General features: G+C 32.0%; 2 protein-coding genes across 3 annotated transcripts; one reads left to right on the forward strand and one right to left on the reverse strand.

Annotated features, from left to right (window-relative positions):
* Positions 1-5237: 5237 nt before the first annotated feature.
* Positions 5238-14154, reverse strand: LOC127726927 (probable 28S ribosomal protein S25, mitochondrial). The gene is made up of 4 exons (XM_052234315.1): positions 13895-14154; positions 11198-11304; positions 7069-7156; positions 5238-5453 (listed from the first exon to the last, which is right to left on the reverse strand). The coding sequence occupies exons 1-4, from the start codon at positions 14035-14037 to the stop codon at positions 5282-5284; spliced, it is 510 nt and encodes a 169-aa protein (XP_052090275.1). The 5' UTR covers positions 14038-14154; the 3' UTR covers positions 5238-5281.
* A 153-nt stretch (positions 14155-14307) lies between these two features.
* LOC127726921 (armadillo repeat-containing X-linked protein 4-like) lies at positions 14308-54500 on the forward strand. 2 transcript variants are annotated; one of them, XM_052234308.1, is made up of 6 exons: positions 14308-14438; positions 33094-33869; positions 45152-45304; positions 46721-46774; positions 47405-47653; positions 49785-54500. In XM_052234308.1, the coding sequence occupies exons 1-6, from the start codon at positions 14336-14338 to the stop codon at positions 50067-50069; spliced, it is 1620 nt and encodes a 539-aa protein (XP_052090268.1). In that variant the 5' UTR covers positions 14308-14335; the 3' UTR covers positions 50070-54500. The 2 variants fall into 2 exon arrangements, with proteins under 2 accessions (XP_052090268.1, XP_052090267.1); XM_052234307.1 differs by lacking the exon at positions 46721-46774.
* The last annotated feature ends 14805 nt before the right edge of the window (positions 54501-69305 follow it).

Below are 69305 nucleotides of genomic sequence, written 5' to 3' on the forward strand. Positions count from 1 at the left end.
GAACGGAAACGAAAAATTCAGCAGTTTTTCCGTTTGTAAAGGGGCATAACTCTAGAACGGTTAAAGTGAGACTACCAAAATTCAAACTTGATCTGTATTTTGTGGTAATAAGCATTGTGTATAAGTTTCATTACATTTGGTTGAGGCAAACTTAAGTTAGAGAACGGAAAGGAAAAATTCAGCCATTTGTAAAGGGCATAAACTCTAAAACGGTTAAAGTGACACCACCAAAATTCAAACTTGATCTGTATTTTGTGATAATAAGCATTGTGTATAAGTTTCATAACATTTGGTTGAGGCAAACTTAAGTTAGAGAACGGAAAGGAAAAATTCAGCAATTTTTCCATTTGTAAAGGAGCATAACTCTAGAATGGTTGAAGTGATGCCAACAAAATTCAAACTTGTTCTGTGTTTTGTGGTAATAAGCATTGTGTATAAATTCAGTATGAAGTAATAAAACCAATCGCCAATAGAATTATAATACAGTCTGTACACTATACAAGTATGTCAATATATTCCTTCACCAGTATTACACATCAAGTCTTAATTATGAAATTTAAGATATATTTTCTTTTAAATAATAGTAATAACTTATAGTCCACACACAACTACTACTTAGCTAAATTTGACTTTCTTAAGTTTTTCTGTCCAGTGTTTATGAGCTTATACCTTTGCATATGCAGGTTATATATAAGTGTTCTACAAGCAGGTTCAACATGCAAGCTAATAAAGCTACATAAATCACTAGTTTGAGTGCAAGCACAGAATTTCTCAAGGTAGTATGGGTTAATTATCACATGGATTAAGTTTATATCCAAACTATATAAACCAGTGTTTCCAGTGTCACATAAGAGGTTTAGTAGAGGGTTTACATACAATTTGTACGTCAGCACTTATGGTACCACCTTGGCGTACACCCTGTTCTATTTCAAAGACTTCTGAAGTTTTATTTCTCCATTTTATACAAGATGTTGCATTTTTATAAAAGGCTATCTATCAATATTATGGATTGGTCAGAGATTCCTGTTTGATATAATCTCCTTATAAGATTTGAATGTACAACCACATCAAATGCTGATTTACCATCAAGTAAAGCTATGTATAAAATTGAGAATGGAAATGGGGAATGTGTCAAAGAGACAACAACCCGACCATAGAACAGACAACAGCAGAAGGTCACCAACAGTTCTTCAATGCAGCGAGAAATTCCCGCACCCGGAGGCGTCCTTCAGCTGGCCCCTAAACAAATATATATACTAGTTCAGTGATAATGAACGCCATACTAAACTCCAAATTGTACACAAGAAACTAAAATTAAAAATAATACAAGACTAACAAAGGCTAGAGGCTCCTGACTTGGGACAGGCGAAAAAATGCGGCGGGATTAAACATGTTTATGAGATCTCAACCCTCCCCCTATATGTTGGTATTTTCAGAATATCAGATAAACAGCCTAGTTCGAAAGATTTGTTGATAAGTAGTTGTAAATATTGTTGTAATTGTTTACCACCATGTATGATATTTTCAGCATTTACACCAAAGTAGTCAGCAGCTTTATTCCTATTTAAACTTGATATTGCCTTTGAAATCTCTTCCTCAGTTATAGGGTTATGCTTGAAACGATCCTTACATTTGTTAATTATAATTTTAGCTTCTTTTTCAATTAGTTCTAGATATTGAGTGTCGTAATTTTGATTTGATTATGAAAGTGTGAACGCCAGCCTTCTATGTTGTTTTCATTGTGATAGGTGTTGTCATCTACATTTAATTGATCTATAAATCTAGATAATTTTCCTCTTTGATTTTTAATGATTTTATAGAACATGTTTCTGTCTGATGTTCTGGCATTAATTAGTTTTTGACGTTCATTTATTCTTCGTTTGGCTACCTCTAATCTGCATTCTTTACGTAGAATATGCGTTGTTAGTTTTTTCTTTTTCAGGTATATACTGTCTGATTTTGGACGTCTATTTATCTTCCAGTCATGAAAAGCAAGTTTCTTCTTTTTGATAGCCTCTTTTATGGCGTCATTCATTACTTGTAGCCCCATTTTGATTGTTTGAGCTGCAGCTTTAGTAGATTTTACAATAATTTCATTGAGATTTTTGAATGCTTTTGTTACATCTTCTTTTGTTGGTTTGCTGTCTGAAATTTCTGAAGTAATAAGACTTTCGTTTAGCTGTGTATCAACTTTATCCCATTTGATCTGAGGTTTGACTGAACTATTACTTGATTTGATTTGTTTCACTGAATGATGATATTGAAGGATCAGTTTAATCGGGTAATGATCTGATACGTTAGATACTATGTCCAGTTTCGAGATTTCAAGGACTGTATGTTTATATAAATCTTGAAATATAAAATAGTCCATGGCAGTGGTTTCACAACCTTTTGAATGGATAAAAGTGCTACCAGTATATTTTGTTTCAAAATCATGTTCTTTCATGAAGTCCTTGACACAGGTCTTTCTTTGTGATGTTGGACCATTTACAATATCCTCATTGAAGTCTCCTCCAATAATTATTTGGTGTGTTTGTTTATACGTACTGATTATTTCATGTAACTGAGCAATACAGTCTTGAAAATCATTAAGGTGTTGATATGATCCTTTACAAGACATGTATACAGAGAGAATAGTTAAATTAGGCTCACTAGTGACTTCTATTCCTTGAATTCTTTCGTTACCTATTGTTAATGGTGATATTATAGAGTCTAAATCTTTTTTCCATAATATAGCTGTGCCCCCGTAACCTCTAGGCATCTGTATTGCAGGGATGGGATCTAATGAGTCAACTGCCTTGCCAACACCAGTAAGCTTATTAAAGCCAATGTTCTTGTAGTAGAAGAAAGATATCAATACTGTTCTCTAGTTCCTTAAAAATTGGACCACATATTAAAACATTTTTACAATTAAAATCTAAAATTTTAAGTGTCTCTTCCATACGTGTATTTACATCACTCTCGCTATTTACAGATTCATCTTATGATCATAAACAAGCTTCTGTCCAAGTTTGGTAGAAATCCAGGATAGTTTAAGAAAGTTATTAAAATTTCAAAAACTTTAACCACAGAGTTAATGTAATGTTAACTGGCAGAAAAGCAGTCCATTTATGAGTAAAATACGGATAAACAGGATTTTAGTTTTACAAAATTTACTTCTGGATACTTTCTTATGATCATAAACTAGCTTCTGTCCAAGTTTGGTAGAAATCAAGGATAGTTTATTAAAATTTCAAAAACTTTAACCAGAGTGAATATTTGTGGACGCCGCCGCCGAGGATGGAATGTAGGATCGCTATGTCTCGCTTTTGCGACAAAAGTCGCAGGCTCGACAAAAATGACTGCCCAAAGGTGTTTCATGAAGATTGATGAAAAGCAACATATAGCTATTTTTTTTTATCTTTAATCATGAAATGAACATCTATTTCCAGTTTTCCATACATTGTTGTCAATATAATGGAATTCTATGCGACTGTCATACAAGCGAGAGGTTCAGCTAGCTATAACACCAGGCTTAATCCACCATTTTCTACATAAGGAAATGCCTGTACCAAGTCAGGAATATGACAGTTGTTTTCCATTCATTTGATGTGTTCGAGCTTTTGATTTTGCCATTTGATGGGTGACTTTCCATTTTGAATTTTCCTTGGAGTTCGGTATTTTTGTTATTTAACTTTTTTTTTGTATATGCACATAAGCAGACATATATTGTTATTAGGCTGTTATACTCAGTAATTCTATACTTATGCCTTGATATTTTATCATTATTTTTCCAAAGTGACTGACCTTAATCGTTCACAGCCAAAATATGTAAACCAACAAACTAAAAAATGGGTCCAATAAAGTGATGCATGTACAAATAACACAAAATGTCTAATGCTCCTAACATTCCTTGTTGACCTATTGAGATTCCATGTTGACCTATTGAGATTCCATGTTGACTTACTGAGATTCCATGTTGACCTATTGAGATTCCATGTTGACCTATTGAGATTCCTTGTTAACCTACTGAGATTCCATATTGACCTATTGAGATTCCATGTTGACCTACATCTTCGCTAGCCAAGAGTTACGATCCAATCCCCTCCTCTCCACCCTAAGCAGATTAAGCCAACATTTGTGATTACAATGCTGCGCCATCTATCGGTAGATAAAAGTCATGCCCATTCCGACTACATCATTCTTGACCAATGGTAGCTCTTGAACTCTCTTCAGTGTGGAGGTGTAAAAAAGGGTGTGTCTAGTGTTTACAAATTTCGTGAAGCAGAAACCAAAAATATACGTTGACATTCCAACATTTTCGCAAGAAATATACACAGGAACTCCAATTAGTTCATTAAAATTTTCACTACCGGTAAATATCGTCCTATGATTTGGGGGTTAAAACTTGTTGCATAATCAGCACATGGCAATTGTTTATTTACATTTTCTTAAAGGCACTTATTGATTGGATGCAGCATGATCGGCATACCTCTTTTATATTTCCCGCTAAAAAACATTGCGAATACAAGTTATCTTTCTTTGTTTAATGCCCGGATGAAAGTGTAAACATGGCGCTTCCGTTTGTTGAAAACTGTGTCAAAATCAACTGAAATTTACGGATTTTACTGGAATTTGAAATACGGGAACATTTTTTTTGAAAGAATTTGTAAGAATTGAAGCCAGACTACTATACCATTTCGACATATGCCGTTTTATGTACAAAAACACTTGGAATAGACATCGTTCAGAGTAAGGAATTTGTACAACCTCGTTAAAATTTTCAAACTTTTGCCATTTAGGGTTAAAAAATTACGTTTTTGGGTCCTACAGTCAAATTTCGTGAATTTCATCTTCAATTTCATGCCGAAAATTAGCAAATTTGATTTTTTTCTGACAAAAAATTTATTAAAATATAAACAAAACCGTGTCCATGGTGTAAGTGAATAAAATAAAGACATAAATAACTACAGACAAGTTTTTATTGATATTTAATATGAAGTTCTCCCACTTGTGTCACAATAGCCATGGAAGCCATCGTCTCAGAGTAGTTTCTGTCAGGGTGGCTATCGGTGAAAGGGTTAATCTGCCAAGGGTGGAGAGGAGGGGACTGTATCATAACCCTTGGCTAGCCAAGATGGCTGACCTATTGATATTCCATGTTGACCTATAAGAGTATTTATTGGATAGACATAATGGAACCTTTTCTAATCTTTTCAACATTAAACCCACCTGTATATATATTAACACAACAGAAGTAGAGTAAAAAAGACATTTAATAAAAAAAGAGAAAATGTGGTGTTTATGATTCTTTGGTATATCTATGTCTGCCTCTAATTTGAGGAGGTAAAATCACAGCACCAGAACAGGGAACCTGTCCTGGTATCTGACATATACACTTTTTACTATCAGAACCAAGTCCAAATAATGCTGGATTCTTCTCATCTTTTGTTTCTTCTTCTTCTACTTCCTTTCTGTAAAAGAAAATAACTGTTACATAACATATCCAATGTAGATACTTTCACTATCTTTACTTTGTTTAGAGTAAAGTGAAACTAGATGAAGTATAAAAGTTGCATGGAATTCTTTTGGCAGTACATGCTTTTTATAACCAAACGTTCAACAATGTGTAAATGCATCAATTAGATTGTAGTTGAATTGTTGTGTGAATATTATAATAACAAAGAAAGAATATTACTTGAACTTTACATTCCATAACCCTGCTTATACAAAACACTTGTAATGAGCAAGGTGTATTGTGTGGAATCTGGCAATCATTTAGACTATGCAAGTTCATTAAACATTTATAGTTAATATAAGATAGCACAATGCAAATTCCTGTTTATGTACATCAAAGCACACTCGATTCACATGGTTAACATAGTTTATCCTACCAATGAATTTTCCTCTTTGCAAGAAATTCTAACTTGGGCTGTTTTCTGCTCTTTGGTTAGGTTGTTGTATCTTTGACACATTCCCCATTTCCATTCTCAATTTTATTAAAATTGGAAACAAAGTGGATAGTTGTAGAATTCACTATTGATTCATACATTTCTGTAAAATTATGCTCCATTAATTCAATGTTAGCTGTTAGAAATTTTGTGTTTCAAATGTTTGTGTTGCAGGTTGGATTCTATTCCAATGTAAAATATTTGATATTTGCATAGACTTTCCCATATGAAGAAATTGCATAGTTCACATTTTGCTATAAATATCCCCAGAAATCAGTCTGATATCAAACAAAATAAAAAAATTCACAACTACTCATGGAATGAAGTACTATTTTCAATATAAAAATAAGAGGATGTGGTATGCTTGCCAATGAGACAACTCTCCACCAGAGACCAAATGACTTAGAACTATACATTTGTAGGTCACCATACGGCCTTCAACAATGAGCAAAACCCATACAGCATAGTTAGCTATAAAAGGCCCAGAAATGACAAAGGTAAAACAATTCAAGCGAGAAAATTAATGGCCTGATTTATGTACAAAACAATTAACGAAAAAACAAATTTGATATACAATGTATACAGCAACAAAAGACAACCACTTAATTACAGGCTCCTGTCTTGGGACAGGCACATACAGAATGTGGCATGGTTAAACATGTTTGCTAGGGCAAAAGTTTTTATAATGAGAAAGTCTGTGTCTTGCTATATATATTACCCCCACAACCAATTTGGATAATAAATAGATGTAAGGGAGTAACTACACCTTATTTGAGATAATTCTTTCATGTTTTGCTCCATTTCTATGTACGTTTTAGGACATTGTTCACTTTTGTAATGAACTGAATCAGCAACAAACTAATATGTCTTAACACATAGATGTATACATTTGGAAGAGACACAAGTACAATAGTTGGTATTACCTGGATCACTTACCAGACACAGCCAAAATTCATCAACATTTTGTAAAAAGTTTAACTTCAATCCCAGAAATCAAAATTATTATAGCACTTACAAAACAGATGCCAAAAATCTATATGGCCTCAATTAATGATGTAGTTCAAAGGGAAAATCTCCCTGTATATTTGACTAAAATAGGGGTGATGACCTCTCACCAATGACCTTAATCTATACTTACTCTGTTTTACACAATGTACTTCTAATAAATGAATGAATTTCATCTTTTGAATGAGAATCAACATCAATAACTAATTTCTTTCCATTACCTGTAAAACAAAAATTATCAAAACCAATGATTGACAGACAGTTTGTTATTTTCATGATTTATATGTTTTTTATCCCATGAACATTTTATTATTTATGCGTTTTTATGAATCAAAGGTACCTGTATTGTTCACCTATAATCTCATCTTTGCTAGCCTAGGGTAACGATCTCAATTATAACCTTGACTGGCAAATATTAAGCAATATTCCTATTGTATAATATATATTCTTAGATTTTAACAAGGGAAGATAACTTTTCAGAATTTAACTTGAAATGACTAAATGTGTATACTGCCTATAAAATACTGGTATGTATTTATAATTAATATTCTGAAAATTGGCTCTTAATCCTTTGTATACTGTTATAAGGTGGAATAAATTCTCATTTAAGGAATATCCCTTCCAGATTTTATTTTTACACTATGTAATTAGCAACACAATGGGTGTCACAAGTGGAGCAGGTACAACTTTCTCTTCAGGAACACATAGGTTTATCCCTTGTTTCCTTTTAAAATGTTTTAGTTGTTTTTAAATTACCTGTCAAGTTTGAGTGAAGGATAATTCACTTCATAATTTATGAATTTAGTGTTGTTTTAGTGTTACGTGTAGAAAGAGATAGAATGATCAGCAAAAAATAGAATTTTAGTCATGAATTATATTCAAGTCTATAATGTTGGAGAATGGCCATTATTGAAGATGCACATAGACTCTGGTGAGCAACACAGGCTCTGTAAAGCCTCAAGTTCAAAGATGAGAGATCTAATCACCTATTGTATCATGCCTAATCACTTGATATGACCCATCGATGTATTTCTACAAGAGTAATATGGCACTAGGGGAGTAGAAATTGCTGACCCTACAAAGCACCTTACTCAATCTTTAGTTTCAGTGTAGTGTTTTCAATGTTTTCTTATGCTGTGGGGTTGTCTGTTTTTCTTCAACTTATGACTTTGTCATGGCTTTCTCTGCCTCTGTTAATAGAGGCAAATGATGTGTGAATAAATTACCATCACAAATGGTTTCAGTTGATGGAGCCTTTCTAAAGTCACTATTAAGTTGTTCTGATTTCCTAAAGCTGTAGAAGTTACAGAATCAATCATTAGCATACCCTGGTGTTAAAAGGAAACTTGAAATACTGTAAACCGGGTGATTTTCGCGCCGTCTTTATTTCGCGATTTATTAACACAATCTAAATTCGCGCCATTTTAAATTCGCGATTTTCTTGTGGCCTATATAAATATTTTCTTAAATGATTTCGAAAGTGAACAGTTTTACATGTATCGTAAATCAAGTGATAAAATCAATCAGAAAGCTTTCGTTTTTCGGTTCATTAATGTTAAAGGAGATTAAAAGTTGTGTAATGTTTGCTTGTAAAAACATATACACAATAACAGAAAAGAAGACCTAATTAAGAGTGAAATAAAATAAAATGCTGTCAGGATTAATGCTAATTAATCAATCTTTTGATCTGATCTATCTGCGTCGCAGATTCAACAAGGTAATACTTTTAAAACTGATTGACAGATGTCATTTACATATTTGTAAAGAGTGTTGTTTACATAACAATATCTGTAATGTCTGCTTATTTGAGATGTCTTCCATGTTGATACGATTAACTTGAGTTAAAGACATGATTTCTTACATTGCTTTTCATTTAAAAATACAGTTATGATATGAGGTACAGATCTTTTGTCTGTAAATTCGGTGTTATACAGTGGTCATCTACATCATTTCCTATTCATATACGTACATGTATGGTCTTCATCTTATGAATTGAGTTCCCTTGAAATTTTCGCGTTTCAATTATTACTGCGAAAATAGGGAAAATAAAACTGCCAGAAAATTTCCCTGTTTACAGTAATCAAAACCATAGAGTCTTTAAGCTACAATGAATCTTCTAAAAGACTGTTTCTACATTGGTCATAGTTGATCTAAATTTTGATAAATTTGTACTTAATATTTTTGGTGGATTTCTGACAAGTTTGATACCTCTCATGTATTACGATTTGTTAGAAAATTTACCTAGCATGTTTTAAACCATATCATAAATACAGATTTACTAAGACTAAAAAATTCAAACTCCATGGTTGACTCATTGGTATTCTCATTGGGCATTGTACCTACATGTATTTTATAAAATGATGTTGTGAATTCTAATTAAATTGTTTACCTTTATTAATTTGTATCAAATCATTTAAGAGTGTAAGGTACTCTGGATAATTTATAATCTAATTATTACATCCAAAGTCTGGTCAATTTTGTAACTAATCAACTGTAACATTTACAAGACGTTTGTTCACCTGTAATAAATATTCTATTGATTGACTGTATCAGAATATAATAAAAACAAGAGGCTGTCAGAGTGACAGCAAACCGGATTTTCCTGCAGAGGTCACACCCTGAACAGTTAAGCAAGTATGGACACAACATTTAAGCTTAAATCAGCTCTGAATTTGGATTGTGATTGAATATTTGACACAGCATAGGTTTGTGACAAAAAATGAATGTGTCAAAGAACTGAAAAATTTGAAATTGGACATTTACCTATTATGGTCCAATATCCAAAATCTTAATACATTGTTAGAATCAGCATCTCAAAGAACCCAAAGAATTCAATTTTTGATGAAATCAAACAAAAGTTTAATTTAGGACCCTTTGGACCTCAATGTGGACCAATTTGATAAAAGAACCTAAAATCCAAAATCTCTAAATACATGGTTAGATTCGGCATTTCAAAGAACCCCATAAATTCAATTTTTGTTGAAATCAAACAAAGTTTAATTTTTGACCCTGATTTGGAACAACTTGAAAACTGGGCCCAAAAAATCCAAAATTTAAATACAGGTTTAGATGTACAAATGTGTGTATTTAGATAATTGTAAAAATCTATTATACAAATTGTGTGTAGTATGTTCTGTATTTTCCTCCTTTAAAAAGAGCACTACAATGGGTCATTGTGTTAAGGTCTCTAAAGGAGGACATTTAACACACTGTATCGGTTCAGATTTAGTATGAGCTTTTGCCTACCCAGTTTCACAGCCTGGGACGGGTTAAAACAATAAGTACAATGCAATAAATTATAAAAACCAATTATATACACAATGAGGGACAAGGTCCCCCGGGTGCCACACAAATGCCATTGCAACGAACAGAAAACCGGTAAAGACATACTTAAATTCCTGAAACAAATTTGACAAAGCAATTTCAAAGATGTTGAAGAATTATCTCTGCAAATATGTCAACATCCGCTCTCAATGGCATGAACCAGCATTCCCGGTTGTAGTAAAAAAACCAGGATGGGTCTAAACAGAAAGATTTTGAAAACAGAAAATACTGTGTACCTTATATTACAATCAGCATGACTCTATCAGATGGCAATACGAATACTAAAAATTCAGACAAAAAAGGGGCTACAATTCAATCATTGACCCGCGATGTCACGGGTGTGTTCTAGTAGAAATTAATCTATCCATATACTTATTAATTACACCATTTCTGTTCAAAGGGAAATAACTCAAAATAAAAAAATCATATAATAAAAATCACTTTTGCCATTGAAAGGTCTACAACTCAACAAGGAGACCAGCTAAAATCATGAAAATTGAACTTGACCTTAATTTAGTCACAGGAAACAAGATATCTAAATTTGAAAAGATTTTGTCAAAGCGTTTTCATGTTAATGAACGGACACTGTTTAGCAGCTGCCCACCCGCCCCCGTACATCCCCAAATCAATAAAAATTAGACATCATTCAGGTAAAAAAATCATTTAACCATAACAATAGATTAGACACTTGTTTAAATGCATTTTGTTTTAACTGCAACCATTTCAGTATCCACAAAAATATTATTCATATATTTTGTTGCCCCTAAATCACAAAATTTCTCACCCAGGAAAAATACCCACTATATGGTAATATACATATTTAGATGTGGGGAATACTTTAAGCAAGTTGAAGCCATGTCTGTCTATCTAAGACAAAGCTTTATCTTGGTATCTTCTAACAAGTTAAAGCATTATTTTCTATCAAGAAATGTACTTACTGAAGAAAAACTGGAAAACAGGAGTTGGTGTCAAGTTCTTAAAGGTAACAAATTGAGTATGTGGATTTTTGTACAACAGTTGAGGTAGATGCCAAAACACAAAATCTCTGAAAAATAAAGAAACTTCATATTATCTGAGAAAAGCTATAAAATTTTGAGCAATGTTCTCCCCAGGATTTTTTTATAGCGCTGTGGTAAGCGCGCGATATTAGATTGATTCACCTTTCGCGTTTGCGACGTAATGTTACATTTACTTACAACTGCCATGTTGGTTATATTGTATAAAATAAAAAAAGACCTGCATTTTAGTATACATATATATATGAATTATTACAAATGAAAATAAGTTACATTTTTATTATATTAAGCTTTTAATTAAAATGCCTAGATAATTTTAAAAACTTGATTTCATTACTATCCCTCTCAATCTTTTCTTATAAGAGAGATTATGTACAATATAGCACAGTAGGTATACTTTTTCTCTTACTTTTAGTTGTTTAACTAAAAGTTAGTTTATATATTTTTCATTTACAGCTTCATAATTAACTGACACTAGTGTAATTTCCAATGGCCAAATTTGACTGTTTTCATTTCTGATGCCAAAACATAAAATCTCTGAAAAATAAAGAAACTTCATATTATCTGTCAGAGAAAAGCCATAAAATTTTGAGGAATATATTTTATGATAAATAAATCAATGGCCATCGCATATTGAAATTTATAAATAGATATTGATTGTTGGGTTACTGTTCTCAATTAGTTTGATACTAGACATGCTTGAATAAGATAAGACATACAATTATTTCAATTCTTTCAAAACGTCTTGATTTGTAAATAAAAAGTAAAATCACAAAAATACAAAACGTCGAGGAAAATTCAAAACAGAAAGTCCCTAATCAAATGGCAAAATCAAAAGCTCAAACACATCAAACGATGTATAAATTATACACTACAAAAACGATCGTTTACATGTCCCAGTTTAAAGTAACTGAAACAACTACAGATTTATATTTTTTACATTTTCTTAATTTATAAACATTTTTTCATGTCATGATTTCGATCTGAATGGCAAAGGGACCATTCATTTTTTTTATTCATGTTTGACTTTATAATTTCCAGAAAGAAGCATTGAAAATGCAATTTTTAAACAACAACAAAAATTATTAAATAACTTTTTTTTCAACATGTTTAAATTGGTGGTGTAATGTAATGTAATTTGAATCTTTGCAACCATTATAAAGAAGTACAGCTCATATATATATTCCCCTTCTTTTTCCTGTTTTGTGTGTTTAGCAGCCACAAATCAACATGATCAAATGTCTGATTTAGTCAACTTTGAGTTACAAAATGTACTCACAAAGTCAACTTAATGATTAAGCAATAGAAGGCAGGTGCTACCTGGTGAGTTCCAGGCATGCATATTTGTTTATGTTATCTGAATATTATCATATTTTTTTGTTATCAGCTATACGTGTACAATGTATACATACAAATTTCAAAATGATAATAAAATTTGTGGGAAATTGTAAGTTCTTCCGGTATAAAATTTGGGAAATCATATACTCTTTTATATAAAAATTTCTTGCCTTCTCACATAAGATTGCATAACAGGAATGCTTTAACGCTTTTCTTAGGGGATAGTGGTATGATATGACCTAAATGGACACTTCTTTTTTGGAGTTCACTTTTAAGCTTAGCCTTGATGAATTTAAGGGTAATCTTGGAAAAAGGTAAGGCTTTACATTTCCTGAGGGATACATTTTTCATTACCATGAAAAAAAAATCCTGAAACATTTATAATGAAAAAAATACTGTTTACGCTGAAATAATCACCAATGTCATAGCTACAATGTAGCTGAATATAGAGGGGCATATAAAGTTATAAACATGATTTTTTTTTTTTCAAGATATTTATTTTTTATTTGATCTCAAATTTATTATCATCTGTTAATTAATGTTCAAATAAATAATACAATAGGCCTGACTTATACATTGATGCAAAAACCACCTTCCAAGATAAAGGTCACGAACTTACAAGCATATCTTCATGTATTTATATTACCAAATCTGGTAACAATAAGGAATTCAACAGATTGATCACGTTTCTAAGGCTTTTCATCATTTCAGTGTATCCGACTGTTTGCAAATAAGTAAAGAATATTTACTGTCACAGTGCATATTTGCTTCAAGCTTGTGAGTTTTTTCTTTCATTTCAAATTAGGGCAACACACTTCCAATCAGCGAGGATATCCCTTAAAGAGCTAATCATATAAAAAAGAAGATGTGGTATGATTGCCAATGAGACAACTCTCCACAAGAGACCAAATGACACAGAAATTAACAACTATAGGTCACCGTACGGCCTTCAACAATGAGCAAAGCCCATACCGCACAGTCAGCTATAAAAGGACCTGAAATGACAATGTAAAACAATTCAAACGAAAAAACTAACGGCCTAATTTATGTACAAAAAATGAACGAAAAACAAATATGTAACACATAAACAAACGACAACCACTGAATTACAGGTTCCTGACTTGGGACAAATCAGGATGGGGTAGCACTATTCAGCTACTAGTATTAACCAAGTACCTGCCCCATAAAATGAAAACAAATGTTTTACAGAAGGAAAAAAAAAAAAAAAAACACAATCAATTTTCTAGACATTCATTCAACTGAGACAAAAATAAAAATTACAATGCTCCTCTGTGAACCTGCTGACCGGATCCGATATTGTAATTTAATGTCATAACTTGAATTTCACTTTTCAAATGCAGTGCACCATCTTGGAGATATTTCATTGTACGCCTAACAGGCGCTCTTCCTTTCATAAAAGGCATAACTGGCCTTTTTTAATTCTGTTACGAGTGTTTATAACATTTTTTTCTATTATTCTAAAAATTTTGTATTCTCCTTGAAACAGGAAGTTATTGGATTACGGTAATTGCCACAAAATATACATATTACAACATATAAAATTACATCTTAAGATAGAAAAGCGAATTATTATCAATGTTAAGAAGTAAGAAATTTTATATTTTCGCATTTTGAAAAAATATTTTGTCCTTTCAAAGCAGAAAATTAATTCTTCCCGTGCAATGCAAATGGTGAACTTTACGACATACAGACGACAAGAAAATGGTTTCAACAAGCGCACGTGTGTTATTGGCAGGGACAGTTTTTGCTATCAGCGCAATTTTGACTTTGCGCTATCTCATGAAAAAGACAAGAAAAAAGACAGGTCTTGGAATTCTTGTTTAATTTTTATTTTAACTGAAAATTATTCCTTGATTCTAATTCAAAGTTCCTTTTTGTCCTTGAAAATTTTGTGATGCCATTTCAAATTTCAAAAGGGAAAAGACATATATGCCTTGACATCTTTAATAGAGGATGGGAATGATGTACTCCTCATGGCGACATTCTTTATTTGTTTGGGTCACAACAAAGTTATAGTATAAGAAACAGTTAACTATACAAAAATTAAAAAGACGCGAAGACAAATTATTAAATTTTAGGCTCTTGTCTCCGTCTTGATGCTTAAAGTAAAGGTAGTGAAAGTGGTGTGTTTGACACTTGACAATAATACCCATACACGATGTTCCAATTTCTATTTAATGACATCAGGCTTCGGTTGACCTATGGCTGTGATCATAATTATGATCATTGGGGGAAATTAAGCGTGTCATGAGACATTTTAACATGGAAGATATTTACTTTTTTATGTCAATATTTTCCGGGTTGAAGCACGATTTGGAAGATCATGTACATGTATTACTGGCCTTGTCTAAGACCAGGTCCTCAAATATTGTATTGATTTTAAAATAAATAAGAAATCAAAAGTAGAATTCTTAAAATGCATATAATTTGAGATAAATAAATAAAAAAAAAAATCAGTTGGATCATGTGGATAGTGGGTTTTACAGTTAAAAAATTGACTACTTGTACTTGTTTGTTGTTATAGTTCTTATACACTCATATAACATGTGTAACATTCATCATTGTTCATATATACATACATTTGTACAAACTTTCAATTTAAACTGTAGGCATTACAGAATTCATAAACTTTGAAGTGATTCTCAAAATGCACATCTTTGAACATACATGTACGAGACATGTACCTAAATATATTTTAATATACACAAAACATTCACAGTATATATCAACAGATGAAGTATTTAACTCCAAAAAGTAAAATCTACATACTGTCGCCATGCAGCCCCTATAAATTCAACTATTAAAACTGAGCAATTAAAATATGTTGCAGGCATCCATTTAGAAAATGAATAGAAAGCATGGACTATGGTCAAATTGTTTTAAGTGATATTTTCAAACCCGTTTTTTTTTTATTCACTATGGATTGATTGGCAGATATAAGGATGCACCCCCCTTGTGTTGGCAAAAATGGTGTACCATATAGAGTATAATTAAACATGTTAAAATTTTGATTACTTTACCAGCTAGTCCGTCACTAATTATAAGACCACAAAAAAATTTGAGGTCGTATATTGGTATCACGTCCTTGTTGTCCAAAGGAGAAGGAAGGCTGGGATTGATTTTGGGGGTTATGGTCCCAACAGTTTAGGAATTAGGGGCCAAAAAAGGGGCCCAAATAAGCATTTTTCTAGTTTCCAGACAATAACTTGTGTTTTAGTGTATGAATCTCTCTGAAATTATACCACAAGTTCCCATACCACAAAGGAATGGTTAGGATTTACTTTGGGGGGTTATGGCTCAAACCATTTAGGAATTAGGGTAAAAAAGGGGGAAAACAAGGGTTTCCTGGTTAATGGACAATTAATACAATTTTAAAGCAGTGTAAGGGAGGTAATTCAAATACATTTAAAGAACAATGTTGTGTTTGTTTTAGATTACCTCCCTTACACTGCTTGTAAATCATATATAAAGAAATAATGTGTTGTCTCTAGTTGATTAGCTGGCAATTTATCTTTAGAAGTTACTTTTAATTAATATCAATTTTAGCTTTGGTTATGTATGTCATTTTCTATTTTAAGACTTTTATGATGTAGTTAAATGGGTAATTATGGTTGCAAACTCCATTAGAAATTTGAATAGAGATTATGACCATATCTTGAGGGAAAGACTTTTTTTTGGAAAAAAGGGAAAGGGGGGGAGGTGAAACAAAATTAAAATGGGGGGGTGGGGTATATAAGAAATTGTGGGAGGGGACAATTTTTTCTCGTTTCAGATTTAAGAAATTAAAAAGAAAATTTGTTCAAATATTTTTTTTTTTGCTAAAAAAAAAGGCCGGGAGTGGGGGTTCAATAAGCAACAGCATAGTGTATTGCACAAAAGCAAAAAAGTGGGTAAATTGTTTTTTTTGGGGGGCGGGTCAATTCGCAACAGCCAAGTGTATTGCACAAAAGCAAAAAAATTGAATATAAATTCAAAATTATATAACCAATTATAAGTTCTTTGACTACAGTAATTCTGTGTTAGAAACCTATTATGTGTCAAATATTTAATTACAATCCAAATTCAGACATGTATCAAGCGCGAATATTGTGTCCATTTTTGCCCCAACTGTTCAGGGTTGGACCTCTGCGGTTGTATCCAGCTGCGCTCAGCGAAGCAATTTATTTTTAACTTGTCATTCTATTTCCAATACATTCAAATTACCTTAACATGCTTAAGTCAAAAAACATGTTTATTCAATTAATATATTATCAATGATAATTAATTGTCTATTCAGTTCTTTTGATGTGGTGGTTTGAAAATGTTCATATAATTGTTTTTCATTTTTTTTGTCCCCGCCACAGTGGAGGGAACATTAAGTGTTACCCTTGTCTGTCCATACGTCTGTATGTCCATCCCAAAATTGGACTCAGTTCTCTAACTTTAGTTTGCCTCAACCAAATGTTATGAAACTTATACACAATGCTTATTACCACAAAACACAAGATTATGTTTGAATTTGGGTGGCACCACTTTTACAATTCTAGAGTAATGCCCCTTTACAAATGGAAAAATTGCTGAAATTTACGTTTCCGTTCTCTAACTTCAGTTTGCCTCAACCGAATGTTATGAAACATATACACAATGCTTATAACCTCAAAAATCACGTTAAGTTCAAATTCGTGTGGCTTCTCTTTTACTGTTCTTGAGAAATGTTCCTTTTATTACGTTTATGCAAGCGTGGGCATCATCTGTGTCCCATGGACACATTCTCCATTTATTCAATTTCATATTCATGATATTTTTATATGACCGCAAACATTTTTTGCGGTCGTTTATTGGTATGACGTTGGCGTCTTCGTTGTCGTCGTCCGAAGACACATTGGTTTTTGCACAATAACTTTAGTTTAAGTGAATGGATCTCTATGAAATTTTACCATATGGTTCAATACCACAAAAGGAAGGTTGGGATTGATTTTGAGGGTTATGGTACCAAAAGTAAAGGAATAAGGGGCCAAAAATAAGCATTTTTCTAGTTTCCAGACAATAACTTTTGGAACGGTGTATGGATCTCTCTGAAATTATACCACAAGTTTCCATACCACAAAGGGATGGTTAGGATTTGCTTTAGGGGGTTATGGCTCAAACTGTTTAGGAATTAAGGGCAAAAAAGGGGGAAAAACAAGGGTGTCCTGGTTAATGGACAAATACTTTAGTACAAAACATAATTTAAAGCAGTGTAAGGGGGGTAATTCAAATACATCATTTGAATTACTCCCTTACACTTCTTTTAAATTATGTATAAAGTAATGGTTAATGAACAATTAAGACAATTTAAAAGCAGTGTAAGGGAGGTAATCCAAATACAACGTTTTGATTACCTCCTTTGCACTGCTTTTAAATTATATTTAAAGAAATGCATATTAAGGAAGACCAGTAAAAATATCTGCAAATGTTGCATCTTTTTTTTTTACAAAAAAATCCATATGAAAGATTTGACTCCATATTTTAAATTCTATTATAAAATAGATTAAGTTAGCACTATGGTAAATTTAAATGGGTAATTCTGGTTGCAAACTCCATTGGAAATTTGAATTGAGATTATGACCATATCTTGAGGGAAAAAGGTTGTGGGGGGTGGGTGGGGGGGGGGGTGAAAAGAAATTGTGGGGGGTCAATTTTTTCTCATTTCAGATTTCAGAAATTAAAAAGAAAAATTCTTCAAATATTATTTTTTTTGCAAAAAAAAAGTGTGTGTGTGTGTGTGTGTGTGGGGGGGGGGGGGGGGGGGGAGGGTTAATATGCAACAGCATAGTGTATTGCACAAAAGCAAAAAAAAAGGAGGGGGTATATTTTTTATTTTTTTTTTGTGGGGGGAGGAGGGGGGGTCAATTCGCAACAGCAAAGTGTATTACACAAAAGCAAAAAATTGAATATAAATTCAAATCAGATAACCAATTCTAAGTTTTTTTACTACAGTTATTCTGTGTCAGAAACCATTTATGTGTCAAATATTTAATTACAATCCAAATTCAGACCTGTATCAAGACCTCTTTTGCCCCAACTGTTCAGGGTTGGACCTCTGCGGTTGTATCCAGCTGCGCTCGGCGAAGCAATTTATTTTTTATGAAATGTTTTAAAGTTAATTCCAAATTTTCAACCAACTAAGTTTTTGTTACTGGCAGACATGGGGTCAATTACTTTTGAAAGTAATTAATTACATTCAATTACAATTACAAAATCTTCATTTAAATTACACATTACATTTGACTTTTTTAACCAATGTAATTAATTACTTTCCAATTACATGGCAAATGTAATTAATTACATCAATTACTTTTGAAAGGAAAGTTTAGATAAAATATTGAAAACATGCATCTATTTTATGATATGTACATAAGTATCATACATTGCTTTATAGCAATAACAAATGAGATCTACAGCAACTATTTTCAGATTCAGCCACTACCAAAGAACAGTTAAAGTTAAATATCTGGTGTGCAGTCAGGGATATAACTCTATAGGGTTATTAGAGAAAATATCATACATGTGTTATTACAGATACTTTCATGAGTTGTCTACTCTTTATTCCTTAAATTTTCTAAATCTGTAGTAACATATGTTTTTTATTTGTTAAATAAATCATAAATATTTTAATTTTTAGTGGGCACTTGGGAATTCTTGAAACTTTGCGCAGAAGCTAAATACTACATAGCCTTGATTTCTAATTTTTAAATTACATTAATACATTTTTCATCAACCATGGTAAATCAATGAGACAAGGCTTTTAAGGGATAAACTTAGCTGTAATAACAAGGCTTAGTTATTAAAGGCATGTAACTTATTATATGAGTCTCTTGGGAATTACTGGGAAGCTTGCGCAGAACCTCATTACATGCCTTGATCATTATTTCTTACAATAAATTAAAATACATTGTGGTTAAGCATGATTTGTGTCTGAGCAAAGGCTTTGAAGCATAGTTGCCAACTGACATGATATTCGCGTGTAATACACGCTTTTTCAACGGTTTACACGCGAGGATTTTGTCACTTGGCGTGTACACGCTTTTCACCACTTTACACGCAATTACACGCTTTTTCGTTGTTTTGATTTTTTGGTCGTTAGTGATATCACGATTCTCGGTTTTTTTCATTATAAGACGATAAATGCCGAAAATTTCGAAGTAATTGTTTATTTTTCTATATGGACGAACAACAAAAAGCACTTAAGGTAAGTAGTTTGTGATTAGTTTTTACGATTTTGTGACTTTCTTTCTTTCAAATTTACGTAGGGGAAATGTCCACAGAAAGAGGTCGCTTTCAGGACCTGTACTGTCGTCTAAAGAGCCGATTGTTAAGTAAAAACGATGTCGATGTGTACGTCTAAGATTCACTGAGATTTATAAATTATATTTGGGAGTTCGATTACAAATGATCGAGGGACGAGTAACGCATTGTACACCCTATGTTGCAATCATAACAATACATGTGAGAGGAGAACTACAATATAGCTATTTGATTAAGCATTTAACGTGTTTAATGGTAATCAAATAATGAAATATTTTTCTTTTTCAGTATTAAATCTAGCCAACAGATTTCCACAGGCCATAGAGGATGGAAATATCACGGAACTGTTGGATCAGTTCTCATAGTACCAGCTGTCTTCTGATAAACTACCTAGTTTTGACCAGGCAATAGCAACATATATAGTTTGTTGGGAGTAATGGCAGAGATAATAGATGACATTTTAGATGGCAAAAAAACGTTATGACACTCTTTCAAAGCTTGATAGAGCTATTATAGTTCAGCCAATATAAATTCTGACTGTGAGAGAGCATTTTCAATTATAAAGAAATTCACACTGAATTCTGATCAGAACTTGACAATGATATATTGTGTGCCTTGTTATCAAGTAAATGTAACCAAACTGGCAGTTGTTTTGAATTTGTACTTAGTGGTGTTGCTTTAAAAGCAGCAAAACAGACCACTGTTGAATACAATAAAAGTTTATAGTAGAATATTGTTTTTTATATTAACAAATTTGTATAATGTGAAATTATGAACATTGTTCATATTAAAAAGTCTGCATCTACGTCACGTGTTTTCACACGCTTTTTGACATGTCATGTCATGTCATGTCATGTCATGACATGATTTCTCATTGTCAGAGGTTGGCAAGTATGCTTTGAAGTGATGTAGAGAAGCTGTAATAACATAGGTGTACTATGCATGATTGGCAAACTATGAACTGTTATATCTTTCTATAGTTTAGTATATATAAAGACAATAATAATATCAATAGAACTTGTATACATTTTAACAAAACAAATGATGTATATTGGCCCTTTGAAACATGTAACATACATCATGTACATATGTTATCACAGTTCTTTGATTTTTTAGTCCACAATAACAAATGAATGTTATTTTTCTCTAATAACCCTAAAGAGTTATAGCCTTGACAGGTGTGTTACGGGAAAAACATACATAAATCAGAATTGCACATAATACTTTGCCTATCAGGAATCGGTAGAACTAGAGGTCTGGTTTAATTTAATGCTCAAAATGATAAAAAGCCTTATTCAATATTTTTGAAAATATTAAAATTTGTTGTAATTACCTATTGAAAGTTTATATTTTAATGTATTTCATTGAAAATGATTCAAAAAGAGAGCCCTAAATTTAATGGTTTTGAAATGATTTTTTATTTTTTAAAAATATACTTTGTGTATAGGTGTATGTTCACTGGTGTTAATATATCTTTTGATTGAGTTAAGCCATTTCAATTGATATTTTATAGTGTGTCTTTCTATGTTGTGATGTTACACTATTGTTTCAGATAAGGGTGAAGGTTTGGTACCATAAAACGTTTAAACCCGCTGCTATTGTTTGCACCTGTCCTAAGTCAGGAATCTGATGTTCAGTAGTTGTCGTTTGTTGATGTGCTTCATAAGTGTTTCTCGTTACTCGTTTTTTATATAGATTAGACCGTTGGTTTTCCCGTTTGAATGGTTTTACACTAGTAATTTTTGGGGCCCTTTATAGCTTGCTGTTCGGGTGTGAGCCAAGGCTCCGTGTTAAAGACGTACTTTGACCTATAATGGTTTACTTTTATAAATTTTGACTTGGATGGAGAGTTGTCTCATTGGCACTCATACCACATCTTCTTATATCTATTTAGTTTTAATCACAATTAATTGATTTAAAATAATTCATTCACCAAGAGGTATAATTTATTATCTCTCACTAATTGGCTAAATTAACACCTGTAAAACAAGCAAATATAACTGTTGTAAAAACAGTTATTATATAGTGTATTATTAAACAAATAACCAGAGGTTATATTTGTTGATTGACTATATCCTTTAAAGCTAAATCAACGTCTAACAATATTTATCTGAATATACATGTAGGTAACAAGCTAATAAACATGATAAAGGTATAAGACAGTGACTTACAAATGGTCCCTTTAAACTGGAATTATGGCATGTTTCTACTATCTTTTAATTCTTCTTTTTAATTTTTTGTTCATTCAATAAAAATAAAGAATCTCATATAGTTGTGTAATTACATAGAGTGTATTGTGTAGGCTTTGCTTTGTCAGCTAATTATATCTACTAAGGTCGTGGCTTTTAATCATTTTTTGAGAACACCCAAGATTCAATCTTTAGGACCCAAAATTTAAATGTAATTGAGTTGTAATTGAAAAGTAATTGTCAATTACAGACAATTTTGGCTATGTAATTCATTACTTTCAATTACATGTAATTGAAAAAATGATCAATTACACATTACATTCAATTACTTGAGAAATTGTAATTAATTACAGTTAATTACAATTACATATTTCAATTACCCCATGTCTGGTTACTGGGAAACCAATTTCCATTTGATTCGTTGTGGAATTGATTATAATCAACATCCTAAATCCTACATTTGTATACCCCACCCTTTATAAATTTCTTTCAAATTTTTAGCAGGTCTTATATTCAGGAAAAAACACAAATATGCCTAAAAATAATTACCAATGAATGTTAATGGACATAGAAGCTAATGATCATGATGATTGAGCAATTTTTACCAGGTCTTATATTCAGGAAAAAACACAAATATGCCCAAAAATAATTACCAATGAATGTTAATGGACATAGAAGCTAATGATCATGATGATTGAGCAACATGAATCTCACAAAAAAAACAGGGGTGGAGAAATGCAATAAGTTTGACCTTTCAAACATCTTTGTCATTCTAAGCTCTGGTCAGATTCTTTATCCATGTTATCATCAAATTGAAACTTTGTCATTCTAAGCTCTGGTCAGATTCTTTATCCATGTTATCATCAAATTGAAACAAGAAAAGGGTCATTAATTGTCAAACTTCCATACAGCTGACATTCCTGCCAATTTTATTTGATAAATTAGTTTATTAACCATGTTAACCCCTACGTTAATGAAATTCAGAAATTTTCAGGGGGTGTAAACCAAAATGAAATTTCAAACCATTCCAACAGTTCAAACCAAAGATTCAATTCTAAGTAAAAATTGGGGGAAAGATAACCATTTTTTTTTAACACTAGGCGACAGGGTTAAGTGTTATCCTTGACCGTCCTTCCTTCTCATTTTCATTACTAAACTCTAACTTAAGTTCTTCTCATTTGAATTTTTAAAACTCATCTACAATGCTAAGAACCAAAACTGGCAGATAGAGTTCGCAATTTGGCATTGTGTCTCTTACCTTTCTAGAGTTGTGCCCCTTTATAACTTGGAAAATTGCAAAATTAAATAATTTTAACACTTACTTTAGTTTGTCTCATGCAAATTCTAAGTCATACACAATGGTTAGAATTAATCTCGCATATAGAGTTTGAATTTGGGCAGTGAGTCACTAACGGTTCTAGAGTTGTTGGCATGACACGGGTTATGTTCTTCTCATATATGTTATGATGGTATGATACTAAACCCCTAACGGGAAGGATTGTGCCTGATATTCATATGATGAAGACATAATCTTTCAATCAGTTTAATTGAAGTCTGGAGCTGGCATTTCAGTTAACTGCTAGTAGTCTGTTGTTATTTATGTATTATTGTCATTTTGTTTTTATTTTCTTTGGTTACATCTTCTGACATCAGACTCGGACTTCTCTTGAACTGAATTTTAATGTGCGTATTGTTATGTGTTTACTTTTCTACATTGGCTGGAGGTATAGGGGGAGGGTTGAGATCTCATAAACATGTTTAACCCCGCCGCATTTTTGCGCCTGTCCCAAGTCAGGAGCCTCTAGCCTTTGTCAGTCTTGTATTATTTTTAATTTTAGTTTCTTGTGTACAATTTGGAGTTTAGTATGGCGTTCTTTATCACTGAACTAGTATATATATTTGTTTAGGAGCCAGCTGAAGGACGCCTCCGGGTGCGGGAATTTCTCGCTGCATTGAAGACCTGTTGGTGACCTTTTGCTGTTGTCTGTTCTATGGTCGGGTTGTTGTCTCTTTGACACATTCCCCATTTCCATTCTCAATTTTATTTTTTACCGAGTTTGTCTTTAGTGCCGTGTGGAGACAGTAGATTGCCTCCCCGTGCTTCAGGTTTACGCTCTTGTAATATACTAGATTATGGAGTGTGTGTCCGAGCGAGAACTTCTCTAGTTCATTACTTTAGGAATATTTATCAAAAAGTAGTATTTCAATATTCAGCCCCATTCTACTATTTAGTCAGACGTCAGTCGCTACCCTGATATACCCTTTCTTTTTCGGGTAATTAATACGGATAGCGTTTGACATCTTTAGCCAAACAGATTTATCATTTTTACATAATTTAATTCATTGTATCCTGGTTCATATTCTGGACGCCAGTCTTTGCTCCTTTCTAATATAATTCACAAACAAAAAACAAATATGAAGCTTAGAAATGGAAAAATATTAAATACTAAACTCGTTCAAAGGGTATCTACACGTCTCAATCTTCAAAATCGCTTATCTAAAAATACTACCATCGCTAACATTTTTAACAATAAAAATCGTGGTTACCCTTCTATCGATAAGTGTCATGCCAAAAAATGACTTACATGTCCCCGTCTTTCCACCAACAATACGGTAAGGTCCACGTTTAATGGTCGCATATTTTCTTTAAATTTTGAAACTGATATAACTTGAAAAACAAACAGTATAATTTATTTACTCACATGAAACAAACCAGGATGCGGTATTCAGTACGTAGGTGAAACTGGACGATATTTATCTAAACACACTCAAGAACATCTGTATCGTTTTAAAAGACCCAATAAATTCAAAAGTATCATTTATCAACACCTAAGAAGCACAATCATCCTATTAAATATTTAGCAGTTCAACCTTTAGAAGTAGTAAATAAGCAGCCTGGTGAATCTCATTCAAAGTTTGTACGATCGCGGAAAATAATTGAATTAAATTGGATTAAAAAATTACAGACAGTCTACCCTCTCGGTCTTAATGATAATATCATGGGAATTTGAATATATCAAGAACCGATTCTGTTAACATTTTGGATATAGTTTCTAAAACTGTTCGTAAAAACCGTTCTCATGGTCGTAGAAAAAATCGCAATCAAAGAAAATTTCGGACCAATCATACCAATATTTCGGACCTAATTTCTATTTCAAAAAACAACGGCAGACATTATCTGTTAACAAAGCTCTGTTCATTACCGGTTAATAAGTTAATTAAAATTTTAGAGGATTGCAACACAATTTCATATAGCAGTCCTAAGTATGAAATCGTTCAAATTATAATGGCTTATTGTTATTCTAAACTGTTTCCCAAAATTGATCGCCCTGAAGATCATAAAAATCAGTTTATTAAAATAAAGTATGTCAATAAAGGTTTTGATTTTGTAAATATTGCCGGTATTTTTAACAACCATTCTGTTAAAGAACAAATTCCGGGATATTTTGATAATACTGAGCTCCCTCTTATTTGTTATATTTACAAGAAATCTACCCGGAAATTTGTGTTTAATTATAGCCAATTGTGTAAAGATGTTAATATCAGTGAAAATACACCTACTTCATGTAATTGCAGTAATTCCGAATACATTTATGGACCCATTTCCCATGTTATAACAGGAGATCTTAACATTGTTCAAGACCGAGAGTTAAAATCATTCCTCAGTAAAGGACCTAAATATCGTCCCCCGTCAATTATTAATTGGAATGAGTGTCGTAATATCATCCACGACTCACTCCATACTTACTGTTTGAAATGGATAAAACGGGAAAAAGCTGACAAAAAATCTTTGGACTCTTTTTTTAAATCAGTAATGAACATAGTTGATATACGTATTCAACATTTTAAAGAACATTTTACTCTTAACAATAACCACAATAAACCTATTTCTCGTATCAAACATAAACTAAAAGAACTAGCCAAGGAATTTGTTTTTGTCCCGGCCGATAAAGCTGCTAATAATATTATTATTGTTTGACGTAAATTTTACATTGAGGTTCTGAAAAAAGAAATCACCAATTCACCAACATTCCAACTGACTCCATTTTCAGAAAACGACATATGTAACAAACATAAACTTTTAGCTACCGCTTTACAAGCAGAACCAAATACAATGAAAGTCCCAACTATGTATTGGCTTCCGAAGCTACACAAATCACCTTACAAATATAGATTCATTTCGTCTTCAAGCCATTGTTCCACTACTAAATTGTCTATACTTCTTACCAGTACACTTGGTACAATCAAAAACCTGATAATAAATTGTTCAAATAAGGCCTTCGAAAATAGTGGAATTAATTACTTTTGGAGTGTCAAGAACTCGTTGGAAGTACTTGATAAATTGCATGCATATATTGGTGATTTTGAATCTGTTCAAAGTTTTGATTTTTCTACCCTATATACCACATTGCCTCACATTCTCATTAAGAAAAAATTCACACACCTAATTAAATGGGCATTTAAAAAGTCAGAATGTGAATATATATGTTCAAACTCTTTTAGGTCATTTTTTAGTAGCAATAAACAAAAAAACTATGTCAATTGGACATGCTTTGATACTATATATGCCCTTGAATTTTTACTAGATAACATTTTTGTTCGCTTTGGAGATTCCGTATATCGTCAGGTTATCGGAATTCCAATGGGGACTAACTGTGCACCACTTATTGCGGACCTTTTTTTGTATTGCTATGAGTTACAATTTATGACAAAAATCAGCAAAGACCAATCGAAACAACATCTGATACACAAATTTAATAATACTTTTAGATATTTGGATGATATTTTGGCTCTCAATAATGACGACTTCAGTGTGTATACTAAAGAAATTTATCCTGTTGAACTTACTTTAAATAAAGCTAATACTAACAATGACCACTGCCCTTTCCTCGATCTTGAAATCTATATCATTAACGGAAAGCTTAATACTAAAATATATGATAAAAGAGATGATTTTTCATTTCCTATCGTTAATTATCCATTTTTAGATGGTGACGTTCCCTTGTCACCATCTTACGGTGTTTATGTATCTCAACTTGTACGATTCGCTCGTGTATGTAACAATGTTTTAGATTTTAACGAGAGAAATTTATGTATTACTGAAAAATTATTACACCAGGGTTTTCGATATCACAGACTAGTCAAAACATTTACTAAATTTTATCATCGGTATAAGGACATCATTCGTAAATAAAGCTCAACATGCAGACTTCTTATACGTTCAGGTATTTCACATCCAATTTTTTATGGAAATATTCTTTATAAAGCACAAAAATGTCAGTATTCACCTCTGAAGCTAACAAAACCTTTAAATAGACTTATTAAGAAGGGATATAGTTACGATACTGTTGTCAGGTCATTAAAGATTGCATATTTTGGCGTTAATATTGATTCACTTATAGGGTCTTTGCATCGGCACTAAACACATTTATTTAAAAACCAGTTGTTGGCATGACACGGGTTATGTTCTTCTCATATATGTTATGATGGTATGATACTAAACCCCTAACGGGAAGGATTGTGCCTGATATTCATATGATGAAGACAAAATATTTCAATCAGTTTAATTGAAGTCTGGAGCTGGCATTTCAGTTAACTGCTAGTAGTCTGTTGTTATTTATGTATTATTGTCATTTTGTTTTTATTTTCTTTGGTTACATCTTCTGACATCAGACTCGGACTTCTCTTGAACTGAATTTTAATGTGCGTATTGTTATGCGTTTACTTTTCTACATTGGCTGGAGGTATAGGGGGAGGGTTGAGATCTCATAAACATGTTTAACCCCGCCGCATTTTTGCGCCTGTCCCAAGTCAGGAGCCTCTAGCCTTTGTCAGTCTTGTATTATTTTTAATTTTAGTTTCTTGTGTACAATTTGGAGTTTAGTATGGTGTTCATTATCACTGAACTAGTATATATATTTGTTTAGGGGCCAGCTGAAGGACGCCTCTGTGTGCGGGAATTTCTCGCTGCATTGAAGACCTGTTGGTGACCTTCTGCTGTTGTCTGTTCTATGGTCGGGTTGTTGTCTCTTTGACACATTCCCCATTTCCATTCTCAATTTTATTACATGTGTATGCCCCTTTATAACATGGAAAATAGCAAAATTTTTCATTTCCACACTAGCAGTGACATCAAATGCTCTCAAAAAGTATTTTCACACATAATGAGCAAGCTTGATCGGGGGCATTCGTGTATTATGACGCATTCTTCTTTTATTTATAAATGAGAAAAAGCCAAATGTTTGGTTACTGGAACAAGTCAGAAGTTATCAACTCAATCTTTTTGACCAAATTTACTAATAAATTCAGAAACACTACAAAATTCATCATGTGAAAAATTATTAGGTGTTAAAATTGACAGCACACTTAGCTGGACAAATCAAATTGATCAAATTTGTGCTAGCATTTCATCAAGAATATACCTTCTTTCTAAATTAAAGAAATTTTTAGATATTAATGCCAGGAAAGCATACTATAATGGGTATATTTTGCTGCTCATCGATTACTGCTGTATTGTTTGGGGAGAATGTAAAAATGAAGGGATGGTAAGAATATTAAAACTTCAAAAAAGAGCAGCAAGATTAATTCTTGATGCAGACCCTTTATCCCCATCAGCCCCCTTATTTAAAGAACTTGGATGGATGACAGTTGAAAACAGAATCAAATACCACAAATATTTACTGCTACATAAATGTATGCGGAAAGAAGCACCACAGTACCTACTTCAAAAGTTTCAACTTATATCTGTTAATAATCCTTATGCTTTAAGGGGTGTCACTCAAGGTAATTTGATAGTTCCTTAGCCAAAAACTGAACTGTTTAAAAAATCTTTTGCTTATTCTGGATCAGTTTTATGGAACGGACTACCATATGAAATGCGTAAAGTGCAAAACACTTTTTCTTTTAAACAAATTATAAAACAATACTTGAGACAGTCCCAATATTCAGTCTTGAAATGATTGCAACTATTACTCTTTTTTTTAGAATGTATGATTTTGATTTGTATATAATATCTATTCACTACGTGCAATCTGTAACTGTTTTATATGTTCTAATTATGGTACATGTATATTGAACTATCATGATTATACGATTGTGTTAATATGTTGTATGTTTGCTTTTTTGACTTTTATTATTATTTTTTACATGTATTGTATATGAGGGCCTCAGGGAAGATTAGTAATTGTAACTAACTGTGTTTACCCTCTTTAAATAAAGAATTTATTATTATTATTATTATTATTATAATAACTTTTTCAGGAATAAAGTGTTTGTTTTAGTTTTGAGAAATCTGGCGGCCTTATTGTCCATATTAGGTATATGTGATGATGTTTCTTTCATATAAGAAACGTATTCACAGCCTTTTACAAACTTAAACAAAATGGCAGAGGCCAAGTAGAGATGGATCACAGATTTCTTCATATCAGCTTATAATGTTTTAAAGTTAATACAGTTCATGATGTTGCTGTTCAATAAATAGACATATTTCTGTTTTGTTGATCATATATAAATTTGTCTACAGTACTAACATCTTATGAGGTTCAAGGATCATAATTGAAATTACTATTTACTAGAGTACTGGCAAGGGTCCACTGAATTTAATTTTTGAAGTATAATCTAATTGCCTTGATGGGGAGGATTGCATCCTCTTCACTCATTTTTACATTATTTTATGTATAAATTCATTCATCTTTTAAAAAAACAAATATTTATTCTTTCCATCTGGTTTGGGAAATGATTTATATACACTCATAACACTGTGCCTTTTTAGCTCACCTGGCCCGAAGGGCCAAGTGAGCTTTTCTCATCACTTGGCGTTCGTCGTCGTCGTCCGTCGTCGTCGTCGTAAACTTTTTACATTTTGAACTTCTTCTAGAGAACCACTGAATGGAATGAAACCAAACATGGCATGAATGTTCCTTATGAGGTGCTGACCAAGTGTTGTTACTTTGAAGCCGATCCATCATCCAAGATGACCGCGTGCGGGGGACTTAGTTTAACATAGGACCCTATGGGAAATACATACAAATGTCTTCTTTTAGAGAACCACTGAATGGAATGAAACCAAACATGACATGAATGTTCCTTATGAGGTGCTGACCAAGTGTTGTTACTTTGCAGTTGATCCATCATCCAAGATGGCCGCGTGCGGGGGACTTAGTTTAACATAAGACCCTATGGGAAATACATACAAATGTCTTCTTTTAGAGAACCACTGAATGGAATGAAACCAAACATGGCATGAATGTTTCTTATGAGGTGCTGACCAAGTGTTGTTACTTTGAAGCCGATCCATAATCCAAGATGGCCGCCTGCGGGGGACTTAGTTTAACATTAGGACCCTATGGGAAATATTTACACATGTCTTCTTTTAGACAACCACTTAATGGAATTAAACCAAACATGGCATGAATGTTCCTTATGAGGTGCTGACCAAGTGTTGTTACTTTGAAGCAGATCCATCATCCAAGATGGCTGCCAGCGGGGGACTTAGTTTAACATAGGACTCTATGGAAAATACATACAAATGTCTTCTTTTAGAGAACCACTGAATGGAATGAAACCAAACATGACATGAATGTTCCTTATGAGGTGTTGACCAAGTGTTGTTACTTTGAAGCCGATCAATCTTCCAAGATGGCCGCCAGCGGGGGACTTAGTTTAACAAAGGACCCTATGGGAAATACATATGAATGTCTTCTTTTAGTGAACCACTGAATGGAATGAAACCAAACATGGCATGAATGTTCCTTATGAAGTGCTGACCAAGTGTTGTTACTTTGAAGCCGATCTATCATCCAAAAATGGCCACCAGCTGGGTACAGTGTTTAACAAAGGACCCTATGGACAATACATACAAATGTCTTCTTTTAGAGAACCACTGAATGGATTGAAATCAAACATGGCATGAATGTTCCTTATGAGGTGCTGACTAAGTGTTGTTACTTTGAAGCTGATCCTTCATCCATGATGGCCGCCAGCGGGGGACTTCCTTTAACATAAGACCCTATTGGAAATACATACATATCCTTTCATTTTCAAATGCTTCTAGAGGTGCACTGAATGGAATGAAACCAAACATGGCATAAATGTTTCTTATGAGGTGCTGATGAAGTGTTGTTATTTTGAAGCTGATTTACTGTTCATATGGCCATTAGGATTTTTTATTAAATTACAGGGCCAATATTAAACCAAATTTGGCCTCACTCATTATTAGGGTATCTGTTATGATTTTAATCTATTTTAACATGATTTCCAAAACCAAAGTAGAATCAGGTGAGCGACACAGGCTCTTGAGAGCCTTTAGTTTCAATTTCTTTGTTGAATACCCATTCCTCACTTCACCTCTTCAGAAATGATTAAAATCTGGTCATTGTCAGCAGAGTTTTTACAGATTTTTTCAAATGTTGAAGAAGAACTTTTGATTTATACATACATATATATATATAAACAAGTCTAAATTGAAAACAACATTCAAACCTATGATTGTGTTGGATAAAAATTTTTATACGTGTGAATGCAAAACAAATTTCTTGGTAGAGGGGTCTAAATACAGCACAAATAACATTTTCCAAAAGATCAAATGAGTGAAAAAGTATATTTTAACAAAACCCATTTGAATAGCTGGTCGAACAACTGATGTTCTTAAACCCTGCTGACTGCCATTGGCGATTGCCAAATAAACTGATCACAAGATGTAACAAAATAGATTTTATTATTAATTTATTTCCAATTAGAAAACAATAAACTTGCAGAAAAGATGGTATACCGCAAACATGAGGTGCAAAAATTTGTACACCATATCCGGATTTCGACAATTAATGTCTCTTCAGTGATGTTAGAAATCAAAACGGTATTTGGAAGGCCATATAATTTACCTCAATTTAGGATAGACTCTTGAATTTTGAAAGAGTCAAAATAGGATGAATGGATCATATAAACTCGAAGGCAAATATAATACAAGCCCAAACGAAAAAATATAAACAAGACTAAATTGAAAACAACGTTCAAACCTATGATTGCATTGGATAAAAACCGCAATTTTTATACATGTGCATGCAAAACAAATTTCTTGTTAGAGGGGTCTTAATACAGCACAAACAACATTTTCCAAAAGATCAAATGAGTGAAAAAGTATATTTTAACAAAACGCATTTGACTAGCAGGTCGAACAACTGATGTTCTAAAACTCTGCTGACTGCCATTGACGATTGCCAAATAAATTATCTATTGTAAAGGATCCTACAAATTAATTATAAGTATGTCTGAACCAGTGACGACTCTACAACAGATTTTATCCATGGGATCACCAGCAGTGATGGTAATACAAGGCTGAAAATACATTCTGTATATAATTTGTCTAAACAACAGCCCAACAATGTTAGATCTGCAAATTTTTTGTTCTTCCCTGGCCCGGATTCGAACTCGTGCTACTGAGATATCGATGCACCAAATCGCCTTTCACTATGCCCGACTCGCTAGACCACTCGACCACCTAGGCTGTATAATAATTAAGCTTTCGGTGGCCGGGTGTTACCTTTCCTCGTCAGTTTTTATCTAGCGTCGTAACACAGTACATGATATATAAGGCATGAAGATGGAATTGTTACAGATCAGCAGCATTCATATACATATATATATGAATGAAGAAGTACTTTTGATTTATCATTTATATTAAATATATGTGTTGTAGATTAGAGACTCATTTCACAAAAAATCTTACGAGTAAAAATACTCTTTTAAGTCATGAACATTACAGTATACATTACAATCAATTTTAGTCGTGAGATTTTTTGTTAAAAGAGACCCAGACTCCTAGTACTTCTTTGAGTATAGAAGCCTTTGTTCTTACAGTTGGCTTATCATGAAAATTTATAGAAACAAACCAAAATGTTTTCTTCAACTTGCAAAGGATTACTATTATATAATTGTGAAGAATTCCTTTTAAATTATTAATAAATATCATTACATATGAATAAATTTTTATATAATTTATATTTTTAGAAAAATCTCAGGAGAAGAATAATGAGGAAGATGATACTTTGATAAAATTACCTACCAGTATTTCTGGACAACATGATGATCACACACACAAAGATATTCATATTCATGGTAAACGAAAACATCCAAATGAAGATTTTATCAACGTGGATGTGCAAAGTCCTAAAAAGCCTCACGAGATGCCAAAGAGTAAACCTATTGCTAAGGACGAGTCAGAAAATTTGGAATTCTTTAGAAAAGAACTTCAAAAATTTCTATCTGAGGGAGTCGAAAATACTGACAAGAACACAAATCAAAATGCAGAAAGTAAAGATGATACACTAAAAGAAGAATCAGAAACAAGAAAAGATGACAACACCAAGAAAGTAGCAAAACATGAAGTTAACAATGGTTTAGAGGGAAATAAAGAGGTGTTTTCAGGGGAGATAATTGAATCTAAAAGGTCTCAGACGCTTTCATCTACACCAAGGATAGTAATATCAGGAAGTGAATTAAAGATACCTAATCAAAATGGAAGCACCCCAGATGAAAGAAAAATCAATGCAAGTGGAAAATCCAGTGAGGAAAAAGAAGGTACAGGATCAGATGATGATCAGAGTTACACAAGATTCAGTGAAGAAGAAATAACAGATGCTTTGCTTGTATCTCAGACATCTCCTGGGATTTTGTCTGGTTCAAATGCTGAGGTTTTGTCCTCCTTATTAACACATCCTGATCCAAAGCTACAAGAGACTGCCTTAAATGGAATCAATCGATGTTCTACTTTTACTAGAAATCAGGTACGCATTAATATTACAAACATCAAGAAATATTGGATGGTATATATGTTTACGTAGAGATGCTATTGGTGATAATTAATTAATATTCATAATAGCATAAATTAATCATTGAATTTGCAGTCATGTCTATAGATGGACTTCCTATTTCTGACAAAGGAGTAATGTCCCGGCCGATAAAGCTGCTAATAATATTATTATTGTTTGACGTAAATTTTACATTGAGGTTCTGAAAAAAGAAATCACCAATTCACCAACATTCCAACTGACTCCATTTTCAGAAAACGACATCTGTAACAAACATAAACTTTTAGCTACCGCTTTACAAGCAGAACCAAATACAATGAAAGTCCCAACTATGTATTGGCTTCCGAAGCTACACAAAACACCTTACAAATATAGATTCATTTCGTCTTCAAGCCATTGTTCCACTACTAAATTGTCTATACTTCTTACCAGTACACTTGGTACAATCAAAAACCTGATAATAAATTGTTCAAATAAGGCCTTCGAAAATAGTGGAATTAATTACTTTTGGAGTGTCAAGAACTCGTTGGAAGTACTTGATAAATTGCATGCATATATTGGTGATTTTGAATCTGTTCAAAGTTTTGATTTTTCTACCCTATATACCACATTGCCTCACATTCTCATTAAGAAAAAATTCACACACCTAATTAAATGGGCATTTAAAAAGTCAGAATGTGAATATATATGTTCAAACTCTTTTAGGTCATTTTTTAGTAGCAATAAACAAAAAAACTATGTCAATTGGACATGCTTTGATACTATATATGCCCTTGAATTTTTACTAGATAACATTTTTGTTCGCTTTGGAGATTCCGTATATCGTCAGGTTATCGGAATTCCAATGGGGACTAACTGTGCACCACTTATTGCGGACCTTTTTTTGTATTGCTATGAGTTACAATTTATGACAAAAATCAGCAAAGACCCATCGAAACAACATCTGATACACAAATTTAATAATACTTTTAGATATTTGGATGATATTTTGGCTCTCAATAATGACGACTTCAGTATGTATACTAAAGAAATTTATCCTGTTGAACTTACTTTAAATAAAGCTAATACTAACAATGACCACTGCCCTTTCCTCGATCTTGATATCTATATCATTAACGGAAAGCTTAATACTAAAATATATGATAAAAGAGATGATTTTTCATTTCCTATCGTTAATTATCCATTTTTAGATGGTGACGTTCCCTTGTCACCATCTTACGGTGTTTATATATCTCAACTTGTACGATTCGCTCGTGTATGTAACAATGTTTTAGATTTTAACGAGAGAACTTTATGTATTACTGAAAAATTATTACACCAGGGTTTTCGATATCACAAACTAGTCAAAACATTTACTAAATTTTATCATCGGTATAAGGACATCATTCGTAAATATAGCTCAACATGCAGACTTCTTATACGTTCAGGTATTTCACATCCAATTTTTTATGGAAATATTCTTTATAAAGCACAAAAATGTCAGTATTCACCTCTGAAGCTAACAAAACCTTTAAATAGACTTATTAAGAAGGGATATAGTTACGATACTGTTGTCAGGTCATTAAAGATTGCATATCTTGGCGTTAATATTGATTCACTTATAGGGTCTTTGCATCGGCACTAAACACATTTATTTAAATCCAGTTGTTGGCATGACACGGGTTATGTTCTTCTCATATATGTTATGATGGTATGATACTAAACCCCTAACGGGAAGGATTGGGCCTGATATTCATATGATGAAGACATAATCTTTCAATCAGTTTAATTGAAGTCTGGAGCTGGCATGTCAGTTAACTGCTAGTAGTCTGTTGTTATTTATGTATTATTGTCATTTTGTTTATTTTCTTTGGTTACATCTTCTGACATCAGACTCGGACTTCTCTTGAACTGAATTTTAATGTGCGTATTGTTATGCGTTTACTTTTCTACATTGGCTAGAGGTATAGGGGGAGGGTTGAGATCTCACAAACATGTTTAACCCCGCCGCATTTTTGCGCCTGTCCCAAGTCAGGAGCCTCTAGCCTTTGTCAGTCTTGTTTTATTTTAAATTTTAGTTTCTTGTGTACAATTTGGAGTTTAGTATGGCTTTCATTATCACTGAACTAGTATATATATTTGTTTAGGGGCCAGCTGAAGGACGCCTCCGGGTGCGGGAATTTCTCGCTGCATTGAAGACCTGTTGGTGACCTTCTGCTGTTGTCTGTTCTATGGTCGGGTTGTTGTCTCTTTGACACATTCCCCATTTCCATTCTCAATTTTAAGTTCACGAAGGGTTAAAATTGGCCCTCAGATTTTGATGTTTTTTTAATCTGGCCACAATACTACAAATTTCACATAGAAATAGTTGTGATATTACTATTAATACAAAATAACTTCATTTTGGCACATTACATTAAATTGAAGAAGTATTGACTGTTTTTTTTTAATCTGGCCACAATACTACAAATTTCACATAGACATAGTTGTGATATTACTATTAATACAAAATAACTTCATTTTGGCACATTACATTAAATTGAAGAAGTATTGACTCTTTAAGTATGCATTATTTGTGTTGTAACATCAGATTTGGTCAAATTTATCAATAATTCTTAACATGTTTTAGCATAATTTACTTTGGCTGCCACCCACGATCCAGAAAGTTTTTGTGTCTAGGGATTCAATATCATAATTGGCAACTTTTGGTTACAGAACATTTTGGATCCTACGTTGCGTCCAAAGGTTTCCTCCAGCTTTTAGGTCTGAAAAATGCACAAAATCATCGCATTTTAACAATATATCTAAAATGTGGTGATTTTGAAGCCAAGAATATACTCTTATGACATGTATGAAGAGATTTATTTTAACAAAGAAGTAAGGCTTTTGAAATCGACCCATTTAAGAATCAAATTATGGCTATTTTGAAAATTTATGATAAAGTTGAAATTCAAGGCCATATTTGGCCTAAAATGAACCTTGTCCTTTACTGTGCACAATTGTCAGAATGATTTTCCATTGTCTTTATGCTTCTTAATTATCAAAGTAGCAAACATACATTTTGTGTCTGGTTCAGTCAAATCTAGTCAAAAATGAAATTTTGCAGACCAGCCTGGAAAATATGACCATTTGAGGCCATAATCTGAAGTTCCGTATACATTTTGACCAATTTGATTAAGATACAGATCCTGTCCAAGCTTAAATTACAAGGTTTGATAACACTCCACTCTACTTTCTGTTTTAAAGATCTTTCCAAATCCTCTGGTCTTGTCAGATTTATACACACCTATAAAACTTTGAAAGCTGAAATTTCATTGGTTGATGTTATAATTACCAGAACAGAAATTGAAATGAAGTGGTGTCAGATCCTTGTAAGTAAAGCTTGGACACAGGATCTATATTTTAGTTAGATTGCATTTTGACAGTTTTCATTTTTGTCATTCTATAGTCAATGACTCTTAATTTGAAAAATTATGGTATTTTCACATACTTAAATATGTCTTAAACAATTAACTTCAAAATTTTTGTAATTATTACAAATGGTAGTAAACCCAGGGTCTGTATACTTTTTGATGATTTTCACTACAAATTGTAGTTATGAGACTTATATCATCAAAAATCTAGGAGCAAATGTTGCTCATTAACTCCAGTGTGCCCTGAACAATTTACCCAATCATCATTATCATCATTATATTTTTTAATTTTTGGCAATACTTTTGTTTAGATTGCTTTGAACATGCTCCTGCTGGGCAGCTAGCTATTTATAGTTTACTGCTATTTATCAATTCGTAAAGGTTTTCTTGATCTTTATATGAATTGGAGCTATACTCAAGTCCAGGAAAACTTCATTTAGAATTATTAAACAGAAAAAAAACCAACATAAAATTGATATAAATACTGTATATAGCTGAAATCACTCTGACTTCTTAAATAGGGAAGATTTTTGTCTGGAATAACAAGGCTCATTTACTTTTAAGGATTATAAACAGATGTTGCATAATATGTTATACAATTACAAGCATTGATTTTGTTGAAAGGGACAGTTTTAATTGATAATTGGAAGAAATGTAAACGTAGCTGAAAGTGCTTTATTTTTACCTATAAGATGTTTAGACAGTGAAAAGGATAGCGTTGGATTAGAGCTTATTTAATTCTTATTAATATTTTGTAAGTACAAACATGGTTTATGTAAATCATTTCAACACATGATGTATATCTAACTCAGGATGTTGTTGTTAGTAATATCTACATTTGGTTTATAGAATCCTCCAAATTAAGTTTTCCTGATTATGTCCGTTTGCCAGTAACTGGTCAACAATATTTAGTCTAGAAGATCATTGTCATGTGTATACATTTGTTTGACAGAGTTCTCCTGACCTTGACCTCATTTTCATGGTAGATTGGTCAACATTATTTAAGTTTTCATGACAAGCATAATCTGACCTTCATCTGATAGATTTTTAAGGTATTATTTAGTCTAAATCAATTGTGTGCGTGAGACATTTCAGTGAGACATTTCAGTGTGGGTTGTTGTGGTAGTTTTGCATTAAATGGTCAGGAAATGTGTTGTTTATATTTATCAATGGGTTCATTTGTATACAATTTATATACAGGTAGAAGATTCAGTCATTCATATTTTTACCATCTCAATATTGTATTAAATTTTAAAATGCTAAAATTAGCTGAAAATTTTGAGAACGAATTAAGTACATTGTAAAGTAACAATTGGCTATTTAGAAAACTGTTTCTTATAGAAATGTGGATGTGTACAAATATTTCATTCATTTGTTTCCATTTACTGAAATTTTTTTGTTCTGTAAGATACTGTAGAGTAAATGCATTTGTGTTTGGCATTAATTAGCCTACAAAATATGACTTTCATTCAATATTCTTTAGATTTGCCATATGATAAGGAGTTGGAACATTGTATTTAAAAAATAGTTTTATGGAAAGTAGAGAAAAATGAAACAATTGAAAGTAGATTGATTGATTGTTGGTTGCTTTACGCCACATCAGCACACATAAAAGTGGATAAATCCTTCCTGATTAAAAAGAAATATCTTTCTGACCCCCTGTTCCAACATGTCCAACATTACAATATCTTTCTGACCTCCTGTTCCAACATGTCCAACATTGCAATATCTTTCTGACCTCCTGTTCCAACATGTCCAACATTGCAATGCAATTAATTAAGATTCTTAGTCAAAAATTGAAATTTATTTGGAAAAATCATGTCTGCTTTATCCAACCCTATACATCATGAACATGTAGCTTAAAATAGCTAAAATATAATGTGTGTGGCCTAGCTTGAATGAGTGGTGACTTTTTTTTAAGACAAGTGGTAAGTAAATAGTATATTATCTATAACAGTCTTTTTTATTGATTTATGATAGTCTGTAGTACTGACACAATACCTGCATTAATTTATCACCGAATAAGTCGTTTACTTAAACGGTAAGATTGTTTTATCACTAAATGGTAATGACAATATTGTAATTTTTTGTTGATAATCTCTGAATATTATCATGATTATGACGAAAATATAATGTATGTAGTTAACAGAAAACATGAATTTGAATATGTACATCTGTCCTTGATAATTGGTACTAATCGTAAACTTTATAGTTCTGACATTGTTGATAAGTATTTAACATGTATAAGAAAACTGAATGATTGCCAATGTGTTATGGTCTAATTTAATCAGAAGTGTTCAGATTTACAGACATGCTACCATTTCTTCTGGAGAAAATTATGGATATTTATTTTCTGTTTTGATGGGTTACTTTTACTACAGTTTAATGGCTCTTTCTTATTCAGAAAACTGTATAGTTTCAAATACTAATTTTTTTCCCTATACGTCAGATTATAATGAAATTTGTTGATAGATAGCATAAGCTGATGACTTGTACTTCTCTATAGAATTTAATAATGTATACATGTAATACTTCTCTATAGAATTAAAATGATTTATTCTTCTCTATAGAATTTAATGACTTATTCTTCTCTATACTGACTATAGAATTCAACGACTTATATTTATCTATATAATTAAATGACTTATTCTTCTCTATAGAATTAAATGACTAATTCTTCTCTATAGAATTCAATGACTTATTCTTCTCTGTAGAATTCAATGACTTATTCTTCTCTATAGAATTAAATGATTTATACATGTAATACTTCATATAGAATTAAATGACTTATTCTAAGTCTCTTTAGAATTAAATGACTTATACTTCTCTGTAGAATTCAACGACTTATATTTATCTACAGAATTTAATGACTTATTCTTCTCTTCAGAATTTAATGATTTATTCTTCTCTATAGAATTAAATAGACTTGTTCTTCTCTATAGAATTAAATGACTTGTTCTTCTCCATAGAATTTAATGACTTATTCTTCTCTATAGAATTAAATGATTTGTTCTTCTCTATAGAATTAAATGACTTGTTCTTCTCTATAGAATTAAATGATTTATTCTCTATAGAATTTAATGACTTATTCTTCTCTTCAGAATTTAATGATTTATTCTTCTCTATAGAATTAAATAGACTTGTTCTTCTCTATAGAATTAAATGACTTGTTCTTCTCCATAGAATTTAATGACTTATTCTTCTCTATAGAATTAAATGATTTGTTCTTCTCTATAGAATTAAATGACTTGTTCTTCTCTATAGAATTAAATGATTTATTCTCTATAGAATTTAATGATTTATTCTTCTCTATAGAATTAAATGATTTGTTCTTCTCCATAGAATTTAATGACTTATTCTTCTCTATAGAATTAAATGATTTGTTCTTATCTATAGAATTAAATGACTTGTTCTTCTCCATAGAATTTAATGATTTATTCTTTTCAATAGAATTTAATGACTTATTCTTCTCTATAGAATTTAATGATTTATTCTTTTCAATAGAATTTAATGACTTATTCTTCTCTTTAGAATTTAATGATTTATTCTTTTCTATAGAATTTAATGACTTATTCTTCTCTTTAGAATTTAATGATTTATTCTTTTCTATAGAATTAAATGACTTGTTCTTCTCCATAGAATTTAATGATTTATTCTTTTCAATAGAATTTAATGACTTATTCTTCTCTATAGAATTTAATGATTTATTCTTTTCAATAGAATTTAATGACTTATTCTTCTCTTTAGAATTTAATGATTTATTCTTTTCTATAGAATTTAATGACTTATTCTTCTCTATAGAATTAAATGATTTGTTCTTCTCTATAGAATTTAATGATTTTTTCTTCTCTATAGAATTAAATCGACTTATTCTTCTCTATAAAATTCAACGACTAAGACTTCTCTATAGAGTACTGCCTGGAATATTAATAAATTTGAGATTTGGCACAACTCTTATTTTTTTCAGCAGTTTATTATAAATTGTAACTTGAAAACACCTATAGGTTGCAAAAAAACAATTAATTTCCCCATAGACGACAATAGTAGTCTTTTTTCTAGATACAGACTAATTTAGAAAGTTGATTTTTTTAAACAGAAACCTTGCTAGAATTAAAGAAAAATTATTAGGACAGTATTTTTTAGTCCAAAAAATATAGGTTCCCGTCGCTTTTCTTAACATAATTTCTACTTATCTCCCTTGACTATCAATTTTGCACTCAAAAACATGTGTCTCATCACAGCGTACTTCTCTATTCCGTTAGGGCCAAGGAAAATATATTATTTTGCTGTATAATGCAGAGTGCATGAAGTGTCTTGTGATAAAACATACCGGCTGCACACATCGACCAATCAGAATTAGCCATAGTTTTAATTAATACCATGTTATCTTCATAAAATGGCTGCACCCATAAAATTTAATAGTTGATTGTAACCTATAACATACCTATACTACTAGAATAATGAGGTCCAATTTGTTAGCCGGCATGACGTAAAAACGATGAATAAAAGATTTCAACTTTATATATTACTAATATAGGACAATGGTGTTCATTTAGAATTACACCATCCAAGGCCCTTTTGTTTTCAACATTTTTAATATTACCAATAATTAACAAGTCCTGCGTCGAATCTGATACCGATACCAATAAAATTGAGAATGGAAATGGGGAATGTGTCAAAGAGACAACAACCCGACCATAGAGCAGACAACAGCCAAAGGCCACCAATGGGTCTTCAATGCAGCGAGAAACTCCCGCACCCGAAGGCGTCCTTCATCTGGCCCCTAAACAAATATGTATACTAGTTCAGTGATAATGGACGTCATACTAAACTCCAAATTATACACAGGAAACTAAAATTAAAAATGATACAAGACTAACAAAGGCCAGAGGCTCCTGACTTGGGACTGGCGCAAAAATGCGGCGGGGTTAAACATGTTTTTTGAGATCTCAACCCTCCCCCTATACCTCTAGCCAATGTAGAAAAACAATCGCACAACAGTTTGTACAGTAAAACTCAGTATAAGAGAAGTCAGAGTCCGATGTCAGAATAGGAAACAAAAGAAAATAAACAAAATGACAATAATACATAAATAACAACATAAATGACTACTAGCAGTTACTGACATGCCAGCTCCAGACCTCAATTAAACTGATTAAAAGATTATGTCTTCATCATATGAATATCAGGCACAATCCCTCCTGTTTGGGGTTTAGTATTATACCGTCATCAAATATATGAGAAGAACATAACCCGTGTCATGCCAACAACTGGTTTTAGAATAAATGTGTTTAATTCTGATGCAAAGACCCTATAAGTGAATTAATATTAAAGTCAAAATATGCAATCTTTAATGACCTGACAGCAGTATCGTAACTATATCCCTTCTTAATAAGTCTGTTTAAAGGTTTTGTTAGCTTTTGAGGTGAATACTGACATTTTTGTGCTTTGTAAAGAATATTACCATAAAAGATTAGATGTGAAATACCCGAACGTATAAGATATCTATAGTATAAGTCACATGTATAGTATAAGTCACATGTAGTTTCCGGTTGTAGTAAAAAAACCAGGATGTTCAAACAGAAAAAAATTGACAGCAGAGAAAACTTTGCACTTTATAAACATGATAAACAGCATAACTTTATCAGATGACAATACGAATACTAAAAATCCTGGCTAAAAATAAGGTGTAGGTACTTTAATTCAGTTGAGACCCCGCGATGTTGCGGGTGTGTTCTGATATACTTTATAATTGTCAAAAGTATTTAGTTTTATAAGAATTTTAATTAAAAAATATATGATCGTGTAATATGCATAAAGAAAAATTTCAAATAATGATTAGTTAGGGATATTTGTGATAAAATGATAATATTGTGAACAATATAAAAAAAAAGTTCTTTATTTTAATGAATATTAGTGTGTTGTTGAAATACCAACTTTCTATAGTTATATATTTATCTAAGAATGTACATGATATATTTATCTAAGGATGTACATGAAGATTTGTATAAACTTTGATGTAAATTATAATTTTTCTTCTTGGATGATGATAATGAAAATAAAGAAGGTAATTGACCAAGATTATAATCAATGACCTTATGATAGTAGTAGGTGCCTTCTTCGCTTAGTTTTATTGTTAGAATCCTGTGGTTCTAGATTTATAAATATTTTATGACCGGTAAAGATACCTTATAAAATCTATATAGTCTTAACATATCAAAGTATTATAGACAAATAGTTATTGATGTTTTACTACTAGGTAAGTCAGTCGGCTGTTATAAGATTATCCAATCTTAGGAGTAATCTAGGAATGATTTTTCTAAGCAAGGTTTTGCTCAAGATTTCAGCATTTGAAACTTCAAAATTTGAAGAAAAAAACTCTAAGAGTGAAATTTTAAATTTGTTTTTAGAAAACCATGCAAGCCTTAATAGGTTTAGGGAGTGCATTATAGTTTAGTTTGAATGACATATTTAACAAATCTCATTAGGTCTATACATTTTTATTTGTTGAAAATTTTTATTTTTGTCATCAAAGAGTGCATTATCATTGATATTTTTTATACATTTACACTGACCATAACTCAAGTCATATTTAACTAATCATAATGAAACTTTTACACAATTTTGGGTTTCAGAACCTCACTGTCAACTTTAATTTCAGAAATTTTTGGGAAGTTTTTATTAGTGCGAATAATGTGACTGAATGAGTATCACAATAATTAGAAATCACATTTTTAAATCTGACACATACATTTCTGCACAGCTTTTCCTGTAATTGAAATGATTATTCTCACATTTTGGTCTTTGAAATATAGAAATTGCAATATTAAATGCACACAATACTTTCTTAATTTTCATTATCTTAAATGGTTTTTACAGACTGTGAGTTAGCAGTGAAGAATGTCCTTTTTTCACAATTTTTAGATTACTGTAAATTCAGAAATGATTGTGTACACTTATTATTGTGATTGTTGAACAAGATTAATTATTGTGATTGTTGAACAAGATTAATTATTGTGATTGTTGAACAAGATTAATTATTGTGATTGTTGAACAAGATTAATTATTGTGATTGTTGAACAAGATTAATTATTCTCATTGTTGAACAAGATTAATTATTCTCATTGTTGAACAAGATTAATTATTCTCATTGTTGAACAAGATTAATTATTCCCATTTCATGAAATGTTTCATACAAATGATGCTTTCAAAATCTAAACTGCAAAACCTAGCCCTTCACAAATTGATAAAATCATCGCACTTAATTCTGAATTTACAATAATTCTTACGATTTTTAATAATTAACTCTGCAGTATTATAATTATTGGACATTGTTCAAAAGAAATAATCTTTTTGTTACCTTTACACTATTTAACTCGAGTTTTTTTTTCCGTATTTAACCTGAAGAAAGAATTTTGTCATTTCTATGCCATTGTCTTAAGGCACTAATGGCATAACTGTTGATTTAATAGAATGTAAAGGAGCTGCAATGAAATTACTGGCCATTACAAACATGATACATGCTACAATAATCCTCATGAAGAGGATACATATAATAAACCAGGAGTGGTGACTTGATTACCAGTGAGACCGCTTTCATTTTGGAAAAAGGACCTTACTGTGCAAATTGCTGCTTAATTCCTTGATTTGAAAAAAGTTTAGATAGCAATTACAGTGTTGAAGTGCATCGATTGAATTGACCAAATTGACTTTCTGACCTTTCTGTAATTATTAAAAGGGAGTAAAAAATACTTATAGTTAATTGGTCATGATGGTTAACATGGTGCTATCACAAGGCCTGAACTCATTAAATGCACTCTTGTGAATTAATAATTTATATTTTTCCAACATTTTAATTTTTTTTAGAATTTGTTCCGTGAACATGGATGCTTGTCCAGACTGAGTAATTTGCTCTATCAACAAAGAATGTCAAGGTCAGCCAACCCTAAATTGGTGACATCAGTAGCCAATGCAATAACAAACTTGTCGTCCAACGAAGAAAATCATAAGAAATTAGAGGTATAAGTACTGCATATTCATCATACTGGGGATTCATATATTTTCATGGGTATTATTTTTTTTGGATTGAAGAAAAACAGTGTTCTCATAGATTCATTCTTAATTTCATGGCTTTTCATACAAATCTGTAGAAAGTATTTTGTTAAACACTTTAAGTAATAAGTTCACGAAGGGTTAAAATTGGCCCTAAGATTTTTATTTTTTCTTAATCAGGCCAAAATACTACAAAATTCATATAGAAACAGTTGTGATATAACTATCAATACAAAATAACTTCTTTGAAAAATGATGAAGAAATTATCCCTCAAGTATACCTTATTTGTGTTGTAGCGTCAGTTTGGGTCAAATTTTCAATAGTTCTTAGCATTTTTTAACAAAATTTACTTTGGCCGCCACCCCTGATCCAGAAAGTTTTTGTGTCTAGGGACATTATTAACAACTTTTGGCTGCAGAACGTTTTGGATCCTATGATGCGGCCAAGGGTTTCCTCAAGATATTATGTTTTTGACAATGTACCCAAAATGCGCTGACTTTGAAGCCTAGAATGTACTCTAATGAAGAGATTTGTTTGACCTAGTAGTTAGGCTTTTGAAATAGATCCAATTAAGAACCAAATTATGGCCATTTTGAAATTTGATGATAAAGTTGAAATTCAAGGCCATGCTCGGCCTAAAGTGAACCTTGTCCTTTATGATTTACTAGTACATTTAAAATCAATGAAAATATGTATGCCATGATTAAATATGAATCTACAGGACATAATTGTCACAGTGAGTTAAACAATTGCCTTTGACCTTGTTTATCATACCACGTCTTCTTATTTTTTTATTTACATGAAGGTCCTTCAGATGTGGTGTTTACTACTGGTAGACTGTGTTCATCAATTTTTTTTCTTGCTGACTGCTGAACATAGCAAATCTGATATTTTCATCCATTTATTTTTTCAATCATTTTATTCTTTATAAAAAAAAAATGCTTTGGAATACTTTGAAAAAATACCATAGAATGTGATACAGTGATAGAGGTATTTAATAGATGAGAATTTTTATCTCATGATTTGAAAATATAGTTGTTCTAACTCCATTAGATTAGTTCAATAGAGAAAACAATGACATGTGCACTGAATGCAATACAATTTGTTATGCTTAAACATTGATATGACTAAATTTACCAATTTAATGATTTTAGGACTGTGTATCTACCCTTGTAGATTTAACATTGGAGGATTAGACCGGAGAGAGTGTATGTCTATCATCTCTTACTTACAAAAGGTTATGACTAATCTGTATTTAATGATTTTAGGACTGTGTATCCACCCTTGTAGATTTAACATTGGAGGATTAGACCGGAGAGAGTGTATGTCTATCATCTCTTATTTACAAAAGGTTATGACTAATCTGTATTTAATGATTTTAGGACTGTGTATCCACCCTTGTAGATTTAACATTGGAGGATGAGACTGGAGAGAGTGTATGTCTATCATCTCTTATTTACAAAAGGTTATGACTAATCTGTATTTAATGATTTTAGGACTGTGTATCCACCCTTGTAGATTTAACATTGGAGGATGAGACTGGAGAGAGTGTATGTCTATCATCTCTTATTTACAAAAGGTTAGGACTAATCTGTATTTAATGATTTTAGGACTGTGTATCCACCCTTATAGATTTAACATTGGAGGATGAGACTGGAGAGAGTGTATGTCTTTCATCTCTTATTTACAAAAGGTTATGACTAATCTGTATTTAATGATTTTAGGATTGTGTATCCACCCTTATAGATTTAACATTGGAGGATGAGACTGGAGAGAGTGTATGTCTATCATCTCTTATTTACAAAAGGTTATGACTAATCTGTATTTAATGATTTTAGGACTGTGTATCCACCCTTGTAGATTTAACATTGGAGGATGAGACTGGAGAGAGTGTATGTCTATCATCTCTTATTTACAAAAGGTTATGACTAATCTGTATTTAATGATTTTAGGACTGTGTATCCACCCTTGTAGATTTAACATTGGAGGATGAGACTGGAGAGAGTGTATGTCTATCATCTCTTATTTACAAAAGGTTATGACTAATCTGTATTTAATGATTTTAGGACTGTGTATCCACCCTTATAGATTTAACATTGGAGGATGAGACTGGAGAGAGTGTATGTCTATCATCTCTTAAAGCTTTAACCAACCTATCCATCACCAGTCAACATCATGGTCATTACACAAGAGTCGTACAGAGATTGTATGATTTAGTGGACACTGGAGCTGCCAGCATTAAACTCCAAGCAGCAAAAGTTTTAGTAAATCTGTCTTGTAATCCAGAACTAGTCCCACATATGTTAGCTGCAAAGGTAAATCTGTGTTGTAATCTGAATAAGTCCCACATAATATATGTTAGCTGCAAATGTTAATCTGTCTTGTAATCCAGAACTAATTTAAAAGTTAGATGAAAAGGTAAATCTGTCTTGTAATCAAGAACTAGTCCCACATATGTTAGCTGCAAAGGTAAATCTGTCTTGTAATCCAGAACTAGTCCCACATATGTTAGCTGCAAAGGTAAATCTGTCTTGTAATCCAGAACTAGTCCCACATATGTTAGCTGCAAAGGTAAATCTGTCTTGTAATCCAGAACTAGTCCCACATATGTTAGCTGCAAAGGTAAATCTGTGTTGTAATCTGAATAAGTCCCACATAATATATGTTAGCTGCAAATGTTAATCTGTCTTGTAATCCAGAACTAATTTAAAAGTTAGATGAAAAGGTAAATCTGTCTTGTAATCCAGAACTAGTCCCACATATGTTAGCTGCAAAAGTAAATCTGTCTTGTAATCCAGAACTAGTCCCACATATGTTAGCTGCAAAGGTAAATCTGTCTTGTAATCCAGAACTAGTCCCACATATGTTAGCTGCTAAGGTAAATCTGTCTTGTAATCCAGAATTAGTCCTATATATATGTAAACTGCAAAATAGGAGATTACAATGTTTAGTAAAATCCATCTAATATATATAAAAATAAGCATAATTATATAGATTTAGTATGATTACCAATGAGATGAACTACCCAACAAGCATTCAAATGACATGGATGTAGGCAACTATAGATCATTGTAGGACATTCAACAAAAAGAAAAACCAGTTTGTTTATACACCATCCCATACAAACTTGAACTTAATTTTATACCTGTCAGTGACAGATGTAGGATTAATTGTCTGTTTCATATAAAAATGAGAAGATGTGGTATGATTGCCAATGAAACAACTATTCACCAGAGTTCAAATGAAGTGGATATAAGCAATTATAGGCCACTGCATGGCCTTCAATAATGAGAAAAACCCATACTATATAGTTAGCTATAAAAGGCCCTGTCATGAAAAATGTGAAACAATTCAATTGAGAAATCTAAAGCCTAATTTATAACAAAACATTTTATGAAAAACAAATGATTATAATGAACCAACGACAACCACTGAACTAAAAGCTCCTGACTTGGGACAGGCACATAAAGAATGTAACTGGTTTAACATGTTCGTGAGCGCTCAACCCTCATATTGATCCCCTAACCTGGGACAGTGGTGTAACAGCACAAGAACAAACTGTAAAAATTAGTTGCGATTTGCTTAACTCAAACAATCGGTACAAGGAAAAAACAACTAACATAAAAACAAAATACACAAAGCACCTATATAAGAGTACTTGCAGTTGCTGAAAGCTAGTTCAAAGCCAACTAATAAATAAATCATGTTCTCCTAGACTAAACCATGTTAGTCCATCTGAGCAAGTCTCTATAGAAATGCAAGGTCTTGAAGACATTTTTAAACAATGTTTGATTCTATTATAAAATTAAAACATTGAATATTACATGTAGAAGGACTTGATACTTAGACTTCTTTTTTTTAACAATTTGAACATTTTCCAACGGTTATTCACCTTTACCACATTACGGATGAAATTTGAAGCAGTACCTCTGCAGTACAAAGCAAATTGAAATGAATCAGAATAAATAGTAAAGTATTGTCCATTGAAAAAATTATATAATTACATCCAGCCATAGAACATAAAAAAAAAAAGACAAATATTTTCTATTTAAAACTTTATTATACCCCATTATAATAGTGTACAGCAGAATCATCTTGTCAGTCCATTCTTTGGTTGACTCATTTGTCAAAAATTTATTTTCATCACACTTTTCTCTGATGCTACTGAAGAGAATGACTTCATATTTGGTCAGCACCTTGATATTGATGTGTTTTATGAATACTTTTTGGATCTGTCAGACTTCCTTTTTCAGTATGTTGCATGAACTCAATATTTTGTTCACATTTTCCCCCCTTAGAAGGACAATCAATTAACATTATACAAACTGTTATTTTTTATTTTCACTTTCACTTTCACTTTCATCATATTGCTATATAACCATTTTTGCCTTTAACATCTGGTAACATGATACATATCAAACGTTAAGATGAATCTGCTTATTTCAGGCTCCAGTTTGTTTGATCGAACTGCTTAAGCAAGGAACTGAAGAAGAGTTAATGTTACGATGGACAACTCTTCTCGCCAACATTTTGACAACGGCCAAAGAACAAAAACTAACTTCTGCATCATTGCCAGCAGACGACAAAGCACCAAGTCCAGAGACAATGTACACTGCTTTGTATGGTGTTAGTTCAGGACAACTCAAATCTAAAGTTTATTTGTTGAGTCGACATAAAAATGAAAACATCAGCCATCAAGCTTCTAAAATTTATCAAGTTATCACTAAATAAGGAATGTGTTGATTGAACTTGACTTGAGCTGTGTCAGTGAATGTAAAAAGAATGAATCATCATGTGTCTTGTTGCCATGAAAATTTGTTGTATGAACTTTTGTTGCATAATTTTTAACAAATCTCAATGTTGCAGTCTTATAAGGCTGTTCCATCATTTAAAGATGCATTCAGGGAGAAGGGCTTTTAAAACAAGAAACAGGAACAATATAGATTTTAAAAATGTTTATATGATTTTTTAAATATTCTTTAAGAAAATATAACTGCCCACTAAATAATTATTTTAAGTGCAGCCTGACCCTGCATACAATCGTTTCTGTAAATCTTAAAGAAACTATGAAAATGTGCTACAAGATTGTTATTTAGTGATAACGTTATTGAACTTTTTCAACAAAGAACCCATGATATATCATAAATTGTTCAGCCTGGAAAGTGAAAGCTAAATAGAACAGATAAAGACTTGGAAAATATCACACATACATGTAGCAATGATAATACCAAAGGAGACTGTTCATCATTATAATCATTGAATAAGATGGTCTTCAAATATTAGATCTGATACAAATAGCTTTGACCGAAGAAGTAGAGTTTTTAATAACAAATTTGAACATTATTAGCGTTTTTCAACTGATAAAAAAACATATAAACATGAATTGTTTTTGTGATTTTGTCACAAATTATGTTATGTAATCTTTGAATTAGTAAAATTACAAATGGTGTGCATTTTTTGTGTAAGCATTCAAATCAACCTTTTACATTCATAGGTCAACAAAACATTCAATACAAAGATAAACATCACACATAACTTTTGAGAAGTTAATGCTTAAGAGAACACTTTCCCTATTACATGTAGACTTAATTTGTCTCTGATTACTCTTTATGTCCAAAGGGCTTTTTTTTCTGGTTAGGGCAGTTGAACATCTGACCAAATTCCATTTAGAATACATGGAATTTGTGCACTCAAATTTGTTGCAGCAAGTTTCCATCTCATATTGTAATAGGTGCATAGTCAAGCATATAAACCTTATAGTTTTTGTTTTTCTCCATGAACATTTACTTTTCATTTCAAACAACTTTTCACTTGACTTGTTATTTTGTTCCCTTGGCATAAAATTGTATGAGTAAATTTATGCAAATAACCTGGTTGACCCACATATATTAACAAGATTTGTCTCATCTTCCATATTTCTGTAAAATGCATATTAGATAATAGTGCCGGCTAACCTATTTGCATAAATTAGCTACCCTGATTCTATGGCTGGGAAACCAAAGAAAATAACACCAGATGCCAATATCTGAGCTAAAGCAAGATATGTTGACAATAAATGAAGTGTTTCATTGCAGTAGTTGGTGAAAAGGGTAAATATTCATTGAGAGTAATGAATAGGAAACAAATGATTTATGGTTTATTCTTTTACAATGAGTTATGATTTTAAGTCAGAAACTTGACACCCCAATGTTGGGTCTGCTGTTTGAATGTTTTCTGCTTGAACTGTACTCTGAAATTTGATAACCTGTACCAATGGCTAAATCAGGCTCTAAGAAATCAGAGCAACTTTGAACTAACATCATTATCTAGCAATTACTTTAAAAAGTTTGAAATTCTAAGAACTATGTGACTTTGATTATGTTAAATGGCAATTGTTTTGAGTAATATTAAAATTCTCTCCTTCATATCTAAAAGCTTATATTTTTATGAAATATTTACACGTGTGCATAAGCTCATTAGTTTTAATTGTCTTTTTGTAATTTATAGTGCCGAATAAGGCTACTTGTGTCTTTTGTCCTTTCAGATAAGTTTTGAATCAGCTAAGCTGACCTCATTGCTGTATGAATTTCTTCACATTTGTCCATTTCATTACTCTATGGGTACAGCCGACCTCATTGCTGTATGAATTTCTTCACATTGTCCATTTCTTTACTCTGTGTGTACTGCTAACCTTATGAAGATATTATCGAATCAAGTTTTCCAAGCTTTGTTACAATTAGGTTTATAAGAAATGGAATGTTAAGATTCACACATATATATTTATGCAGATTCAGAATTTTCACACATTGTCTGAATGTATTTGGTGAAGTCATATGATAATAACTTGATGTATAACTTAATTATCTCAAAGGCTAATTGTGTCTTTTGTCCTTTCAGATAAGTATTAAATCAGCTAAGCTCACCTCATTGCTGTATGAATTTCTTCACATTTGTGTCAAATTGAAATCAGGCAAAATTTATATCAGTATAACTGATAACTATATTCATACAAGAAATTATTTATGTCTAGGATTATCCTATTTTTTTCAAAATAAAAATGTTGTGTAAAGGGCAAGTCCCTTACAAGGTGATTATTTCTTCATTTTATTATAATTGAATTACTGTAGAAAATCAAGGTTGCTGTAAAAAGGAAAAAATATAAACATACGAAGAATTGCAAAGATTATAGAAGAAATATAGATATGTTAGACCATTTTTCATATATTTTTTTTTGTTTTTTAGTTGTAATCTGGTTTTAGTTACTGTGGATTCATTATTATTCATTGGATACTAATTTTCGTGGATTTCGTTGGTATAGGTGAACCATTATGTGCTCAACGAATCACAACTTTTCTATAAGGTTGTATGCAGACTTTGGCAAAACCGCATAATCAAATATCCACAAAAATGCAAGTTTTCCTCAATACATGAAAATTGGTATCCACGAAAATAAATGAATCCACAGTACTTTTTATCTTCTTTTAAGGGATTTAAAGTTAATTCTGAACAATTTTAATAATTATTGTTCAAATTTGTGTTGTAAATTTTTAAGATTCAACTTTAATCATCAGCAGATTTCTTGTACTGTAATATATTTGGTAATTCCTTTTTTATGTGATAGATATTCTAGTCCAAAATAACCAGGAAAGATAACATGGAAACAAAAAGACTTAAAAAATTATTCTTATTAAGGGAGCAACCATTTAACCCCCCCCCCCCCCCCCCCCGGAAGTTAAATGGTTGTTCCCTAAATATCTGTATATGTTTTGCCTTGCCTGCGTATTCTTTGCATAGGGGTGCTTATCATTCTATTAATTCTTTGTATACAGCTTCATTATTAAGAAGGTTTAAGAGCTGCATAATCAATATCTGGTAGACAGATGACATAGGATTTGAGGTTTGCATATGGCAAATTACCACTTAAATAATGAACATTTTTTAATCATGACTTTTTGCCAATTTTATGCTAAATAGGACAACTTTATATGGTAAATATATTTATTGCAAGGTACACATCTGTCAAATAGGGTTTCATGGTTCAGTGATCAAATTCAAAGTTAAGTTTTCTGTTTCTCAGAGACTTTTAGTAATTAACGTCTCCGAGGAGACGTTATTAAGAATTGAACGATGGACAGTCAGTGCGTGAATGCCTCTTACTACCTGATTGGAAGATATTACGAGACGTGAATAATCAAAGTTTGTTGATTGGTTAGGACAATCCAAACCTAGTAAATGTCTTTCAATCCCGTAGAGTATGGGATTTGTCCTCTCTATTTTAGCAATTAGATTTTGCCTGGTCATTAATCATGCATATTCATGAGATTGGTACACAGGTAACTTTTATCTATAAATAGCCGAATCTTCTGGAGTTTTGTAAACACACACAACGTTAAATGATATACTACTTCATAACGTGTGACCTCACATGAGTGGTACAATTTGTTGATTGATATGCAAGACTATTCTGAATGAATTAATCTACAAAGCGAGAACACTTTCCATTTTCATCAGCTAAGAGACGGCAAGCCTTTTTTTGAAAAGCTATTACTTGTAGGTCAACTATTATCAATGTAAAGAAAAATTGTACAGTATACATGTCCTTCTGACATGGTTCACCTGACCTCATGTTCATGGTTCATAGGTCAGTGTAAGTTTTGTAGATTAGGTTCTTTTCTCATATACTATAAGTAATAGGTCAACTTTATTGGGTGTAGAGAATGAATGTTAGGTGTACATGTCCTTCTGACAGGGTTCTTATGACCTTGACCTTATTTTCATTTATCATTGATAATGTTAATTTCCTATTATAAATGTAATTTTAGAAAGATCTTATTCTTAAAAGACTTAACATAAAATTCAATCATAATCAGTACGGCAAGCGAGATACATCAAGGTGATCACTTGTATCAATATTTTTACTGATTGAATGCATATGTTTTACAAAACTGACTGATCCGATTTCATAACATTTTAACTGTAGAATGCTAACACTATAAATGTTTTGATTGTCTTGAAGTTTAATACATTATCAACAATATTTATATAGTTTCCATTCATTCCATGCATGATCATTTCAATACATGAAATATATTATGTTGTTGTTATTTTCTTTTTTTAATTAAAATGATAATGTGAACCATAGTTTATTTTAATGTAATAAAGGACCATTGTGAGCTTTTGCCATCACTTGTTGTCTGTTAACTTTTACAAAAATATTTTCCTCTGAACCTTTTTGGCCAAATTAAACCAAATCATCCTTGAGGTATATAGTTTTAAAAATGAGTTCAGTGAATCTGCAGGCTTGTGAACCAAGGCTAACAATAGTGGTTAAATGCAAGTACTGTCTATTATTTGGAAAACCTTTATAGATAAAGTCTATTGTGGCAAAAATGTTCAGAATGTCAAGGTCAACATCCTGTCTATTTCAACCAAAAATTGCCAGACAACTCATATAAGGAGTTGTTGCTCTCAAATGCTGAGTTACAAATTTCATATTGTTTTTGCATTTTATCTTGAAAACCTGATGAAAGTTTATTCAGTCTTTATACTTTTATTGGTGGATAAAACATGTATGGACAAATATGAAAAGGCTACAATGGTTTTATTATTAGATTATGTTATTCAAAAGCTGTGACTTACCTTTTAATTATGATCATTCAACATATATTTTGCTGTTACCGTATTTATCCGTGTATAGTACCCAGTTGTGTATAATACGAACCCTTTGATATTAATTTCATATAAATCTGGCAAGAATTGTACATGTGAAAGCACTTACAATGCCATATAAATATAAAAAGATGTGGCATGATTGCCAATTGAACAAAATAACTTAGAAGTTAATACTATAGGTTACCATACAGCCTTAAAAATGAGCAAAACCCATAAGCAAAGTAAGGTATAAAAGGCCCCGAAATGAAAAATGTAAAACAAAATTGGAATGAGAAACTAAAGATCTGATTTATGTACAAAACAATAAACGAAAAACAAATATATACAACAACAAACGACAACCATTGAATTACAATTCCTGACTTGGGACTGAACTTACAGAATCTTGCAGGGTTTATCATGTTTGTAGGCGCTAAATTTTCCCAATAACCTGGGACAGTGGTGAAATAATACAACATAAGAACAAACTATTAAAATTATTTGGAAAGGGCTAATATAATTTACATTTCCAAGTGGCATTACTCTTAAAATAACTTATCTGTACTGATTTTTGATAATGATCAAGACATTGTTGATATAAACCTTTGATATCAATATTATAATAAAATGCTCCGCTGGGCGCAGTTTGATATGACTGCAGAGGTCGAACCCTGAACAGTTGGGGCAAGTATGGACACAACATTCAAGCTTGATACAGCACTGAATATGGATTGTGATTAAATATTTGACACCACATAGGTTTCTGACACAGAATGAATGTGGTCCAAGAACTTAAAAAAATTTTAATTTACCTATCCAAACCATATCATTATTATTTGCTTTTATATATAAATCAGATATAACCAATTTAAAATGGAAAATTTTAAAGAAAAAAAAAAGGAAAAAAATATCCCCCCCAATTTTTTGAACCCCCTTATGATTCATCACCCCAAACTCAATCCCAGCCTTCCCTTTGTGGTATGGTACCTTGCAGTACAATTTCAGAGAGATCCATACACTTGAACACAAGTTATTGTCTAGAAACTAGAAAAATGCTTTTTTTTGGCCCCAAATTCCTAAACGTTTAAGGCAATTACCCCCAAACTCAAACCCAGCTTTCCCTTTGTGACATGGAACCTTGTAGTACAATTTCATAAAGATCCATACACTTAAACACAAGTTATTGTCCTGAAACTAGAAAAATGCTTGTTTTTTGCCCCTTTTTGGCCCCTAATTCCTAAAATTTTGGGGCAATTACCCCCAAAATCAATCCCAGCCTTCCTTTGTGGTATGGTACCTTGCAATACAATTTCAGAGAGATCCATACACTTGAACACAAGTTATTGTCTGGAAACTAGAAAAATGCTTATTTTTGGCCCCTTATTCCTAAACATTTTGGGCAATTACCCCCAAACTCAATTCCAGCTTTTCCTTTGTGTAGTACAATTTCAGAAAGATCCATACACTAACACACAAGTTATTGTCATGAAACTAGAAAAATGCTTGTTTTTTGCCCGTTTTTTGGCCCCTAATTCCTAAAATTTTGAGGCAATGACCCCCAAAATCAATCCCAGCATTCCCTTTGTGATATGGAACCTTGTGGTACAATGTCAGAGAGATCCATACACTAACACACAGTTATGTCTGGAAGTTACAAAAATGCCTATTTTTGGCCCCTTTTTGGCCCATAATTCCTTAACTGTTGGTACCATAACCCCCAAAATCAATCCCAACCTTTCTTTTGTGGTATTGAACCTTATGGTAAAATTTCATAGAGATCCATTCACTTAAACTAAAGTTAGAGTGCGAAAACCAATGTGTCTTCGGACAACGACGACGACGCCAACATCATACCAATATACGACCGCAAAATTTTTTTGCGGTCGTATAAAAATCTGGTAAGAATTGTATACATGAGAGCACTCAATTGAATTGTTTACGTCAGAGTGCCAACTAGAATGGATGGACACACAGACGGACGCCAAGTACTTCTATGTCCCCCACAATACTTTGTGTGGGGGTCAATAATAACTTTTAATTTTTGATATTTCCACTGTTTCAGCATGTACTATTGTTTTACTATCCAAGTGCTCTTTTTGTACATGTGAGCGGGTATGTAAATATTTCCAGAGAAATCCTTCACCATCAGTGAAATTGTTTTGTCAATCAGTTTTATGGATAATTTTTTTTATCCTTACATAGTATATTTTTATGTTCTGGTTTATATTTTAAATTGTTAAAGAAAATTTCTGCAGATATTTTCAGGCTTGTTTAAGACATTTCCGTACCAGATGGGATCCATTAGATTAGTAGATCCCGATTGAGAAAATATAAAACCAAACTTTTCGATGTCTGAGGGTTTTAGGTATTCCTAATTGATGGGTAAATTCTCTCTGTGACTCTCTATCGTAGGTTTTTTTTGATTTTCTCTACCAGGATGAGCAAATTAGGCCAGTGCGTTTGTGTTCATGTTTTATTGTCCCAAACTCAATGCGTTGCGGGGGACAGTGTCTGTCCAGTCTTGTTAGCGCTCTCACATGTACAATTCTTGCCAGATTTTTATGAAACTTATATCAGCAATGTCTTGGATGAGTTCGAAAAATCAGTGTCGATCAATATTTTTTTAAAGAGTTATGCCCCTTGGAAACACTAATTATATGGAAAATTGCATGGTTAGTGTTCTCATGTGTACAATTCTTTCCAGATTTTTATGCCCCACCTAGTAGAGGGTATTATGTTTTTCGGTCTGTGCGTCAGTTCGTTCGTTCGTCCTTCCGTCTGTCCTGCTTCAGGTTAAAGTTTCTGGTCAAGGTAGTTTTTGATGGAAGTTGAAGTCTAATCAACTTGAACCTTAGTACACATGTTCCCTATGATATGATCTTTCTAATTTTAATGCCAAATTAGAGTTTTGACCCCAATTTCACGGTCCACTGAACATAGAAAATGATAGTGCGAGTAGGGCATCTGTGCACTATGGACACATTCTTGTTATGAATCTGATATTGTAGGTTTATATCAGTGATGTATCTGACAAGTTCAAAAATCAGTCCTAATCAATTATTTTCAAAAGAGTTATGCCCCTGAAAAATATTAATTGTATGGAAATTTGCATTGTAAGCGCTCTCACATGTACAATTTTTGCCAGATTTTTTATCAAATTAATATGAAAGGTTAATGTCAGCAATCTCACGGACAATTTCGAAAATAATTGCCAATCAAATGTTTTTAATGAGTTATGCCCCTTGGAAATATTAAATATATCAGAAATTGCTCTTAATTCTTTAACTCTCTAAGATAATTTTAAAAAGTTTTAAAATACAAAAAAAATTTTTTAGTTATTGACCTTGAGAAAATAAAATATGTGCAACGCAGGGGACATTGGAACTCTGTTCTTTTATTGCATTGTATATTCATGTCATGGGGAAGGTTATTAGCTTCCAAAATGTAAGAACTGTCACAGCTTGGCTGACGAACTTGGTAGGCAAATGCTCACATTATCGTGTGCCGATAGTGTGCTGAATGTCCTCTTTACACCATATCTCATGGTGGTGCTAATTATACAGATCATACATACATCAACCTCCAAACAAATAGCTATTTATTTCCCTACTCCATGTATACCTTACAACAAAATTATTTTTATTTACCTGTGTACATTATTTTATTTGGCGGCATTTTGTCCTAGGTTATGGTTGTCTTTTTGATATTGTTTTAAATCTAACCCCCTTGTTTTATTAATTTTGTATTTACATTTTGTCATAGATCAAATTTATTTTCGTTCAGTGTATGTTCACTTGTTTTTGTTAATAGGTCTTTTGATTGAGTTAAGCCATTTCAATTGATATTTTATAGTGTGTCTTTCTATGTTGTGATGTTACACTATTGTTTCAGGTAGGGTGAAGGTTGCGCCTATTAAAACGTTTAAACCCAGTGCATTTGTTTGCACCAGTCCTAAGTCAGGAACCTGATGTTCAGTGGTTGTCGTTTGTTGATGTGGTTCATAAGTGTTTCTCGTTTCTCGTTTTTGTCGAGCCTGCGACTTTTGTCGCAGAAAGCTAGACATAGGGATAGTGATCCGGCGGCGGCGGCGTTAGCTAACTTCTTAAAAGCTTTATATTTTAGAAGGTGGAAGACCTGGATGCTTCATACTTTGTATATGGATGCCTCATGTTACGAAGTTTCCGTCAGTCACATGTCCAATGTCCTTGACCTCATTTTCATGGTTCAGTGACTACTTGAAAAAAAAGTTAAGATTTTTTGTAATGTTAAATTCTCTCTTATTATAAGTAATAGGATAACTATACTTGTGCGTACCTTGCAAGGTCCTCATGCCTGTCAGACAGTTTTCACTTGACCTCGACCTCATTTCATGGATCAGTGAACAAGGTTAAGTTTTGGTGGTCAAGTCCATATCTCAGATACTATAAGCAACAGGTCTAGTATATTCGGTGTATGGAAGGACTGTAAGGTGTACATGTCCAACTGGCAGGTGTCATCTGACCTTGACCTCATTTTCATGGTTCAGTGGTTATAGTTAAGTTATTGTGTTTTGGTCTGTTTTTATTATACTGTATGCAATAGGTCAACTATATTTGGTGTATGGAATGATTGTAAGGTGTACATGCACTACAAACCAGTAAAAGTCTGAAATGGCCTATATCTGTACTCGACTGTACTGATATTTACTCGACCAGTCTGAATTGGTCTGAATTTTACTCGACATTACTCGACCCCAGTCTTAACCATACTCGACCGTACTGATTTGTACTTGACCCTTAACTTTGCGATTGAAAATAGTCTGAACCATTACTCGACCAGTCTGAAACAGTCTTAACCCATTCTCAACCTGTACTCGACCAATTTTTTCAGTCTAGACCATACTCGACCAAAGGTCTGAACAATACTCGACCAGTCTGAACCATACTTGACCAAAAAACCTATACTTTTTTTTAATTTTAGCTGTTAAAATTAATTTCTTTTTTTCTGACATGACAACAGCCACAATAAAATAAAGATATATATAAAAACATATTTTTACACCCTTACATGATTCTCAGATTTATCAAATAGAGATAGTTAAATTAAATTATCTTATATAATAATTTAATTATATTAATTTTAAAGTTTTGGAGTTTTGTTAAAACATAGATTTTCTTTTAACTAAAAACCACACCTTTACTGAGGGTAATAAAACCTTATTAAGGTGCTTCTTGTTTGGCATGTGTTTTTTTTTTTTTTTTTTTAAACTTAATTTTCCTAAATTCCTAAAGAAAAACTATTTAAGTTTCATGGTTACAATAGTTATATAAGGTAAACGGACAGAAAGTCACAGGACAAAAAGTCACAGGACTTATAGTCACAAATTGGATAGGACAAAAAGTCACAGGACAAAAAGTCACAAATAATTTGTTGACAATTGTTTGAATATATAAGAGAAAGATCTTCAAATAATTTCTTTTTTTACATTTATTCATTTTTAAGTTTAGGAAATTGTTCATAGGCCTTGATAAATGAAAAATTATTAAATTTTAATTATGCAAATGATATATTTCTTGGCACCATGAAGCCATTTAAATGCCAAACCACTTTGACATTTTGTTATCATAACAATTATTTGAATATCATTGATATTTATTGAATAAATTTTAATTACAAAGTTGCTTCATATATTATATTTCAAGAAAAAATTAAAATCAGTGTTTTCTTGTTCAGAGAAAAATAATCTCAAAACTGAATTGTGACTTTTTGTCCTGTGACTTTTCGCCCGTGACTTTTTTTCCGCGACTTTTTGTCCTGTGACTTTCTGTCCTACATTCTTATATAATTATCTTTTTAATGAGGTAACAACAGCCAAAAAATCACTGAAATTAACCTTATATTAGAAATATATCTATTCTTATTATAATTTGGGATATATTATATATAATATATATCAAAAAAGGATAAAAAATTAAAGAAATAGATAAAATTTTTCTTCTGATTAGTGGTAAAGTATAAAGTAATACCTCCTGCTTGGGGCAAACTCATTAAAAAGATCACACCTGGTCAGAGAGTATTAATTTCTAATTAGCATTCATTAAAAATTGCAACATCCTGTAAAACTTAAATCGCAAGGCCTTTTGAATTCACTAAATAAGTAATACACGAGTTAAAGAAAAAAAGGGCTTTCTCTTTACCTGTAAAACACACATGTACTGAGGTAATTAAACCTTATTAAAGTGCTTCTTGTATGCTATGTCTTTAATTTTGATAAAAGTTATTTAAATCTAATTGAAATAGATTTTTTCTGCAACTTTGGAACACATTTCCTTTTTTAAATGGTTATCAAGGATTGCTATGGAAGTTCTATTATCATGATTATATTAAATTCTTGGTTTTACAAAACAAAGGTGTGATTTTAAAAATTTATTAAGTTGCTTTATATACTATTTTAAATATATTTTAATAAAAAAAATGTTCACTGCATTATTAAAGGGAAACTTCGCAAAGAAATGAAAAATTGATATTATGTTCATTATGTATAAAAAAGCACAAATTCATAAATATTAAAGTTTTATTCTGCTAGATAAGAGATCACCATCGATTTTAAATTGAGCGTATCAATTCTCTGCATGCGGCCATTTTGTCATCTTCCCGGTTTATGAAACCACTTGATATCTATAAACCACAAAGGACCAAAACCAGCAGTAACATAACGTAGTCGTTATTGAGTGTCGATACCTTGTTAAGCGTACGGTTGTTTTATTCGACAAGGAAATCATAAACAGTTAACCGGGTCACAAAAATGATTATAAAAGACATTGTTGTGCAACCTTTCCTAACTAACTTGATACGGAAAATGTAATTATTTTTTTTTAAATAACTATGGTCTGTCGTTTTTAAAACAAGAAATTTAAATGGGAATTAGTTAAAAAGTCAAACTTTTAAGTTCAAATCAAAAATAAGTGTTCCATGTAAGATTGTTTTCGAAAATCTAATTTGTTCATAATTCTTTAAGTTTTTTGTAATAAACTTATTTAAATAAATTCGGACCTTCCCTTATCTAATCACCAGCATGGCCAAAGGCATTATTCCCAGAGGTATTGTGAGGTGACACGTCCAGGTATTCAAGCGATTTCCTGTCAGGCTAAAAAATTCTTATTATACAATTACATAATGCAAGTTCATGCATCGCTTCACCTCTGAGGGTATTGATCAGTGTACACGGGCGATAACTTGTAACTTTCCATTTTAAAACTATCAGGTGTAATATACATCTTTGTCTTGCGTGTCCGATAGTAATATACTATAGTCATTACTAAACTCATACGCTTGTTTACAAATAACATTTCTGGTGTAAAGAATGATATTTATGAAAATCTAAATAATTCCAAAAAAAAATTTGATAAAATAAAAATCTATTTACATATTTTCCAAGGGTAAATTTGAGAAAATGTAAGTATATACTCGTTGTCAATAATTATGGACATTTTGAAACATACAAATATTGATTTAACAAAAATGTATGCACTTGTCGATCATTGGTTTATACGCCTAGATAGGAAGTTACGGAACTATAGATAGCCGCAATTTAAAATATAAACATGTATATTGAATATAAGAGAGAAACATCCAGAATCAATCTGAATTAAATACAGGTCGATATCTAACTTGCTTTGGTTCATCGAAGTTATGGACATAGTAAAATCACAGATTTATATTTCAATTTGATTGTTCTCGAACAGTTTAAGAAATTCGTCATCATCACAATTGTTGGGTATAATGTATTATAATGTGAACATGGTTCTATTAGTATCTTATGTCAATTTTCCTGTTCCGACATGCATGTTATATATATGCCACTTGACGTATACTAATGATCCCCAAAAAGCCTATATTTGAAGAAATAAAGAAACTTCACTCCGGATAGACTGATAGTAGTTGTATTAACGTCTGATCAGCTAGGGGGTTGATTAATTTGTTTAGTTAGCTTGTGGGGGAATAAACCATTCCCAATATTTTTATGCAAATGAGAGTAATATAAGAGAAAATATAAATACGAAAAGTCGCATATCTGGTAGAAAAAGTCTCACCAACTATAGGATTTTACGTCACGTGTACAATTGTCATTCTTTATCGAAATAATGGACAGTCATTAGAATAGTTACATGCATGTACGCTGTGATAAAAGGGGTGCCGCAGTTGCATAGTATTCATCATCAATCTATTTCAAGTCTATATTTTCCTGTTATTTTTATAAGTTAACGCAGAGACATGTATGCATCTCTAGTTAACGACAATCAACTATATAAATATCTGAATCTGATGTGACTTACCGTTCATCTCTTTCTTTTTTCTTTTTTTTATGGTAGGAACATATACATTGTTAGATATATTGTTCCCAGGGAGGGGGGTTGGAGGTCACGTCTATCGAAAGTTACAAAATAAGAACGTTGTATTTATGAATTTACAAGAATAATTCTGTTCTTGGACGTAGTTTTCTTTTTTTTTTTAGTTCAGTGATTTAAATTGAGAGAAAAAATCTAGTCAGAATTTAAATCGTTCCGGCAATCCCTCACCTAAGACTCCTCTAAAATCATGAATGGTCATGCTTCACAATCATCAGAATTTTCTTTGCATTGGTACATTCTGTATCGGTAGTGATTAAGGTATAACAGAGCTACTTGTATATTACCTGTATGTGGTTGGGTGACGTCCCATGAGGTCTTACGTATACAGGTTCACATTTATAATGGTTTTTGATATAACAAGGTTTTATGACTTTCACACTTCTGCATTTTCTGCCTACCAAAGTCTTATCTTATTTTCGGACCGAATGTGGATGTGAATATTGAGTATCAAATTAATTTCGTGATTTTTTTCTTTCTTGGTACTGAATCACAGAAATTTAAAGAATATACTGCTTTTCCGCTTTAGGAGTATTCTTGTCATTTTAGACCGACATATATACGTGTATATATGTCTCTGGTTTAGAGTGGGTTTATGAATGAATGATAAGTCTTGCAAAGGTACAAGATATAAAGCACATTGAAAATTTATTCCGCCGGTCTGTCTCCATTCAAAAAGGAAAGTTGACGTTAGATTGATTCTGTTAATTTTTTTTTAAACATCGTTGGTCAAAAAGCTAAAGTATTTATACCTTGTGAGATTTAAAATATTTTAATAAGGGCATTCCCGATTAGGTAAATGTAAATCCCTTTGGACGGACCAAACTATATTTATGTAACTGGTATTATTTTCTCTGCCCACTTTAATATTCAAGGTTACCGATGATAATTAAAAATAGTACAGTTTTTGGTTTATACGCTCGTTTTCGTGGGCCATTTTTATTTTTAGAATTATTTTATTGAAAGTAGTTCAGAATTTCGATGTTACAACAAAATACTCACCTATTTATTTAAAAACTGAGCAAACGCAAAATATTAAAAAAATATATAACGGCGATTCAGGTATTTTGCCACCATATTCCTTCCCAAATATTTTTTATACGACCGCAAAAAAATTTTGAGGTCGTATATTGGTATGACGTTGGCGTCGTCGTCGTCGTCATCGTCGTCGTCGTCCGGCGTCGTCGTCCGAAGACACATTGGTTTTCGCACTCTAACTTTAGTTTAAGTGAATGGATCTTTTTGAAATTTGACCATAAGGTTAAATACCACAAAAGGAAGGTTGGGATTGATTTTGTTGGTTATGGTACCAACAGTTAAGGAATTAGGGGCCAAAAATGGGCCAAAAATAAGCATTTTCTAGTTTCCAGACAATAACTGTGGAACGGTGTATGGATCTCTCTGAAATTATACTACAAGTTTCCATACCACAAAGGGATGGTTAGGATTTGCTTTGGGGGGTTATGGCTCAAACCGTTTAGGAATTAGGGGCAAAAAAGGGGGAAAAACAAGGTTGTCCTGGTTAATGGACAAATACTTTAGTACAAAACATAATTTAAAGCAGTGTAAGGGAGATAAATCAAATACATCATTGAAATTATCTCCCTTACACTGCTTTTAAATTATGTATAAAGTAATGGTTAATGAACAATAAAGATAATTTAATACAGTGTAAGGGAGGTAATCCAAATACAACGTTTTGGTTACTTCCCTTACACTGCTTTTAAATTATGTTTAAAGAAATGCATATTTATAAAGGAAGACCAGTAAAAATATCTGCAAATGTTGCATCTTTTTTTTTTACAAAAAAATCCATATGAAAGATTTGACACTATATTTTTAATTCTATTATAAAATAGATTAAGTTAGCACTAAGGTAAATTTAAATGGGTTATTATGGTTGCCAACTCCATTGGAAATTTGAATTGAGATTATGACCATATCTTGAGGGAAAGAATTTTTTGGGGGAAAAAAGGGGGGGGGGGGGATAAAAAGAAATTGTGGGAGGTCAATTTTTTCTTTCAGAAATTAAAAAGAATTATTCTTCAAATATTATTTTTTTTTCAAATTTCAAATATTGAAAAATTTCAAGAAGTAATCTTTAATTGCACAGTATGGCGCATTAGATTTGTAAAATCTGTGATCACATTTATTTATTTGTTATGCCGAATCTAACAGTGTATTTAGATTTTTAATTTTGGGTCCAGTTTTCAAATTGGTCTACATTAAGGTCCAAAGGGTCCAAAATTAAACTTTGTTTGATTTTAGCAAAAATTGAATATATGAGGTTCTTTGATATGCTGAATCTAAACATGTATTTAGATTTTTGATTTTTGGCCCAGTTTTCAAGTTGGTCCAAGTTGGGGTCCAAAATTAAACTTTTTTTGATTTCAACAAAAATTGAATATATGGGGTTCTTTGATATGCTGAATCTAACCATGAATTTAGATTTTTTATTTGTGGGCCCTGCTATCAAATTGGTTCATATTGAGGTCAAAAGGGTCCAAAATTAAACTTTGTTTGATTTCATCAAAAATTGACTTATTGGGGTTCTTTGATATTCCAAATCTAACCGTGTATTTAGATTTTTAATTTTAAGTCCCGTTTTTTAAATTGGTCTACATTAAGGTCCAAAGGGTCCAAAATTAAACTTTGTTTGATTTTAGCAAAAATTGAATATATGAGGTTCTTTGATATGCTGAATCTAAACATGTATTTAGATTTTTGATTTTTGGCCCAGTTTTCAAGTTGGTCCAAGTTGGGGTCCAAAATTAAACTTTTTTTGATTTCAACAAAAATTGAATATATGGGGTTCTTTGATATGCTGAATCTAACCATGAATTTAGATTTTTTATTTGTGGGCCCTGCTATCAAATTGGTTCATATTGAGGTCAAAAGGGTCCAAAATTAAACTTTGTTTGATTTCATCAAAAATTGAATTATTGGGGTTCTTTGATATTCCAAATCTAACCGTGTATTTAGATTTTTAATTTTAAGTCCCGTTTTTTAAATTGGTCTACATTAAGGTCCAAAGGGTACAAAATTAAACTTAGTTTGATTTTAGCAAAAATTGATTTCTTGGGGTTCTTTGATATGCTGAATCTAAACATGTGTTTAGATTTTTGATTATGGGCCCAGTTTTCAAGTTTGTCCAAGTTGGGGTCCAAAATTAAACTTTGTTTGATTTTAACAAAAATTGAATATATGGGGTTCTTTGATATGCTGAATCTAACCATGTATTTTGATTTTGGACATTGGACCATAATAGGTAAATTAAAAAAATTCAAGTTCTTAGACCACATTCTTTCTGTGTCAGAAACCTATGCTGTGTCAAATATTTAATAACAATCCAAATTCAGAGCTGTATCAAGCTTGAATGTTGTGTCCATACTTGCCCCAACTGTTCAGGGTTCGACCTCTGCGGTCGTATCAAGCTGCGCCCCAGCGAAGCATTTTATTTTTTCTGTCTGAAAACCGGCACACTTCTCTTTTATCAATTTTTTTTATGTTTTTCACACCTGAAACGGTGAACCCTTGAGGCCAAACAACTCTCTAGTGAAGATCAAAAGATTAAAATTACATAATGCTAATCTTTTAATTATCGTGAATTTAACCACGCATTTACCAGGTAGTGTCAGTATAATACACAATTGTATTTACACAGTACTAGCGGGAAATGTTTGCTAGACTGAAGCAAGGATTTGTATAGTAAGACAAATCCTTGACTGAAGTAAAAGGTGAGAATACAAACATGCATTTATATTACACTATCAGTTATAAATGTTTGTTCAACATATCCGTCAGAAAAAAAATCATAAAAATATTCTATTGTATGATTTACTTTTATTACAATAATCATATCCAAAATCCCTAAAATATAAATCGTACATTTTGATTTAAAAAGTTGCACGGCTGATCACTTTACCCACTTAATTATTAGTTGGTTAATAGATACGCAAAATAGTCGTCGATACGCTTTAAATCGCGTTATAAGTTGATTAACGAATAAGATTTAACATGAGATTAAATCCACTCCCGGCATGCAAATAGACTTAAACTACATCACAGAAGTCAGGAAGTTCGAATAAATAAAATTAATAATTCCTAATTTTCTTCTTTATTAGTGTTCACATCCACATAAAACTTGGTGAATATGTTTTTTATGGTATTATGAACATAATAAGATGATAAGTAAAAAATCGCGAATTTTCCCTTTAACTAAACTCAACTGACACCATAAATCTATACAAGGCTTAAGTAAATGGTGAAAATTGTCCAGTAACCATAAATTATATCTGAAACATTCAAAAAAATTTGAATAACATTTATTAGTCACAATTCAGTTTTGAGATTATTTGATCAGCTTGTTTTATTTTTATTTTAAAGGTGATATATATATATGTAAGTGTTGATAAATATGGTGTTGAATTTATATTATGTTTATTGTGTAATTTTGGTTTCAATGCCATATTGAATACATTTTAAATTTCAAATTGTTGTTCAAATTTCTAGCCAGGGGAAATAGCTGTTAAAAACAGTTCTTAAATTGTTGAAATACAATAGATAGATACAAGACTTAGTCGAGTATGGTTCAGACTAGGTTGAGTATGGTTCAGACTAGGTCGAGCATGGTTCAGACTAGGTCGAGCATGGTTCAGACTAGGTCGAGCATGGTTCAGACGAAAATAAAATGGTTAAGTACTGGTCAAGTAAAGGTCGAGTACAAGTTCAGACTGTTAAGTATGGTTCAGACTACAGTCTAGTATTATCAAGTAAATTTCAGACCAATTCAGACTGGTCGAGTAAAAATCAGTACAGTCGAGTACAAATATAGGCCATTTCAGACTTTTACTGGTTTGTAGTGATGTCTAGCTGGCAGGTGTCATCTGACCTTGACCTCATTTTCATGGTTCAGTGGTTGTAGTTAAGTTTTTGTGTTTTGGTCCGTTTTTCTTATACTTTATGCAATAGGTCTACTTTATTTGGTGTATGGAATGATTGTAAGGTGTACATCTCCAACTGGCAGGTGTCATCTGACTTTGACCTCATTTTCATGGTTCAGTGGTCAAAGTTAAGTTTTTGAGTTTTGGTCTTTTTTCTTATACTATATGCAATAAGTCAACTATATTTGGTGTATGGAAATATTCTATGATGTACATGTCAGTCTCGCAGGTTTTATTTGACCTTGACCTCATTTTCACGGTTCATTGCTCAGTGTTAAGTTTATGTGTTTCAGTCTGTTTTTCTTAAACTATAAGCAATAGGTCAGCTATATTTGTTGTATGGAAGGATTGTAATCTGTTCATGTCTGCCTGGCATGGTTCATCTGACCTTGACCTCATTTTCACGATTCATTGGTCAGTGTTTAGTTTTCTTGGTTAAGTCTGTTTCTTAGAAACTATAAGCAATAGGTCAACTATATTTAGTGTATTGAATGATTGTAAGGTGTACATGTATTTCTCGTTTGGTTTATATGACCTTGACTTCATTTTCTTGGATCATGTTAAGTTTATGTAAAGCTTTCATTTAGGACTATCAACATAATATCAATGGTTAGTAAAGAAGGCGAGACATTTCAGCGTGTGCACTCTTGTTTATATAGATTTGATCGTTGGTTTTCCTGTTTGAATGGTTTTACACTAGTCATTTTTGGGGCCCTTCATAGCTTGCTGCTAGGTGTAAGCCAAGGCTCCGTGTTGAAGGCCGTACTTTGGCCTATAATGGTTTACTTTTAAATATTGTGACTTGGATGGAGAGTTGTCTCATTGGCACTCATACCACATCTTATCTATTTAAATATATCTATTTAAAACTTGGATAATACTTATCTATTGTTAGTAAGACCTAGTTAATACATATTTTTTTGATAATTAAAAAAAAGACCACTGGGCCACCAAGGCCCCTTTTAAAATTGAAACAAGACCACTGGGCCACCAAGGCCCCTTTAATA

This window comes from Mytilus californianus, unplaced genomic scaffold, assembly GCF_021869535.1.
Source record: "Mytilus californianus isolate M0D057914Y unplaced genomic scaffold, xbMytCali1.0.p SCAF_19, whole genome shotgun sequence".
Lineage (NCBI taxonomy): Eukaryota > Metazoa > Mollusca > Bivalvia > Mytilida > Mytilidae > Mytilus > Mytilus californianus.

Excerpts from the sequence above, each read along its gene's own strand:
- LOC127726927 (XM_052234315.1), bottom strand. The coding sequence starts at position 14,037 with ATGCCTTTTATGAAAGGAAGAGCGCCTGTTAGGCGTACAATGAAATAT. Across the intron at positions 7,157-11,197 it reads TGTTTTCCAGTTTTTCTTCA|GTAATGGAAAGAAATTAGTT; the intron begins GTAAGTACATTT and ends TTTGTTTTACAG. Across the intron at positions 5,454-7,068 it reads AGTACATTGTGTAAAACAGA|AAAGGAAGTAGAAGAAGAAG; the intron begins GTAAGTATAGAT and ends TTTCTTTTACAG.
- LOC127726921 (XM_052234308.1), top strand. The coding sequence starts at position 14,336 with ATGGTTTCAACAAGCGCACGTGTGTTATTGGCAGGGACAGTTTTTGCT. Across the intron at positions 14,439-33,093 it reads AAAGACAAGAAAAAAGACAG|AAAAATCTCAGGAGAAGAAT; the intron begins GTCTTGGAATTC and ends TTATATTTTTAG. Across the intron at positions 47,654-49,784 it reads CACATATGTTAGCTGCAAAG|GCTCCAGTTTGTTTGATCGA; the intron begins GTAAATCTGTGT and ends TGCTTATTTCAG.